Source organism: Convolutriloba macropyga, chromosome 4 (assembly GCF_964194025.1).
Source record: "Convolutriloba macropyga chromosome 4, txConMacr16.3, whole genome shotgun sequence".
NCBI classification, from domain to species: Eukaryota; Metazoa; Xenacoelomorpha; order Acoela; family Convolutidae; genus Convolutriloba; species Convolutriloba macropyga.
This window is the reverse complement of record NC_134471.1, coordinates 60097421-60165334: the sequence shown is the minus strand read 5'-3', so window position 1 is coordinate 60165334 and position 67914 is coordinate 60097421. Positions and strand designations below refer to the sequence as shown.

Here is a 67914-nt window from a genome sequence, read left to right as displayed (position 1 = left end):
CTTGTGAGGCGAATGGCTATCTTATAAGATTCTTGTAAGACGATTGTTTGTCTTGTAAGATTTTGTCGGAAAATCTTGTAAGACGATACATCCTCCTTCAAGATTCTGTTAGAATCTTGCGAGATCTTACAAAATATCCATTCGGAGTTGTCCCGGGTATCCAACAACACCTCGGGTGGAAAATTTTGAACTAATGAAACCTTTTTTGGGGGTAAAAATGCTAACAAAGTTCTATCGCTCATGTTGTAACTCAACCATTGACGCCATTTTCAGACTTTTATCAAAAAAAGTTGACATTTTGATGCTTCTTCCAAGGGTGCTAAAATTTGAGATAATTAAATTTTTCCAATTCTCTGCTGTCCCTCAAAATATTGAAAAAATTACTTGGAAGGATTTGGATAAATTTTGCGATAAGAATGAACAGAGTTTTCTAACCCAACACAGTTACCAGGCAATAACTTCTGTTGAGACGCAACTCTGAGGGGTCGAGATTTGAAAAGCAACAATTGTCAAAGAATTGAGATGTCCATAATCAAATTTAAAATGTGCAGCGGCACACACAACCACAGGTGTTGTTGGCAATGCAAACAGCAACTGCGATTACGATGCAGCATTTATTAGCAAGAGCAGGTTGCAGGTCATTCTTTGACCTTTTGGCCTTTGCCACGATTTGAGTTTTGAGATTAAATTGAGGTACTGTGCAAGGAAAACCACACCATTTTGAAGAAAAATTACACAATCAGATGTGGAAAAAAGGAATTAACTCACGTCATGCCAAACAGCAGATTTACGCTGCATCAAGACAAAAAGCGGAAATTAACTTATAAAGAGGAGGACAATTCTGAAAGAATGTATGCGAAGAGGAAACAGAAAAACTTCAATAGGCAAGAGTTTATGACCACAGCAGGACAGAGGTCAAAAATTTTCATGCAGATGGTGACCAACTACCTACCCAGGATGACGTCCACGACTCAAGGCAAGTATTGGCCAGATCCACTTGGGTCGCAAACAGGTGGTGCGGTGCGACCCAACTCAATAATCTGATAAAAAATGAGTTGCGCCCTCCGTCTGGCCAGTGGCACTTTTTTGGTATGTTCGGTGCCCATATTTCGGTATCTTTGGTCTCGTCAATACCCGCACATTTCGATCTATTTGGTCTGGGCAATACAATCATTTCGGTTTGTTTTGTGAGGCCAGTACCCACATTTAGCTAGCTTTAGTCTTGCCAATAGCCAAATTGCGGTCTGGTTGGTCTGGGCAATAAACACATTTCGGTCTTTTTAAATGCTATTAGAATGCTTGCACGTTAAAGTTGGTCTGGGCATTGGTCTGGATCAGGGTCTGCTCTGTCTGGCCAATGATCGGGACAACCTGTGTTAAGTCTGGGAAATGGTGGGCAAAGTCTGTTCCGTCTGGTCAATACCTATTTTTATGTACGGTCGGTCTGAAGTCCCACTGTTGGCAACCCAAGTCGGTCTGCCCAATACCTGTCCTGGTTCCCGGACCTTTCTTGGGTAACTTTGACGTCCGATGCCGTAGGCGATTGGTGAGTGCAGAAATTTTTAGTTACAGAGCAGAGATTGCAAATAAAGTCTTTTTGAGGTATGAAAACCCTAAAAACTAAAAATTTCATGCAGAGATTGCAAATGACCCCCAAACGTTTTTCACTGCCTATCATAAAATAAAATTGGCAGCAACAATTAAACTGGAACTGAGAGCGGTTCAACCGTAAAATAGCGACGCGAGTTATGGATATTTGACCAGCAAAGAATTTTTGTCATACGTTCGGACTCAACAACTGAAAACTTGTACAACGCCTAAAACCTATGACATTGGTGGGCACGCAGTATCAGCATTGTCTAACTGTAATCCTCTACAACCATGGAGTGGCGGGTCAATAGGGGTATTTGATGGAAATTATTCAATGTCCTTTTTTGCCATAATCATGGCATATCTATCTAAAACCTAAGCTCAGTGGATGTTCAACAGGTTGTTTATAGCAATAAACGACGAGATTTGATGGAGGTTGTAAGCTGGGTACGATTACGCAAGAGTTTTGTTACTTAGCTCAGCTTGCATTTGATTGGAAGTTGCGTGACCCAACCAACATAATAATGATGTTGACTCTTTTTTTTACATTTTCCGGTTAACAGAGCGGATTTATAACATCCCCAACATTACTTCTAAAAGTATGGATGATGTTTTGTTATACAATATATTGCAAAATTGTCAAACAAGGAAAAGCAGAATTTGGCATTGCACCGTATTAGAGCCGTCATTTGTGGATGTCCAAACAGTCAAAGTTTGGCCTAATAACTCGATAAAAAATGTTTAGCCTCCGTACGCCATCTAGGAACTGAATCAATGTCTTGGTGTTAACTTTCATCCTAATTAATCTAATTGAGAGATGAAGCCTTGTGAAGTTGCTCCCTTGCGAAGTTGTCTCAGATTACTGTAAAAAAAACGCTTGGGATTTGCTTTTTTTTGCGCTTGAGAACTATAACACAAAAATTTTTGTTGGCAATGGTAGCATTAAATACGGTTACGTTGTCCCGTACCTAACTCCAAGTGTGTTTCAGTTCTGGAGCAGTATAAATGCACGTCTTGCTACAAAAATCAGTTATGAATCATTACAATATCAAGTGTATTAGTCATATCAGACTTGAATTACACTTGGCAAGTGATTCCTAAGTGTAAATTAACTATTGAAAAAAAGTCATATGAAAAATTCGAGTTCCAGAAAATTTTTCAACGTGCCACAATTTTCGCATTTATTTTTCGACACTTTTCCGGGGTGCCATGAAACCATGCCAGGGGCATACCAAACAGTGAGTTAGTACCCCGGGGGAGTCTGATTGCTCAAATTGGGACCAATTGATGGTACTTCAGTTGTTCTGGGCCGTTTTTTCGCCGTTTCAGTCCATTTTTGGCCGGAATTTCACGAAATTTTCATTTCAGACAGCTGTAATGTCTTGAACCGAAGATATTCAGGGCAAAAGTTTGGTGAAATATGTTCTCTCCCTGGGTACCAGCTAGTAAAAGAGCCGCTCTCGCCATCAGTTAGTGAATTTATAGTCTATGTTCATAATATTACGAACGAGCACAGGGTGACTGGTATCAAAATGGGTCATTTTGCTTTATGCTAGGAGACCAATATTTCCCCAACCAGTGTTCAAAAAACAGAGCCATATAAATGATTTTGGGGTCATGCCAAATAAAAATTTTGGGGTCATGCCAAATGTTCCGTTCGTTAATAATTTTTTGACCTTTTTCGGCCAATTTTGACTTTTTTTGGCTATTTTTGAAGTTTCCCCAGCTATCTTTGACGTTTTTTTTGGTATTTTTTACAATTTCTTGGCTACTTTGGACGTTTTTTCAGTCATTTTTGACATTTTTTGAGTAAGAAAAAATCAGAATTGCTGCCAGTCTGCCAAGTAAAAAATCAATTTTGGTCCCAAACTGGCAAGTAAAAAATGAGATTTAGCACAAGTCTGGCTATTGTAAAATCAGAATTGGCCCAAGTCTGGCAAGTAAAAAATCAGAATTGGTGCAAGTTTGGCCATTGTAAAATCAGGATGAACACAAGTGACATGAATCAGTCTATGATTCAGTAATGATGAGGAATTGCATTTACCATTACTGAAACGCACTTGGAGTTAGGTACGGTGTAGTATCTACAAGAAGAGAAACGGTTGCAGGATATTCTCCATTTTTGGCCTTTACAGTTATGGAGACCACATTGAGGAAATACAAGGAAAACTGCACCATATAAAGTTAAGATTAATGCCATCTAGACCTAAACAAAAATTAATGAATTCACGTCATTCCTAGCAGCCTTAAGATGAATCAAGGCACGAAGCACATATTTTTCTATTTAGAGAACGGTACTGAAAGAATTTACTGGCACTTAAAACAAGCAATGAGAAAGTTACAACACGCAAAATTTATGACGCATCAGGACAGACGTCACAGTTTTTGCTTCGGGCGCTCAAAGAACGACAAATTGCTTATCTTTGACATCTCACGCTGTGCACGGTAAGTGAGTAGACAAAATGTATAAGAGATTGAAATCAGATATAAGAGATTGAAAAACTCCTTGTAAGCATGGTTATTCAGCTCCGAAGAAGACTAGGTACACCGCTCGTGTCCTATTTGAAAAACTCTTATTTCTAAAACTTAGGCAAAAACACAGTTTAAACCAATAAGAACACTCAAAACAATTTTATCGCCTTTTTTGTAACATTTTTAAACCAATGTCGACTGTTAATTGCAATGAAAAAATTAGTGTACAGCTGAGAACTCATCGAAGACATCTTCAAACCAGTTCAGCTGCCACAACCTATCATTTTTAAGTAAAGCTTACAAAAACTAATCTAGAGTTGACCAATAAAAAATATCTGTCATGCGTGGGGGCAAAACAATTGAAGCCGTGTACAGCGCCCACATCATTGGTGGGCGCGCCGGATCACATTTTTGTAATTTTAATCCTCTACGACCACGAAGTGCCGGTTCAGAGGAGTTGCATAATGGAATTGTCAATTATGCGTGTCAAACAATTATGCGTGTCAATTATTCGTGTCAAAAACGTTGTCAATTATGCGTGTCAAACACAACCGATCCCTCAGCATTACCCAATGCCTACAAAACCCTAGAAACTGAAATGCGCAACTGTACCTGTTTCCTGTTTCCATCATGCAACGGATTAAAGCATTTGACACAAAAGCCACCATAGATCCCGGTCGACAATTCAGCTTTGCATTGAACGCCATAGCAGACTTTCTTGACTTTACAGTGGAACTCAAAAGTCAGCTTTTCTCTACAGTATCTCAATGCGGAAAAAACACGTCCCTTTCGAAGAATATGGAGCTATTTACAATAACCTCATATAAGTTAGTGAAAAAATTTTTGAACTATCTTAAAGGTTCTGCACATCTTATTTGCACTTTTCAGCCGCCAACGCTTTAGTCCAATCAAGTTTGAGATACCTTCAACAGTTTGCGCCACATTAACGTTGCAAAAATTGTCGATGGCAAAATCGGCGCTCTACCCGTTGATAACGCTTTTGCAGTCATCTATCTTACAAACGTTATTCCGGTTACTTGGTTGAACCCTTGCTGGCGAATACGAGACCCTCGCCACAAACCAAAGCAAACACCATAGGAATCCATGCTCATAGGATAAATATTGTCAGTTATGCAGTGGATTCCACCTTACATTAATACACGATCCGGCCAAGCAAATAAAATTCCCACGGGAGATTTCTCTACTGAAGTTTCTTCAACTAATCATTCAATCGCTTTGTCAAGCATTAAAACACAAAATCAAAACATAATACATTTTTGCGACAGGAAAATTTAAACAAATAAAGCCGTCACCAACCGTTATAGCAAAAAAGTCAAACATCAGGGCCTGTGAAACGTATATAAACAGCAGTTCAAACACAACAAATTCCCCCTCAGCATTAGCCAATGCCTGTAAAACCCTAGCAACTGAAATTCGAGACTGTGCTTGCTTCCAGTTTCATTCATGCAAGGGATTAGGGCATTTGACACGTACGCAACCATAGATCCCGGTCATCAATTCAGTTTTGCGTTGAACGCCACAGCAGAATTTCTTGAGTATACTGTGGAACTCAAAAGACAGCCTCTCTCTACAAAATCTCAATGCAGAAAAGAGCACGTCCCTTTTAATGACTACAGAGAGAATTACAATAACCCCATATAAGTTCGGGAAAGTGTTTTTTGAACCATCTCAAACTTTATGCACCTCTTTTTTGCATTCTTCAGTTTTTGAACTTAATCACGTTTGCGATACCTTCAACAATTTGCGGCACATTCAATTTCTTGGAATTGCCGATAGCAAAATCGGCGCTCTACCTGTTGACAATGCTTTCGCATTCATCTATCTTACAAACATTATTCCAGTTTTTTGGTTGAACCCTTGCTGGCAAATACGAGACCCTTGCCACTAATCAACAATTTTCGAGCCAGCAAAGGAAAATTTTTATTTCTAAAGTCTTAATAGACCAAACAGATGAACCGAATTTCGACGAATTTGTTCAAAACTTCACGAACATTGGAGCAGAACACGTTCAGAAAGATTTTGATTTGGTTTACGTGAAACATGACCAACAAGTTCTTCGTCAACCAGAACGGTGAGAGATTTTGCCTGGGAATTTGAAGCAATTTTGATTGTCAACATTCTTTCTGCACTCAAACGGTTCAAAAACTTCAACATGCGGCTCCAACGTAACCCCTTGTTGCAAAAAAACTACAACAAAACTCTTTTAATCGTTTGACAATTCTTTGTAGGAAAAAAATATAAGAAAAAATTTTTCCCTGAGAAATAAATTCTAAGACATTTGGAAACGCAAGATAATTCATCACAAAGAATCTGGTACTTGCCACATCTTCAAGTCAAAAATCCTTATAAGCCAGGAGGACCAGGCCGAGTTGAAAATGCAGTCAATAAAATCCGCATACATCTGTATAATTCAAACCTTCTTACAGGACCAAATTTTTTTAAAAGCTTTTTAAGGAGTCCTGATGACGTTTAGAGAACATTCCATTGCAGTCCTGACTGCAATCAATGGCTTTTTCATGCAAATTGCTATTCATCAGACAGATCAATCAACTCCTCGGTTCCTATTGCTAGCAGATTACCAGATACAGCAATATCAGTTCACTAGGCTAATTGTTGGGGCAAATTCAAATTGCTCGCCTCCGTGATTGAAATATGTTCCAAACAATTTTGCGCAGCAAAACAATCAATAATTTCAAAATGACCCTTAAAACCATTAAAAAACACACCGTTTCTACAAGGATCATTACATCCAATCACATGCATCAGAAACAGAAGCCTGTGTAACGGCACTGGAAACAAAGCAAAGTCTGAAAAAAAATTGGTTTCGCATCAAGAAACTAAAAAATTGTTTCCAACAGTCTTGATGTTGTAAATCAATTTTCTCCAGATGACATGGAAAACCAGACAGATACTTTTGGGATTTTTGGTGTTAATTGGAACATTGAGAAAGACTGCCTCCTCGTGAAAACATATACCGGACTCCCAAAAGATTCCGTAGCATACACAACACGACATAAGATCTTCATTCTTGTCTCTTCCATCTTTGACCCAATATGGAGAATGTCTCCAACAACAATCCGTTGCAAAGTAGTTTTTAAAGAAATCTGGAGACTTGTGAAAAATGAGAAGAAGCGATTGCTATTCAAGTTGTTAATTTTCATCAGAAAAACTTGCACTCATATCTTTCTTCTTCAGTGGTAACTTTGTCAACATATTTGTCCACATAATCGTATTTTCTATTAGAAAAATGCGTAGGTGCCCCAATTAAACAAGCCAGCATACATAAATTAGATTTGGAAGCCAAAAATCTTAGCTTGCGCCTATTTTCAAAAATATTGAAAAAATCATCCATCCACGTTTCTCATTCGATATTCTGGACAGACAGTCTTCTAGTCAAGTATCGCATACATATTTAAGAGGTATCGTATACATATTTAAAAGGTATACATATTTAAAGCATCATTCTTTTGCGTTCTTTGCTCAATTTTCTGGACCAACAGTCAAGTAGGACTTGATTGGATATCCACAACAAAAATGCAACCAATAAGTTTCAACAAGTCGTCTAAAAAGTTAACCAAGATAAAATTCCAGTTAAATAACAATTAACACAAACAATTTTTCCCCTAAGGAACAACAGCCCGTCCCATAATTATCCATATCATGTTTGAGCAGCGCATGACTGTACTTTTAGCTTGCCAGAAGAAAATCAACCGAGCGCAGTTTTCAACTTGGAACAATTTGCTCCTAACATTACCTTTCAACCAGGCTTTTTCGATTCAAAACACACAGGTTGACTGACCAGTAGTATACAACAGATGACATCAAACTTGCAAGAAATCTGCTGATCAAAAAGTCCCAGTGAAATTTATCTTCCCAACAATCAAAGCTTTGAAGCGTGGTTCCGAGAACAATGTTAAGTCCAAAATCTGTCTGCTCAACCCAAATATGAAAACAATGGAGTCCTTCGCTCTTGTGGAAGATTCCAATTTGCGATCGGTAACCAAGAAAAAAAAGAAGTTTCCAATTTTACAGCACGCTAAAAATTTTTCCAGGCTCTACTTAGAACAAGCATATAACATTTGCAATCACCAAGGAACAGAGCCAAAGAAGCGGTGATAATGAGCTAATGGACTCCAAAAACATTTTTGAGCTGAAAGTTATATTTTTTCTGTAGAATATTTGCTACGCAGTATTGTCAATCTATCAAATCTGAATAGTACTTGGCCCAGTCCTATTTCAGCTTTCATTTCATCAAACTCACCATAAAAGCCTACTCTCTGTGTTAGTCCTCCATAAGAATTTGTTATTTTCCTCGTGATAAAAGAATCAGAAAAGCCGTCATTTGAAGTAGCTTGCCTTCACAAATTGCAAGTGTGAAAAGCAGAACAACAGAACGCAATACCTTTAGAAATCTTTCAGCGGAAGATGAAATCAAAGAGCTTTGGAATATACATACACTTCACTTCCAAAAAAATTTTGCGTCAGTGAAAAAGTGATTCCTAGTAGGAATGTGAGATAAGATTCTTGTTGGCTGTTTCACAGAAAAATTGATCAATTTTTCAACTTTTCAAATCTTGAAAAATTGTCTGAACTTTTTTCTGCTAAATTTTAACTGCAAGAAAAATGCATGAATTTTTTTTAATTATTGTGAATTTGTGAATTCTAGGTAATAAACAAGATTTGCCAAACCGTTAATCAAGACTTGACAAGTTTTGGCTAAATCTCGACAATTCTTGATAAATCTTAAGAAATGGAAAAGATGGATCAGCACTAAAAATTTAGCCCAGGACGTGAAGTTCACACGGCGACCTAATGTTTAAGAACAGCAAACTGCACTATTTAATTTGATTAAAATTTTTTCTATATTCAATTGATTTTTTTGGTTGACTAGCCAAAATCAAGGATGGTTCAAAATTTTGTTTTCTGGAGAAAATGCTCTTTGTAAAGTCCGTTTTGCTATAACTTTTGCACTGATTTCTGGTAGTACTATTAGCTGCGGGACTCTGACCCATATTAAAATTTTAGCAAAAGAAAGAAAAATTTTGTCTGAATTCCTGTTTTCTTATAAATATCAAAAAAAAATGTTTACTATCTGCAGTTTCTTTTTAAATCTGGATGTTTGAATTGGCAATTAAATTGTTTAGTAAAACTTTGGTTATCAACGCAAACAGACCAACGGTTTAAAGAATCACGTTTTGTCGGTCTATTTCAATCTTCCGAAATATTTTTTCTTCTCCGCTTTTCAAAATCAAAGACTTCAAAAATTTCCCAATTTTATAGCTGAACATCGACGATTCTGTAGGTTTAAAACCGTAAAATCGAGGATACTGAAAACACCCACGGGAATAGGTCGATTTTGCTTAACTCAAACCAAACATTCTGACAGTTTCACACGGTTAATTCCAAACATAACACCTGTCTCCTGCGTCTGAAACCAAAAAAAATTACATAACAAACCCTACAATACAACCAATTAAAACATTTCAAGTACCGACGGTCTTCTATGTTTGAAACCCAATACACCGGTTCATAGAAAACACTAATACTTAAACAAAGAAAGTAAACATATCCATCACTATCCTACGTCTTAAGCCAAACATACTAAATCTAAGAACAGGGTATTTCAGAAGTTTTTCTTACGTTTAAAAACAAAAAATAAATCAACAATTAGTTTTTTGCATGAAAGCCAAATATATCAATTGCACTAAAAAACATAAACATGATTATTGTTTTCATCTGAAAACCAAGCATATCATAAGAACACTTCTTGTTTCTTAAATTTAGAACCAAACATACCGACAATTCCTTACGTCCGAAATCAAATATACCAGCAAATTCTTCCGCTGGAAATAAAACTTCTTGATGATCTCTTTTTTTATACCAAACGTACTTAACCTAAGAAAGCAAGTATACCGACAAGTTTTTAAAAGAAGCTATGTTGGAAGCTTTGTAGTTCAGTTCAGTTGATTGATGTCATCTTCGGTTATTTTTTGCTGTTCTTGAATCTCGTGACGACGCTTCGGTGTGATCCACGTGATTGCCGTTGCGTTTCACGATTGAATATGTTGACTAGAATATTTGGTGTTGTGAAAATTGTGATGGAAATTGCACTATGTTCAAGTCTTCTTGTTTTTTGTGTTCTTTGCTGAAAATTGAAAGCTAATAGCAGATCAAAAAAAACGAAAATGTTTAAACTTGGGTTTGAACTAAGCCCCTGCAAACTACCCATGGCATTATGCACGCATTTTTATCTTATTCACTTGGGGAGAAAAACTGAGCTAAAGAAAACTGTTCAAGTAAAGCTCTGAGAAAACTGATAGAGAGATTGCTTTCCCTGGCGTTCCAGAAAAAGAATGACACTCTTGAGAATTTAGTTTTCCCACTAGACAATCTTACTGGATCTTAAGTTTAACTTATCGAACCTAGTTATGCAAGAGTATCAATTTTTATAACTTTTGGGAGTTGCTGTCTAGTGGGGGTCCGCTTGTTAGGGTTTCCCTTTAAGATCTCCTGTTTAGATTGAGACTAAATTTGGAGAAAGTGAATGCGTTTCTGCCGAATGCTTTGACTACTGTATTCTTAACATATTTTTTGGCGGAACAAATGCTGCGTGCAACAATAGCTTAATCACTTGCTTGAATTGCTTTATAATGCTCCAAGCTCAAGAGACTTAAGCTCGAAAAAAGTCAAGTGAATTTGATATTTTTTGAATTTATGCAATTTATTTTCAAGCACGTGATGGTTCAACGTTGTAATTAGCACATTTTCGGCTGTTGCGGAAAGTCAAAAATCACTCCAAGAATGATTCGAAATTGTAAAATGGGGTATGCGTTATATGAAAACTACGCTGGGGTTTGCAAGGGGAAAGACTCTTAGGATCTTCTAAAGTGGTGGTGATCTCCAATAATGCAGAATTGCGAGGCTTGTCGGTAATTTTTGGATAGGAGTTATCTGACCGCGTTACTTTTAATTTCATGTAATTTTACCGCATTACCACTCTTGCATGTTTTGGCGTTAATGGTGGTGGTAACTGGATCCGGGTTCATTAAAAAGGACTTTCTTCCATTGAAATTCAGATTATTTTCCCCTCATACATAGCACAACTAAAACCCTCCTCGTTTGCCAATTTAAACTTTTAATTGGGTATTTTAAACTTTTAATTTGCCATTTTAAACTTGAATTCATGCTTTTAATACATATGTTGAATACCCTTTCGTTCGTTAGACCTCTTTTGTCTGGTCATCTCAACAACGCCGGTTCTTTTTTTATAATCTATAGTTTTTCCTAAAGCAGTCCTTTTGTAATCTCTTGTCTTTGGAGTGTCGGATACATTCAGATTCGTTGCAGATTACTGAAGTTCTGTTGTCTTTGAGAAATTATCTGGAACCTTTTCTGTCGCTGGAATATTTGTTGTCGATGGAGTCTTTGTTGTCGCTGGAATCTTTTTTGTCGATGGAATCGTTGTTGTCGCTGGAAATTTTGCTGTTGCTGGAATCGTAGCTGTCGGTTGAATCGTTGTTGATGTCGGAATCGTTGTCGTCGCTGGAATCGTTGTTGACACTGGAATCGTTGTTGTCGCTGGAATCGTTGTCACTGGAATCGCTGTTGTCACTGGAATCGTTGTTGTTGTCACTGGAATCTTTTTTGTGGAAAGAATTTGTGAAGGCTCTTTAGTTTTAGTCGTTTTTCTAGTTCGTATTAGTTCGATCGGTGTGCGTTCACAAATATATCTGTAATGGTAATTGGTGCATACTCTGTTTTGATTGGGCACATTTGCTCCGTAATAGGGCACAACGCTGAAAGGACAGGGGTAGTTCTGGAACTCAAAAGGTCTTGATGTATAGCTTGACCTCCACACCTCATGGGGTACTCGTACTTTCTCTGATATAGTGTACCACTCGTTTTCAGTTGTATTCTTGTAATAGCCCAGCCAGTATTTCTCTAAATACACAATACTTAAAATTCAACAAGTTTAGCCCTAAATGATATGGGCGAGATTTATAACGAGAAATTTAAAGTTCTCCTCTGATACATAAATCTTATCAGGATATAATTCCGAAAATTAATAAAACACTTAAATGTGAAAAAATAGAGATCAATAACAAATTCTTTTTTTCGAATCACCTAAATGAAGTTCATTACATAATAACCAAGGTTGAGGTGCCAGACGGAAGTTACCTCTGATCAGACCCAAGTCCAGCGCACACGGTATGTTTCCAGACCAAAATTACAGTGTCTGGGATTTGGTTCGAGTGCACAATAGTATGATCATAGGTCTTTTTGATATGGGGGGGGTCTGATCAGAGGTCACTTCCGTCTGGGTTGATCTCATCAGAGGTGGATTCAAGTGCACATTAGTCTGATCAGAGATTATTCCGAACGCAATTGGGTCAGACCAGAGACCATTTCGAGCTCATTTTTTCCATTTTGTATGATCCCCGTAAAAAAAAATTTTCAATAACTGTAGGCCACGACGTTTCTCATGGAAAGCTGTCTAACTTCATCGATTGAGTCAAAAACATACACTAATGTAATGATAAACAAAAAAAACTTTTTCTCAGCAGTTGAGTTTTGTATTCATTAGCTATACTTATAGAATTGGCTTTTCATTAGATTAATATAATTTTGTACTCACCAATTTTTATGGAATAATGAAATTATAGCAAAATAAAAGAGATTCGTTCATAATGAAAACCATTCACTGATCAGACTAATTCGAGCGCAATTAAGTCTGATCAGAGACAATTTCGAGCGCACTCCGAGCAAACACGCTGTTTTGAGCGCTCCTTAGTCTGATCAGTGGACACTTTGGTCTGGGATGGTCTGATCAGAGGATACTTTCGTCTGGCATGGTTTGATCAGAGGTCACTTCCGGATAGCACCTCTGAAATATTTTTCTTTTTACATTTAAGAATTATCGAGAAAATTAGCTAGGTAGATGAAAAATTCTAAAAATAAGTAAGATCAGGCTAGTAAAAACAGCTTTTTAAAATTACTCGGTTATAAGCACCAAAAAAATTTTATAAAGTTGTTTGTTTATAAAAAAAACAATGATTTTTGCAACGATTAAAACCTTATGATTAAACAAGTAAAAATTATGCCAAGTCACATAAAGGCGATTTTTAAAAAAGTTGAACTTTCTCTAGAACTCAGCAGAATATGACTAACCGCGCATCCGAAGCATTTTGGTGAATGCATAAATTGCTGAACGAAAATGGTTTTCCACAACACTCATATCTCCTCTTGCCATGGGCTCGAACAATTTTCCACCCCTTAAACAACACAAGTCATCTTTTGGAAATCGGTAACGTCCACTTAAAAACGTCCAGTGTGAAATATGGCGAGAGGAGAAACCATTATACTAAACGATAGTTTGAAAAGCGTCGCTGTTCTTTGTCGCTATATTCCCCAAATTATGACAATATTGCGGCAGTAAAAGGGTTACAGTTGCAGCACCAGTTACCTAGAGTAACTGGTCAATCGAGACAAAAAAACACCGGCTTTAAGTGCCCGAATTCCTAACTGCATCCAACCAATCTCTCTTAAAACCACATGCCCAATCGTAGGACGTTACAAAATATCAAGAAAAATTAATAAAAATTCAATAAAAATACATCAATAAAATTTTCCAAATTAGTAAGACCTTTATATGGTACAGATCCTACCTATACAACGGTAGATCTTTTAAATGCTATCACATTAAATATGGTAATTGAAACTGGTTCAGGACAAACTCTGATTCACCATTTCAATTCTATAAATACCGAACAATGCTAAGAAGTCATAGAAAGCTAAGAGATGTAAAGCAGAAATATAAGAAAGTGAGATATAAAGCCGTATTCTTGTTGCTTCAATTTAAACCAACTTATTTAGGATAAATTTTTGCAATACCAAGGTCGAGGTGTGCGTTAATGATCAGACCCATCCAGACTAAAATCGGTCATGATCAGACGCATCCAGACGATAATCTGTCATGATCAGACTTTAGCTCGTTTTTCACACGTGCTCGTTTTTGACTCGTTTTTATTGTTGCCATGATCAGACCCATCCAGACCATAGTCAGCCATGAACAGACTTTAGCTCGTTTTTAGAAATTGTGCTCGTTTTTACCTCGTTTTAAAACTCTTTGCTCGTTTTTACCTCGTTTTAAAAATTTTTGCTCGTTTTTACCGCGTTTAAAAATTTCTGCTCGTTTATAATTTTTTTCAGTAAGAATGAATTCCAAAGTCTTGTTATAAACTTAGTTTTTAATTATGAAACAAATTTTAAGAACCAAAGTTTTCTTTGGGACTTGTAAATTAAGAGGAAATATTGACAATTGATGACTGATATATTTTTTGCAAGAATAAAAAAACAGGAGGGAACCACACCCAGAACATACTGGAAAAATCTCAACAAAGTCAGTTTTTTTAAACAGACTTGAGATAATTTTCCGACAATGTTATTGCCATTTTATACATACTTTTGCTCGTTAATGATCAGAATTTAGCTCGTTAATGATCAGAATTTAGCTCGTTAATGATCAGACTTTAGCTCGTTAATGATCAGACTTTAGCTCGCTAATGATCAGAAGTTAGCTCGTTAATGATCAGAATTTAGCGCGTAAATGATCAGACTTTAGCTCGTTAATGATCAGACTTTAGCTCGTTAATGATCAGAATTTAGGCAGACTTTGACTAGGGAGCTCTTTCAAGTAGGCAGACTTTATTATGACGCTCGTCCAAGTAATCAAAAACGCGAACCTGGGTAAGTTCCAACATAATAGCATAACGTAGGTCTTTTCAGAGTTGCATCTCCTCCCCGCTCCTTCATTATGGGGAGGGGATGTAGCTGCAGAAAATACGAGTGAATCACTTCCCGGACACCACCATAGATAATCCAGTGATAACAAATGGTACAGTTTGTCGTCTCTTTCCTTGTTTGTATCGATCAGATAGTCAAACCAATTAATATTAAACATTAGCCTTTGATTCTCATTTTTTGGTTCGGAAATGGCGTCCGGCTCTTAATGCTAGCACTGGCTTGCAAGTTTTCTTTAAAAGCCCATGAGGAAATTGCCTAAATTATGGATGTGAACATGTTGCGGTCAAAACTCAAAATTTTCAAATTTCATATCAAGTTATTAGACTATTTTTAATGAGTATACAGCATTGCCACTTACCTGTAATTCTCTTCTATTAGTGTATATGTCTAATATGTATTGTTAATCTTCAGCGAACTGCTTTCATTTGTGGCGGGTTTTAGCTAAGGGTCACAACTTTTGTTTCCGATATTCGGGTGACCTCGAAAAAATGCTGTAACATTGAAGTGCTCTAACTTCTAGGGACTGGAGCTTAGAACCCTACAAGGGGGGTTGGGCATACTTTTCACCTGATGCTCGAACCAATGGTGTTAGTCTCGATGCTCGTTTCGTTTATCGACTTTACAACTGACCCTGAACGGCACACTTTCCCTTTTTGTTAAATTCCACTTAGTTTTCGCCATATAATCATATGATCAATTAATTGCGTTGCATAAATACGTTGTCTTAATGTCACGAGCAGTGTTAAGTTCACGCCAACTCTTGATATATAGGCGATATCATACTTTCCATTTGACTTATGAACAAATTTTAGTTAAAATTTGAAAAATAGGTTTTTTTCTGTTTTAATGCGCATTTAGATACCAGATATTAAGTCAGAAACGTTTATGTAAACTTTTGTTGAACTTGCCATTATAACGCCGTATTGTGATGTTTAAAATTTCAACTTTCTTAAATTTTAATTGAGGTAGTGGGGTTAAATTGTTATTTACTTTTTATTTTGCTATTTAAAAAGATGGAATTCATGAAGGGGATACTATCTTAAGTTGCAAATATCGTTCATGTGATGTTTGATGACCACTTTAAAATGTCATATGGTGTACAACTTATCAGCACAACGTATATTTGCGCTTTTAGAGCCAAGCTGTATGACTTTTGAGTTACAAAATTGAACTTGCTCTTAAATGTTTTGCCAAAATCCTAAGGAAATTACAGTAAAAAGAGTTTATAAAGCTTTTCACGAACCAGAACGTGCGTAAATATATTTCTAGTTTTTCACTTCTAATATCAGTCTTAACAATTTTGTTCCGTAATCTCCCAGGAAATTTTAAAATGCAATATAATTTGAAATTTTTGTCAAAATTTTCAAGAAGTCGAAGAATACTTAAGAAAGTTGCGGAGAAGTTGATGCCTTCTTTGTCTAAGAAACCAGTCACTTTTACGCAAAGCTTCCTTATTCCATTCAAAATTGGTGGTTAAGTGTCTGAGCAGTATTTGCACATGGTTAAATTGAATCAGAAGTATGATCAACTGAGAAGAAAAAGAGAAGAATTGATACGATTGATAACAGAAGACTATTGTATTTCTCAAGTTAATTCTGGATTGGACGCACACTTCGGAGAGGAAGACGAATTACTCAATTTGTTTGATAGAGCAGAAGCTAAGTATAGTGGGAGTGATGGCTCGGAAGTAACAGAGAGGTGCATTGACTAGGGAAGTCGCCTATTGGATCACAGAAGATACCTTCTGAATCTTTTCGATCGCAAGGAGCGCGCAGCTTCAAACAGTAGAATAGTTTGCTTTGGTAAGTTTCAGTATCTACTTTCAAGACACTGGCAGAAAAAGCTCCAAATGCAGCACTTCTAACGGACAGTTCTCCTTAGGACAATGGCGTAAACCTTGTGAGCAGTGGCTCACAAAAAGAGAAAAACGAGAGTCTGTCTCAAAAAAGCAACTATTGTGAGTAAATCTGATAGTCGCTCATGTGAAGACAAACTTGCAAAAGAGGAGAAAAAAAGATTGCGAAACTTCAACAAATTGAAGAACGACAAGAGAAAACCAAAAAGAAGGCTGACCTTGCGTCCGTCCAAGAGAAGCGTCAGATTCGTTTGATGAAGATCGAACTCGAAAATTCTTTTGGAGAGACATCTGATAAGTTCAAACCATCGAGACTGAAACATAGTCTGACGATGAGAAGACCCTCAAAAAGTCAACAGATCTTCACGAGAATTACCATGAGTACGCAGAAAAACTAAAAGGTCATCAACCGGAGGTTGCTCAACACTCAAATTCATTTCTGAAGCAGGAGATATTTTCCTGTCATATAACAAAGAGTCGACAGCAATACACTTTAGAAGAAGATATTGAAAACTCGTTTGAATAACAAAAAAAGAATTTACAGTACTCTTTTGCGAAAAAAAAGACAGTCAATTCTCTCCGATCGAATCTCACATACAAACACATTTATGTCTCCAGGGGACCACTGTGGTATTTTCTGCTCAGCATCATCAACCAGTAACAGTCACAGAAATTTACCATACCTATAACTACGTGAATTGGATTGTAATCCACTGGATTACCTGAATTGGATTACCTGAATAGAGTGGAATGTATCTGTTTTCTAAAAAAAAACAGTAGATTTAGCTGGGATGAGAAAATGAGCCATTTAAAGACACTTGCTGTTGGAAAAGCCAAGCGAGCTGCCAATAGAATGAGAAAACACTGAAACGAAAGATTGGCCAGCCTCATCATTTTGTTTCTTCACATCTTGCCAAAATTCAGAACTTCCCAGAGGTTAGATTTAAGGACATATTATCCTTGATTGAGATGGCTGAAACGATATCAGCGTTTGTCAATATTTTACAACAGTTTGGGTATTCGAATGAGTTGCTTTCTTGCAGTAACTTCGATATTGAAGGCAGTAAGTTGCCGCTAGATACGAAGCATCGATGGTGTGCTTTTATAGGGTCCCCAAGCAGATCGAGTTGAATACCAATTTTGTTAGAGTACAATAACTGGTTGCAAGAGGAAGCCCAAGTGCACGAGCGCTTGCTTTCCTTTACGCCAACAACGTCGAAATTTGTGCCAAGCCAGTCGAAGTTTGGAAACAAGAGCAGACTTCAAAATGTCTCCGAAGATTGAGTCTTCCTTCAGTTCAAACGATAACCAGGACAAATCAGAAGTGATATGCCTTCTCGACGGGTTTTGATCAAAGAATATGGACCTCCGCGATATTCAAAGGTATGAAGATTGATGAAAGATACAGAGTTGCGAAAGAAAAGAATTTGTGTTTCTGTTGTCCCGGAGACAATCAAACTACAAAGGATTAACCGAAAAAGCGCAAATGTGGCATTGAACGTTGTTAAAAAACCCACAACAAGCTTCTCCACCACAAAAAATCTGTTTTAAATAAGTCTTCTATCACGACAGAAGTGACTAATCTGACCAGTAATGTAGAGTCAGTGAGAGGCTTGATGCAGAAAGCGCGTGACAAAACTGTTGGCCAAGAAGGACATTCCGAAGATACAATTCGAAGACTATTTGTAATACGGATCCTACTCAGACATGCGTGGATGAAAACTTTTGCTAGATTAACTTGAACTACGTGGAGCACCAGGGTCATTAAATGTGACTGGAGTTCACGGCACACAAACTACAACACGCAGAGCGGTTCAGGCTACAATTGGGCCGGCTAACTGTTTGCAAGTCAGCGAAAAGCTACTCACAGTTCAAAGTCAAAGGAACTTGGAGATTGGAAGAGTGTCTACGTGGTCTAAGAGATACAACAATAACCGTATTTGAAATGTGTTCGTTTTAAGTAGATTGATTTGAAGAGAGTTATGACTATTCTAGGCCAGAATGCCTATGAACTGATCCGACCTGTCGAATACAAAAAGGCGGTGAGAATCAAATGTGGGCAACCAAGATACTACTTGGAAAGACAGTAAGTGGTCCAGTGCCAGTCAGTAAATTGCGGTTTAGTGCAGCATGTCAATTTTCCAATGAAGATGATGTCAAATTAGCCGAAGTTGTCAAGAAATGGTGGAATATCGAGTCCTATGGAACACTATTGATTGCATACAAGCAGGCGAAAGTAGATAAGTTCAACAGCGCGAGTCTCAATTCTACATTTAAGTTCCACGGCGATTGATACGAAGTCAGTTTGCTTTGGAGTGGAGAGCAAATAAATTTTCCAACAACTTTTCTGCAACCACGAACCAACCGGTGTTGTATGTACCGCATGACCCAGTTTTGAACCCGCATAAACAAGGCAAAGTGAGGAGAGTGTGTAGCGCGGCCTGTAAAGTTCCCGGTCACTCAATCAACAACATGCTTCTAGCAGGACTGCACCTACTAGCCAGTTTGATTGGGATCTCGGTAAGATTCCGAGAACAGAAGTATGCCCTAAGCGCAGTTATTGGAGATATGTTTCTTCAAATTGAAGTCAAAACCAAAGATACACAATTTTTGCGGTTTCTGTAATTTGACGACAACGAGCAAATAGTATTATATCAGTATAATTTCCACATATTTGGACCAAAATTGTCTTCAACGTTCGCAAATTTTGCGTTACAAAGATGTTTTTCGGGTAACGCAAAAAAGCGAGCAAGCGAGTCAAATTGCATGTCACGAATTCCACTTGAAAGACTCGCTAGTGTTATTTAGCAGCCAGGAAGAAGCGTCTGAGCTGAAAACAGAATCAACCGCACTCCTAGCTAAGGGAGCTTTCAAAATGACCAAGTGTGCGACAAACATCGAAGAGAAACTCACGACAAAGCCTTGACTTTACTTGATCTGGAATGGAACAACAAAGCTGATACCCTGAAAGTCTGTCGAGGCATGGAGTTTGAGCCCAAAAGCCGTTGAATCCAACGTAAAATTTTGTCAGTTGGTTTAACCGTGTTTGATCCATTACGTTTCTTGGCGCCGTTTGTCATTCGTATACGAATCATATTCAAAGCATTATGGCAAACAAAAGGACAACAATGGGAATCTTACAACGGGGATGGCTTGAATGATCAGTTCTCAGACCGAATTGCGGAACTCCGGAGAAGAATTTGATGTTCAGAGATGGTATCAGACTTTGAGCAAAAGTCTTCAAAACGAGTTCAATGTAATCGGAGATGCATCCAAAGACGCGTTTTGTGCAGTTACATATTTTGGAACAGAAATTATATTTCAAGATCAAAGTGTTTTTTTCATCATGGTTACAGCCAGAGTCGCACCAATTAAACATCCTACGATTTCGAAACTTGGAGTTGATGACAGCTATAACCGGGAGTTGTTTGAGAGACTCAATTTTGAAAGAACAAATGATTCGTTCCACAAAGTTTACTCTTGCTCTCAATCAAAAAAAGTTATTCAATGGATCAGATTGAGCAACGAAAAGCAGCCGACGTTTGATTCCAACAGAGTTGTTAAAAAAACTCATCAACAGTGTGTGAATTTGATGAAGTTGCCAGCAGTAACTGGATTAAAGGTCCAAAATGGTTGAAGGAACCATTTGTTTCAGATAAAGAAACCAGCATCTAGCTGAGCAGGATATGAATTTTCAAGTTTAAAGAGCAAACGAAGCAGTTTATATAGTCAACTGGGAACGATTCAGCCAATACAATCGGCTGAGGCAAACAGTTGCTTGGATCTTAACGCTTGCCAAAAAGAACTCTGAAAAACAATTACTTGAAGAGCTTATGATTTGGAAACTTGTTCAAAAAGAGACGCATGTAAAACAAATTGCGGACTCAAAATACACGGAAACAGTTTCTTCAAAAGCAAAATTGGTTCCATGTCTCCATTCATCGATACTAATAGTGTCCTGAGAGCAACAGGACGACTGAGAGGAGCTAATTGCCATTTGGTACAAAACATCTAATCGTTTTACCTAGCAAAAATAGAGCAGTTGAGTTGTTTTTCATTTACCAACACGAAAACTTTCATCACGAAGGTATGTATTAGATTTGTACCCAAGTTCAGAAGAAATTTTGTGACCAAAAACCTGTGCAGGTTTTTGTACGGTCAAAACTCAATGTTTTCCGCTGTCATCTCGAGTTATTAGATTATTTTCTGATGGGTATATAATTATGTCATTTACCTGCAATTCTCATCTATAAACGACTATGTAAACGGGTCAAGTGAGATCAATGTTGCATTTTTTATCAGAAGTAATGTAACAAAAATCACTAAATTGATGGAAAATTACGTATTTAACCTTGTTAAATGGCCCTCAAGATACCTAGTGTAATTGGTTAATATGTTTTGTTACTCTTCAGCGACCAGCGAAGTGCTTTCATTTGTGGTGGGTTTTAGCTCAAGGTCACAACTTATGTTTTAAATAGTCGAGTGACCTTGAAAAAATGATGTACTTTTGAAGTGCTCTAACTCATAGAGACTGATAGAGACTGGAACTTAGGACCCTAAAAGGGGGTTGGGCATACTTTTCACTTGATGCCCGAATCAATGGTGCTAGTCTTGACGCTCGTTTCGTTCATCGACTTTACAACCTAACCCTGAACGGCACATTTTCTTTTTTTTGTTAAATTCCACTTAGTTTTCACCATATGATCAAATGATTATTTAATTGCGTTGCGTCAATACGTTGTTTAAATGTCACGAGCAGTGTTAAAATCATGTCAACTGTTGATATATTGGCGATTTCATACTTTCAATTTGACTTATGAACCAATTTTAGTTAATATTTGATTAATACATTAGGTGTTTTCTGTTTCAAATGACAATTAAATACCAGATATTAAGTCAGAAACGTTTATGTATATTTTGTTGAGTTTTCATTTATCGCGTCGTATTGTCATGTTTAAAATTTCAACTGCCTTACATTTTAATTGAGGCAGTGCGGTTAAATTGATGTTTACTTTTTATTTTGCTATTTAAACAGATGAAACTCCTGAACGGAATACTCTCTTAATTTGCAAATACCGTTGATGTGATGTTTAACTACCACTTTAAAATGTCATTTGGTTACAATTTTTAATCAGAACCTTTGCGTTATTGAAGTCAAGTTGTATGGCTTTTGAGTTACGAAATTGAACTTGCTCTTAAATGTTTTGCAAAAATCCTAAGGAAATTACAGTAAAAAAAATTTATAAAGCTTTTCACTAACCAAAACTTGCGGATATATATTTCTTGTTTTTCGCTTCTAATATTAGCCGTAATACAATAAATGGAAGGATACCAATCGCGGAATCATTTAAAAGGATCTATCAGAAGTTTTTTTAGACTTTTTAGTTAAGTTGCTCGAAAAAACTTCAAGAAATGGTACCGCTGTGCGAAGTTTTTTGGAGACGGGGGTATGTGAATAATCGCTAATTAGTTTATTGTTTGACCAAAATATTTTTCAAACTGAAACCACTGGACGAATTGAGGCATATTTTTCAAACTTAGGTTTTTTTGTATCACACCTAAAGATGTGAATTATTAGCAACATTACCTGCGGTGACATGATCCTATAGCTGAAGAAAAGGTCGTTCTGTCATTGAGAGAACCCAGAAAGAAACACTTTTCTGGATTAGTTTCAAGCAAGACAAACCCACTTGGGCAAACTGTGTGCGCATCAGCATTTTGTTGAAAATATAGAGAAAGAAGTATCGATAAAAGAACCGTCAATTTTGACATCTCGCGTGCGCTGCTTTTTGGAAAGTTTGTATATTTAATTACTGATAAGAAAGACGAAACAACAACATATGCAAAACAGGGTCAGGGCAAGAAATAATAAACATGGCCGACATTTTTCCAATCGGTGACATTTATCAAGAACTTTTTTATTCAACACAAAGATTTTAAATCAAACAACTACTTTAAAATTACAGAAGTTGCAAAAATACAGAAAATGCATTTTGTGTCATGTCATGCGTTTATGAAGTTATAAGTAGTCTGACCGTTTGAATAAGAACGACAAACAATTTCTGACGAGTTATTACTTTGTAATAACTAAAACTTTCTCCATTTTTTTAATATAATATGTTGACTTTATTGATGCATGTAGCCATTAGCAGAATTAACTTTTGTTTTTCATCTTTCAAACAAAAACTTTATGCGCAACCTTTTAAATACGGTCAAAATATTCTTAAAAAAACAATGTTACAGTTAACATTGACGTTCATTGATCAGTCAAAAAAGCCAATAAATTTCTGGACAATAACTTTTCAAATAATTCAATTTTTACAATTGAAATTTATTGAGTTTTTCATCTTTTTATTGAATCTTTTCATTTTAATTATATAAATCATGATAACAAAATCGGCGGAAAACTCATAATTTTTCAAAGTGACTAAAATTTTGATAAATAATTTTGTATAGTCGTAATTCTCGCTATTAAAATTGCTTTGTACTAACATGTTTATCGCGAGTTGTTTTGAAATCTGAATGAGCAAAGGTGAAAACGATGCTACATATGAAAAGAGCTAGGCTTATTCACAGATTATTATTGTCTGCTCTGGATAGATAAAATGAGAGTGCATTTCTGGGTTTAAATGATTTTAAATTTCAGAATGGGTTTGATCATTTATTGAGCATCACCCGGGTCACTACTTCTTACCGAGGATGAGGCCCCATCCGGACGTGCCCTCTAATAAGACCAAGTCCAAAGCACACGGTGTGTTCCCAGACCAAAATTATAGGGTCTGGGATTTGGTTCGAGCGCACAATAGTATGACCAGAGGTTAATTTGGTCTGGGGATGGTCTGATCAGTGGTCACTTCCGGATGGTAATGGTCTGATCAGAGGTCATTTTCGTATGGGTTGGTCTGACCAGAGGCGGATTCAAGCCCACATTATTCTGATCAGAGAAATTTTGAGCGCAATTGGGTCTGATCAGAGACCATTTCGAGCGATTTTTTTTTATTTTTGTTTTTGGGGGATGTTGGCTCTGCCAAGAGGAAACAAAAAAGCAACATTCTGATAGAGACACATCTAGAGTCTGATGGCTTTAATCAGAACCAAAGGGGTCCAGCTGATAGAAAATGTCGGTCCCCTTAAGAGGAATTTTTGTTTAACTGTAGAACATGACGTTTCTTATGGAAAGCTGTCTAATTTCGTCCATTTCATTTTTTCTCTGCAGTTGGGTTTCTTTTCAGTAGCAGTACTTTCAGAATGGTCTTTTCTTTAGATGAATTTAGTCCTGCAAGCATCAATTTTTATGAAATGAATATATTAGAGCGCTCATAGTGAAAATCATATACTGATCATACTATTTCGAGCGCAATTGAGTCTGTTCAGAGGTGATTTTGAGCTCACAGTAGGATGATCAGAAGTGATTTTTGAGTGCACAATGTTCTGATCAGAAGTGATTTCGAGCGCACAATATTCTGATCAGTTGTGACGTTGAGCTCACAGTCGTCTGGACGATGGTCTGGGTTTGGTTTGGGCCATGGTCGCACAATGATGTGGATAATGGTCTCATTTCGCTCTCATCAGAAGTCATTTTCCTCTGGCAAGGTCTTACCAGTGACAGTTTCGAGCGCATTTCGTGCGCACACGGTCTTTCGAGCGCACTTTAGTCTGATGAGAGGATACTTTGGTCTGGGATGGTCTGATGAGAAGTTACTTTCGTCTGCAAGGTTTGATCAGAGGTCATTTCAACCTGGGAAGTAGTCATACAAGGATCATATATGATGTCATACAAATCATAACGTTTTTCCTAGTACGATCTTTGTATGGCAACTAGGAAATCATTATGGTTTTTGTTATTGTTTATGAAAGTCTCTCTTAACTGTACGATTGCATTGTGCCATTAAAAAAATTTTGTTGAATCCTTGTGTGACTACTAAGAAATCATACAAATCATATATAACCTAGTTTGATTACAAAAAAATTTAAAGTTTGGCTGCATTGATCGAGTTTTTTTGGCATCAGTAGTTTAGGGAGTAATAAATTAAGCGTTTTATTATTAAGTTCGATTTTTTGTATGATCCTTGTATGGCTACTAAGAAATCATACAAATCATATATGACCTATTATGGATACTAGGAATCATATATGATCTGGTATCACTACTATGAGTTTTGTATGAAGAGCAATGCGGGACGAAACTAAATTAAATGAACTCTCTGTCAGTGAAAACTCTGCTTTGATCTCTCAAGAGTGATATCCCTTGTTTGATTAAACCCCTATGCTTTCGGCCCCCTATTTATTATTTCACTTCTAAATTAACTATTTATATAATTGGTACTTTAAAATTGGTTTTTATTATCATTTGGCTCTACCTTGCGAGACATGGCCTTGGCTCAGCGGCTAGTGGGACTTGATAAGAACATCAAACCTGAAGATCGAATTAAATTATCCGCTTAATTATTCAAGTACGCCGACTGTAACGCCGGCTGTTAACTTGCTGAGTGATATGGTACAGAGATGAAATGATACGGTGTTAACATACACTGGGTTAAATTAATTGCGCGGTGAAAAACGCAATTCATACTTTTCCAATGTTTTTTTCTATTTATATATTTACAGAACATCGAATGTCGTGACCATCGTGTTATCTTCCAATGTTACTAATTTCAATCGTATAGAGCCAAAACGTTTATATAAAGTCAATTTTTTTATTCTCATTTGGCGCTTTTCAAAAAAACTGTAAAACCAAGAAATTCAGAACGAACGCTTTCTATGTTTTGTTAGCTGTGAAATCAATTGATCTTCTCCTAAAATCGTGCCCAAAAAACTCGACTTATAAAAAATTTAAATTTATCTCTTGAAATTTTTGTGCGGCGCAAGTCTCTTTCTTTCTCCAGCGTCCTAATTATCGTTTTCACCACTTCAACATTTGGAAATCTTGCAATGAATATCCATTGCCATCGAAGCTTGTTACAATTTCTGTTATCTTCTATAAACACAACGCTCTGCAACAAATTCGCTAAAAACCGCCAAAATGGGCAGAAAAAAATTAAAAATTTGCAGAATTTAGAAAATTTGGCTTTATCATAAATTGTCTCATTTAAAAGTGATGGGACTTGAACTTCGAAAATTGATAAGAAACAATTTGTTCGAAAAACTATTGACTTGCAATTAAACGCCATTTGACGAATCGGGTATGCATGGCACATGTAAAGGGGTAACTTAGGAGACGAGCCGGTGCAAAATTGTTTTTCTGTGGGAGACCAGGTTTTAAAAAATAGTTATTCTAAGGTATTTACCTTAGCATGATTAATCTTGGTAGTGTGTTATTACATACCGCGGGGCAAAATTCATCGTTGTCATTTTTTGGGGAAATTGTTTTGGCAATGCATATTGGGTATAACAAACGACCAACGCAGGCTAATTTATTGAGTTGATATGTTGACCGATTGGTTAATAGGTAGCGTCAGAAGACTGATACTGCCTTTGTTTTGGTTTAATAGCATGAAGAGAAGTCAGCAGTGTATAAAGAAGACGTTGACGTCATTTGAGTGTTCATTTGAAATTTTAGGTAAGAAAAGCCCAACTGAAATATTCCCTAGTTGCCATCGGGACAAATTCTTTAGTTTGGCTTTTTTTTGTAGATTGTTGCTTGATATGTTACTAAAGAGAGAGAAGCCATGGAATTACCACGACAGTACAAAAACAGAGCTGCTACTTAGGGGAGTTGACCTGTTAAGAAGTTGTGAATACAAAAAACTTTGTTGAGAGAATTAAGCCAACTGAGCAAAAATAGAACACAGGAGAACCGAGATAAGATCAGGCGGTTTAGCTGAGAGATTTGGGGCTTTTGGAGATTTTGTGTTGATAGAGAACAGAACAGTATCTATCATTTGAGTGAATTTGGTTACAAAGATACAACTGTGAAACATCGTATCGTTAATAATAAAAACTTTTGTTGAAATTTGATTGCTTTTGGTAAACTTTTACGTTTCTTGTTTACTCACTTGATGCTATTTAATTAATTGAATCAAATTATTATTTTGACTTGAGTTTCCAACAGCCAACGAGAGCAGTGTTGGGACACCAGAGCCCTCCAAGAGAGGTCTCAGAGCCATTAAAATACCTTTCATTTTTATCGAGTTTTGCGGGTTAGTACGTCCCCAGCTAGTCAGCCTATGGCAAGCAAAAGCTTTTACAAAAAAATCCGTGCAGCTCAATCTATCATTATTTTGATTTTCAGTCAATTTTTTTGAGAATTTTGGAGAACTCTTTCCATTTTAGCGCATATTGTAAAAAATTTTATGGATTTGAGGGGTGCTGAAACGGCGGGACCACTTCACTTCACTCAAGAATTGAAGAGGTTGCTGTCACCATGTAAGTTTGATTTTCGAGAAAAATAGGAACAGAGAAAAAAGAAAATAGAAAAACAAACTTCCAACTAAATCTTGACTCTTTTTTATCTTGTTGAAGTTTTTAAGACCACTCTGCCACAAATTTGTTTGAGGTGAAAGACGAATGACGCAATTTGGATCCCAATTTTGTCCATGTTTTGAAGTAAAAACACTGAACAGAAACCAACGAGAGCAGTGTTGGGACACCAGAGCCCTCCAAGAGAGGTCTCAGAGCCATCAAACCACCTTTCATTTTTATCGAGTATTGCGGATTAGTACGTCCCCAGCTAGTCAGCCTATGGCAAGCAAAAGCTTTTACAAAAAAATCAGTGCAGCTCAATCTATCATTATTTTGATTTTCAGACAATTTTTTTGAGAATTTTAGAGAACTCTTTCCATTTTAGCGCATATTGTAAATTTTTTTATGGATTTGAGGGGTGCTGAATCGGCGGTAACACTTCACTTCACTCAAGAAGTGAAGAGGTTGCTCTCTCCATAAAAGTTTGATTTTCGAGAAAAGTAGGAATAGAGAAAAAAGAAAATAGAAAAACAAACTTCCAACTAAATCTTGACTCTTTTTTATCTTGTTGAAGTTTTTAAGACCACTCTGCCACAAATTTGTTTGAGGTGAAAGGCCAATGACGCATATTTGATCCCAATTTTGTCCATGTTTTGAAGTAAGAACACTGAACAGACGCCTTTCAATTTTGGAACGATTTTTTTGTTCAAGAAAAAGAATGCTTAATTTGTAAAGGGTTTAAAAACCGGTCTTAGTCTATAAACGAAAATGTCTATTGGCCTATTTGTCAATGAAAAGCTCTGCAATGAATTTCAGATAAAAATGCAGAATTCTTTTCAAAATGAATTTAAAAATTAGACCCTGATTTCTGCTGAAATTGGGAAACATAGAGTCTCTCACTAAACAACTTTGAGTTAATTTGAAAAATAAACCGAGGCCGGTTGCAGACGTTTTCAGTATTTTGAGGATATGAGCATATACAGATTAGTGTTCTCGTGGGACAGTATAGGCGTCATTTTCTCTGAGCCATCAGCAGTTTTTGATTACCTCGCTTTTAAGTGGTCAAAAAATTCCTGGTGAATCCGATTCGTCAGAGAAAATTTATTTTAGGGGAATCTGATGGTAGAGCGCATCTGATTTTAGGTACCGCTATTGTAACGGCGCATTTGATATTCTGGGTCGGCAAAATATTCTTGCGGCATCTGGTCTTCTGGGAAATCTGATTCTCCGGAGACAACCGATACTTCGGGAACATGTGATGTTCAGGTGGCATCTGATATTTCGCGGACGTCAAAACATTTGATTCTGGGTTGTCAAAATATTTAGGGGTTTTCTTGTATTCATGTGGCGTCAAAATCTTTAGAAGCTTCTGATGTTCTAGGGCTCCTGTTTCTCCGGTGTTAACTGATACTCCTGCGGTGTCTGATATTTTTCGGGCAACGGATACTCAGGAGATGTTATAATGTTCTGGTAGCATTTGATTGTGACAAGAGAAATGATTTTTGCCCCAATCTGATGCCCCAACAGCCTCTGCACGCATCTTTCTATCCACCAAGAGACCACCATGGTGACAACCAGTTTGTTGGAGTTATTCCGAAATTGTTATTTCTTTACATATAGCAATTACTCTTAGCATAAAATTAGCGCTGTCGCATTTCTTAGGGCTCCAGTAACTTCCCCTCTGGTGAAGAAAAAAATTATAGCTCGCATTCGTCTTGCGCAAGACACGTGTAGCAGCTAGGAACTTGATGAATGTTTCAAACTTGGAACAGCAAGCTGCTCTCGGCGCTTGCTCGAGGCGCTTGCTCGAGAATGGCAATTTGTTAGGCACTGACTGAACGTGTCCGTGGACATCTTGTCAATGTGGAGAGACAATACCATAGGCTTAAGTCAAAAAACTAATTCCCCGTCCTCATTGAAAACCGCGCAAAAGGCTTCCAGGAGAACACGATGTCTGAATAATAGATCTACGTGACCACCCAGGTTGCCCACCGTAGACAAAACTTTGAAAACTTACTAAGACTTATAAGCTGCCGTAAAAAACTTACAAAACTTTGCACGGCACCGTATAAGGCCGTAATAAGTTTTCTACGGCACCGTAGCCAATTGATGTAATTACCAATTTGTAAATTCTAAATTCCTAAAATCGACTTTAAATCTACCGCTTATCTCATACAAGTCACTTTTTCGTCACTTTATGGCACTGGGTAAAACTTTTTAAATCTCTGAAAAATTACAAAACTTAGTACGGTGCCGTATAAGGCCGTATCAAGTTTTGTAATTTTTCTAAGATAATTTTTTCGAACTTTAATTTGCTCTGCAGGTAGGCCTGATGGTCAAAAAATTTGTGTCGAAACAGTTCGAAATTGCAAAAACCTGTTACGCCTCTTCCAAGGCCGTACCGAACTTTGGAAGTCTAATGATATCTTTTAAAGTTCATGTCATTGATCGAGCAGAAAAAGATTCAATCTTAAAAATCCATCAAAAGCGTCAAAGCTGAGATTTTGTTCCGAAGAAGACCAATGCTTACGTATTATGTCTCAAAAATGATTAGCTCTAAAATGAAGTTCGAAAAAAATTGCGGTTTATGTGAATCAGATAAAAGTAGCACTTTTTTTAACATGAAACTGTCAGTACCACTTAGATAGCTGGTAAATAATTCCCTAACTAAAAGCGCACGGTTTATAAGAAGGAAAAGAAATATTAATGTGTTTGGTTTGCGTTCTGTTCAATTAAATCTGTTCTGGTTTCAGAAAAATTTTTTTATTCAAAGTTTGGCTTATTTGAAAGTTCATTTTCGAGCTTTTTTGACCACTCACAACAACAAAAATCTTCTTGCAGATCTACAGTCAGATTACTTAAACAATTTACAAGAATGATTTAAGAAGAATCATCAAATGCGCAATAATATATACATCTGATTGCTTTAAAAAAAGTAAATCAAGATTTTGTATTTTTTTCAAAGTTCTCTATTGTTTTGGCATCTAAATGGCTAATCAACAGTGCAATTTTTCGCGGCCAGGTTATCACTGGTTGTACTTTTATTTGTTTGTCCTGAAAATTTTTTGTTGAACGGTTATTCAAAATTGATTCCTGAAAACAATGTCCAATCTCAGATTTTATTGGCTGAGGTCTGCTTTTTGTAATCGAACAGGTTTTTCTGCGTGCAATTTGTGTTTTCCAGACAATACTCAAGTGCCTTAAGCTAACTAAATAACTGGTTTCTGGTAATTCAACGTTTTTTCCACTTTCATTGTTTTGTCAAATTTCTGTGTATGTTGTTTTGTATCAAAACTGATAAAACGCTATAACATTCATGGTGAGGTTTGAAATTTTTTTTCTCCTCATCATGAAGGTTTTACTTAACGAGAAAGAAAAAAGGAATGAATTTCTTCCCAGAAACACGCCAGAGTTGCCGTTTAACGCCGTCAAGAATGTTTCTCGGCATTTTTAGGCTTCAAAAATAGCTGAAAAAATGGGATATAATTGAGGAATTTATTAATATCTCCCGAAGTACTGTATCAAATTTAATCGGCATGGCCGCGTTTCAATGATAATAAACTTTTTTTGTTTGCCCTTTGCCCTGCGAACTGCAATCTTCAATAAAGCAGGTAAAGAGGTATTCAACTCCAAAATTGAAAAAAAAAAATTTATTTTTTGATTTTCATGTAGTTTTTAGCGTCGGGAACGTTTTTCAAATACTCGTTTTTCGCAAAAATCGTTCAATGACCACTCCAATAGTTCATTTTTCCCAACAGGTTTGAGTGAACTGGTGAGCACTAAAAAAGGTAAAAAAAAAAGCATCCAGTGCGTTCTAGCTTATGATATATATTATTTTATTCGACTTTTTATACTGTAAAAATTACTTTTCTTAGAGTCACTTAATTTTCAATCTTTATTAGATAGCAAGTACTACAGAAACCAAAGTTCAGTAATTAGTTGAGGGTGATTAAACTCAAATTTGCTGCAAAATAGTCATTCATACGTTTTGTATTCCGATAACCACCTTTTTTCACTGACAAAGTAGGTACTTGCCGAAAATCATAAATGGTCATATTGCTCAACCTTGTAAACTCTTTTAAACTCATTTTTGTAGCAGAATGGGACATCTGTTGAAGTTTCACAAGGTTCAAGCTGGAATTAGGGCTCAGTTTGGGAAAAATTGAAATCAGAATGAAAACTTTGTGATTTGTAAAAGTTGAAAACAAGTGAAGGTAAAGTTGATCAAGGATAGTTTTATGAACCTTTTCATTAGAGTTTTGACTTTTTGACCTTTTCATTAAACACACAAGCAAAATAAATTCAACAGTGCACATATCTTACCAATTAAGACCTCATTTTGTTGTTTTTTTAAATATAAAACATAAGTTTTCAAGTAACCTTTTTTCATCCTTAATAACCCAAACAAAACTTTGTATTGCAAGTGAACTCAAACACCAAACTTTCCTTTCAGAGCAGTCCTCATTTTGTTAATCAACGTCATAAAACTTCAATTGTTGAAGGAATGCAGCACTCGAACTGTGCTGACCTTTAAGAGCAAAAAAATTAAGTAAAAATTTTATTTAAAAAATCCCATTTTGTTTTTCAATTGTTTAATTCTCTTTAGTTTTTTCATGCCTATTTTGAGCGCTATTCTTTGTTTCTTCAATTCTCCTTCACTTTTCTTTTGAAAAGTTTTATTTAGCTATTGTTAATGAAAAACTACAACATTTTTTTTCTTTAAATGACAATTCATCAAATTTTTTTGTCTGAAAAATTATGACGCGCAATTGAAATCAATTATTTCGCAGTTAAACATTTCTCCAAGTTGTTTTTGATCACTTACGTCCTTGCAAGCATGAGAACAGGCTTTGCCCAGGTGATTTGAAATATTTACTGTAGATGTTCAGGCAGAGTTTGCAAATGCTGAGGAACGAAATTAATTTTGTCTCATAAAAAAGGCACTCAAATTCGTACTTTTTTCTTAATTCTCTGTCAATTGCGAATCAAAATAGATAAATTTTAGCGCATGCTCTTCCTTTTAAGTGCATCTTTGTTGGAATTAATGGTCTTCTTCATAATTTTTTGGGTGAAACGTTAATTTAACAGTGATTGCTGAAAAACATAACATTTCCCAAATTTTAAGCGCTAAGTGGTCTTTTGCGCAAAGAACAGGTCTTCAGGCGGGCAATTTGTGTTTTCTATGCCCAACTTTGGTCTATGGAGCAACCTGTATCATTTAATGAAGTTAATTCAACAATTTTTCTCTATTCACGATTTCATCAAATTTCTGTGGATGTTGATAAATGTCAAAACACACAAAACATCATAGCCTTCATGGTGAGGTGGGAAATTTTTTCCCACCTCAATATGAAGGTTTTCAGTGACCTAGAACGTGGAAGTGGACCAGAATTACACCCACAAATACTCTTCAGAACTGTTATTTCATAATGAATGCAGAAAAACAAATCTTTTCTCAAATTTTATGGCTGAGTGGTGTTTTGAGCAATTGAACAAGTTTTTGGGCGTGCGTTTTGTGTTTTCTAGACACCATTTAGGTTGTTGAAGCTAATGAAATCAATTAATATGGTTAATTCAACAATTTTTCTTTTTTCACGATTTCATCAAATTTCTTTGGATGTTGTTTTATGTCAAAACACACAAAATATTATAACCTTCATGGTGAGGTGGGAAATTTTTTCCACCTCACCATGAAGGTTTGCCGTGACCCAGAGCATCGAAATGGACCAGAATTACACCCACAAATACGCCGGGAACGCTGTTTCACGTTGTTTTACGTCGGTTCCCGAGATCTTGTGCTTCGATTTTAGCCGAAAAAATGGGGTACAGTACAGTATTTTGTTAATATCTGCTAACGTACTGGACCAAATTAAACGGGAGTGGTCGCATTTTGTTAGTACTGAACCCCTCTTGCTCGCAGTTTTTAGTTGGTTTCCCAAATCGGCCTAACCAAAAAGTAAGAGGAAAGAACTTGTGAAACTATCACATTGAGAAAGGAATTTAATGTTTTGTTTTTTTTTCAAATTTCTCATTCAATTTTTGACCAAAACGAGTGAATATTGGCATAATCTGTTGCTGTTAAGACGTGCTTTTGTGGAATGGCGATTCACAGTCACTGGAAATACTCTTCAGAACTGTTATTTCATAATGAATGCAGAAAAACAAATCTTTTCTCAAATTTTATGGCTGAGTGGTGTTTTGAGCAATTGAACAAGTTTTTGGGCGTGCGTTTTGTGTTTTCTAGACACCATTTAGGTTGTTGAAGCTAATGAAATCAATTAATATGGTTAATTCAACAATTTTTCTTTTTTCACGATTTCATCAAATTTCTTTGGATGTTGTTTTATGTCAAAACACACAAAATATTATAACCTTCATGGTGAGGTGGGAAATTTTTTCCACCTCACCATGAAGGTTTGCCGTGACCCAGAGCATCGAAATGGACCAGAATTACACCCACAAATACGCCGGGAACGCTGTTTCACGTTGTTTTACGTCGGTTCCCGAGATCTTGTGCTTCGATTTTAGCCGAAAAAATGGGGTACAGTACAGTATTTTGTTAATATCTGCTAACGTACTGGACCAAATTAAACGGGAGTGGTCGCATTTTGTTAGTACTGAACCCCTCTTGCTTGCAGTATTTGGTTGGTTTCTCAAATCGTCCTAATCAAAAAGTTATTAATGATTAAATTTGAAAAAAGTCGAATTTTCGGGCTATTCTGGGTGACCCAAATTTCGGTACAACAAAACATGCGATTTACCCAACAAATGTTAGTGTTTTAGAATCCTCAGTTAATGGGGAGTATCCGCATATATATTTTCTATAGTATTTTATGTAGTTGAGGTGGTCAATTTTGACTCTGCAGAGCGGTCACCTCGCTTTTCTAGGCATTTGGTACGGTACCTTATAATTGCTATAACTCCTTGAAAAATGTACCGATTGTGCTCATTTTTTAATATGATGCGTATCTCAAGCAGCGCTACTGTACTAAGGGGGTTTATTTTTGTTCGGCCGTTTTAGAGAAATTGACCAGTAAACTTGCCCTCGGTTTTAGTACCAGAAGCGGTTGACCCCGGCGGTTGACACCGTTGACACCGTTAGCTTGAAGCTTTGAAGTGTGTTACAGAAATTGGTGTTTTGAATAGCCCGTCTAACGTAGATTCCGAATATGTTTACCTTATATAGCGTTTTCGCAGGTTTAGATCTTCAATTTTGGCTCTGCAGCCGGAGTACTCTGCTTTTTTGGTGATTTGGTACGGTACCTTTACTTTGCCTTTACTCGTTGTAGAGTGAACAGATTTTGATGAAAATTTTTTTGTTAAGCCCAGTTTGAGCTAAGCTTTTTTTTGATATAGGTGTCGTTTCGTTTCGATCAGCCGTTTTTGAGAAATTGGCCAGGACACATACCCCCATTCCGATTCGTGTCCGGTACTTCGCGTGCATGTACATGTTAAACCAACAAAACAGGCTAATTTAGACCCAATATTTGGTCCGTTAGATTTCTCTGATAATGGGGATTGTCCCCATATATTTTGGTTGTTTTCTTTAAATTATTTATATGACATATTTGTCATTTTGGATAATCCAGGTCACTTTTTTGGTCATTTGGTACCAAAGGCTCGATCGTTAATAACTCTGCCTACAGTAATTTTTTTCCTATTGAGTTGCATAGTTAGAGAGCTCATTATGCGTGCTTTCTTTTGATATAATAAAACCTGGAAAAATATTCACCAGAAGTTGTAAATTTGTGTACGAGCATGGGAAACGTCCCAATTTTCGATCGGACCTTTTTTCCTTCTGTTTAGTGATATGAACAGCTTAGTTCAAGACGGTTTCAATGGTATACATGTCATATAGTGTTGTTTTCAAAAAGTAGTGAAATTAGCCCGCGAGTCGACCGTAAATTGGGTCATTTTGAGCGTTTCTGACGTCCGTCATTTCTTGACATAACTTCGTAACTTATTCTCGTATTCATTGCAAAATGCATTTCCATGCTCTCTGAGTTCAATGGCATTGGTCCAGAACTCATGCCAAAATTTGGCGTTGGTCGGTTGGTGTTTTGGGGGGTCGTTTTGGGGGGGGGCGGTTTGGCGGCGGGGGGTGGACGGGGTTGGGGGTGTCGCTGGGTGGGGGTGGCCGTGCGTCTTGTGTGTTGTTTGTGATGTTCTTTTATGTATAATAACAAAGTATTTTTTTCAGAGTTTGTTTGCTTTTCTTCTCTCTGCTGCCGTCTCCTCTCAGGTGAGTTTTTTCGCTTCTTTGCTCGCTAGCTTGGCTAGCTATTGCTTTCTTTCGGTCTGGTTTGCTCTGCACCGCAGAGCTGCGGTTTTCGGACCAATTTTTTGGTCCGTGTTCCCACGTCGTGGGAATTTGTTCTTGCAAAGCAAGAACGTTCGTTGAAGCTTTGCGCTCTTCTTGGATTTTCACTTTTGCGCTTTTTTTTTGCTTCCGCATTTTTTTGGTCTGGTTTGCTCTGCACCGCAGAGCTGCGGTTTTCGGACCGGTTTTTTGGTCCGTGTTCCCACGTCGTGGGAATGTGTTCTTGCAAAGCAAGAAGGTTCGTTGAAGCTTTGCGCTCTTCTTGGATTTTCACTTTTGCTCTTTTGTTTGCTTCCGCCTTTTTTGGTCTGGTTTGCTGTGCACGCACGCACAGCTTCGGTTTTCACACATCAGGACTTGTTCAAAAGATTTGAGATTCTACCTAGGAGTGTCATAGTCCTAGTATGTTCTGATAAAGAACTAACTGTTGATCTAGGTGGTCTGAGAAAAAAGGACTTAATAGGTTGTCAAATTTCGAGCTCGAAAATTATTCTTGTGCGTTTTCATAAAAAGTGTTTTTCAGTATAGTCAAGGACTTGTTCAAATGATTCGAGGGTCTATGTAGGAGTGTCATAGTCCTAGTAGGTTCTACTAGAGGGCTAATTGTTGATCTAGGTGGTCTGCGAAAAAAGTACTTAATACGTTGTCAAATTTCGAGCTCAAAAATTATTCTTGTGCGTTTTCATAAAAAGTGATTTCCTGTATAGTCAAGGACTTGTTCAAATGATTTGAGGGTCTAGGTAGGAGTGTCATATTCCTAATAGGTTCTATTGGAGGGCTAATTGTTGATCTAGGTGGTCTGAGAAAAAAGTACTTAATACGTTGTCAAATTTCGAGCTCAAAAATTAATCTTGTGCGTTTTCATAAAAAGTGATTTTCAGTATAGTCAAGGACTTGTTCAAATGATTTGAGGGTCTATGTAGGAGTGTCATAGTCCTAGTAGGTTCTACTGGAGGGCTAAATGTTGATCTAGGTGGTCTGCGAAAAAAGTACTTAATACGTTGTCAAATTTCGAGCTCAAAAATTATTCTTGTGCGTTTTCATAAAAAGTGATTTTCAGTATAGTCAAGGACTTGTTCAAATGATTTGAGGGTCTATGTAGGAGTGTCATAGTCCTAGTAGGTTCTACTAGAGGGCTAATTGTTGATCTAGGTGGTCTGAGAAAAAAGTACTTAATACGTTGTCAAATTTCGAGCTCAAAAATTATTCTTGTGCGTTTTCATAAAAAGTGATTTTCAGTATAGTCAAGGACTTGTTCAAATGATTTGAGGGTCTAGGTAGGAGTGTCATATTCCTAATAGGTTCTACTGGAGGGCTAATTGTTGATCTAGGTGGTCTGAGAAAACAGTACTTAATACGTTGTCAAATTTCGAGCTCAAAAATTATTCTTGTGCGTTTTCATAAAAAGTGATTTTCAGTATAGTCAAGGACCTGTTCAAATGATTTGAGGGTCTAGGTAGGAGTGTCATATTCCTAATAAGTTCTACTGGAGGGCTAATTGTTGATCTAGGTGGTCTGAGAAAACAGTACTTAATACGTTGTCAAATTTCGAGCTCAAAAATTATTCTTGTGCGTTTTCATAAAAAGTGATTTTCAGTATAGTCAAGGACTTGTTCAAATGATTTGAGGGTCTATGTAGGAGTGTCATAGTCCTAATAGGTTCTACTAAAGGGCTAATTTTTGATCTAGGTGGTCTGAGAAAACAGTACTTAATACGTTGTCAAATTTCGAGCTCAAAAATTATTCTTGTGCGTTTTCATAAAAAGTGATTTTCAGTATAGTCAAGGACTTGTTCAAATGATTTGAGGGTCTAAGTAGGAGTGTCATATTCCTAATAGGTTTTACTGGAGGGCTAATTGTTGATCTAGGTGGTCTGAGAAAAAAGTACTTAATACGTTGTCAAATTTCGAGCTCAAAAATTATTCTTGTGCGTTTTCATAAAAAGTGATTTTCAGTATAGTCAAGGACTTGTTCAAATGATTTGAGGGTCTATGTAGGGGTGTCATAGTCCTAATAGGTTCTACTGGAGGGCTAATTGTTGATCTAGGTGGTCTGAGAAAACAGTACTTAATACGTTGTCAAACTTCGAGCTCAAAAATTATTCTTGTGCGTTTTCATAAAAAGTGATTTTCAGTATAGTCAAGGACTTGTTCAAATGATTTGAGGGTCTAAGTAGGAGTGTCATATTCCTAATAGGTTCTACTGGAGGGCTAATTGTTGATCTAGGTGGTCTGAGAAAAAAGTACTTAATACGTTGTCAAATTTCGAGCTCAAAAATTATTCTTGTGCGTTTTCATAAAAAGTGATTTTCAGTATAGTCAAGGACTTGTTCAAATGATTTGAGGGTCTATGTAGGAGTGTCATAGTCCTAGTGGGTCCTACTAGAGGGCTAATTGTTGATCTAGGTGGTCTGAGAAAAAAGTACTTAATACGTTGTCAAATTTCGAAATGAAAAAAATTATTCTTGTGCGTTTTCATAAAAAGTGATTTTCAGTATAGTCAAGGACTTGTTCAAATGATTTGAGGGTCTAGGTAGGAGTGTCATATTCCTAATAGGTTTTACTGGAGGGCTAATTGTTGATCTAGGTGGTCTGAGAAAAAAGTACTTAATACGTTGTCAAATTTCGAGCTCAAAAATTATTCTTGTGCGTTTTCATAAAAAGTGATTTTCAGTATAGTCAAGGACTTGTTCAAATGATTTGAGGGTCTATGTAGGAGTGTCATAGTCCTAGTAGTTTCTACTAGAGGGCTAATTGTTGATATATGTGGTCTGAGAAAAAAGTACTTAATACGTTGTCAAATTTCGAGCTCAAAAATTATTCTTGTGCGTTTTCATAAAAAGTGATTTTCAGTATAGTCAACGACTTGTTCAAATGATTTGAGGGTCTATGTAGGAGTGTCATAGTCCTAGTAGGTTCTACTAGAGGGCTAATTGTTGATCTAGGTGGTCTGAGAAAAAAGTACTTAATACGTTGTCAAATTTCGAGCTGAAAAATTATTCTTGTGCGTTTTCATAAAGTGATTTTCAGTATAGTCAAGGAATTGTTCAAATGATTTGAGGGTCTAGGTAGGAGTGTCATATTCCTAATAGGTTTTACTGGAGGGCTAATTGTTGATCTAGGTGGTCTGAGAAAAAAGTACTTAATACGTTGTCAAATTTCGAGCTCAAAAATTATTCTTGTGCGTTTTCATAAAAAGTGATTTTCAGTATAGTCAAGGACTTGTTCAAATGATTTGAGGGTCTATGTAGGAGTTTCATAGTCCTAGTAGGTTCTACTAGAGGGCTAATTGTTGATCTAGGTGGTCTGAGAGAAAAAGTACTTAATACGTTGTCAAATTTCGAGCTCAAAAATTATTCTTGTGCGTTTTCATAAAAAGTGATTTTCAGTATAGTCAAGGACTTGTTCAAATGATTTGAGGGTCTATGTAGGAGTGTCATAGTCCTAGTAGGTTCTACTAGAGGGCTAATTGTTGATCTAGGTGGTCTGAGAAAAAAATACTTAATACGTTGTCAAATTTCGAGCTCAAAAATTATTCTTGTGCGTTTTCATAAAAAGTGATTTTCAGTATAGTCAAGGACTTGTTCAAATGATTTGAGGGTCTATGTAGGAGTTTCATAGTCCTAGTAGGTTCTACTAGAGGGCTAATTGTTGATCTAGGTGGTCTGAGAAAAAAGTACTTAATACGTTGTCAAATTTCGAGCTCAAAAATTATTCTTGTGCGTTTTCATAAAAAGTGATTTTCAGTATAGTCAAGGACTTGTTCAAATGATTTGAGGGTCTAGGTAGGAGTGTCATATTCTTAATAGGTTCTACTGGAGGGCTAATTGTTGATCTAGGTGGTCTGAGAAAAAAGTACTTAATACGTTTTCAAATTTCGAGCTCAAAAATTATTCTTGTGCGTTTTCATAAAAAGTGATTTTCAGTATAGTCAAGGACTTGTTCAAATGATTTGAGGGTCTATGTAGGAGTGTCATAGTCCTAGTAGGTTCTACTAGAGGGCTAATTGTTGATCTAGGTGGTCTGAGAAAAAAGTACTTAATACGTTGTCAAATTTCGAGCTCAAAAATTATTCTTGTGCGTTTTCATAAAAAGTGATTTTCAGTATAGTCAAGGACTTGTTCAAATGATTTGAGGGTCTATGTAGGAGTGTCATAGTCCTAGTAGGTTCTACTAGAGGGCTAATTGTTGATCTAGGTGGTCTGAGAAAAAATTACTTAATACGTTGTCAAATTTCGAGCTCAAAAATTATTCTTGTGCGTTTTCATAAAAAGTGATTTTCAGTATAGTCAAGGACTTGTTCAAATGATTTGAGGGTGTACGTAGGAGTGTCATATTCTTAATAGGTTCTACTGGAGGGCTAATTGTTGATCTAGGTGGTCTGAGAAAAAAGTACTTAATACGTTGTCAAATTTCGAGCTCAAAAGTTATTCTTGTGCGTTTTCATAAAAAGTGATTTTCAGTATAGTCAAGGACTTGTTCAAATGATTTGAGGGTCTATGTAGGAGTGTCATAGTCCTAGTAGGTTCTACTAGAGGGCTAATTGTTGATCTAGGTGGTCTGAGAAAAAAGTACTTAATACGTTGTCAAATTTCGAGCTCAAAAATTATTCTTGTGCGTTTTCATAAAAAGTGATTTTCAGTATAGTCAAGGACTTGTTCAAATGATTTGAGGGTCTAGGTAGGAGTGTCATATTCCTAATAGGTTCTACTGAAGGGCTAATTGTTGATCTAGGTGGTCTGAGAAAAAAGTACTTAATACGTTGTCAAATTTCGAGCTCAAAAATTATTCTTGTGCGTTTTCATAAAAAGTGATTTTCAGTGTAGTCAAGGACTTGTTCAAATGATTTGAGGGTCTATGTAGGAGTGTCATAGTCCTAGTAAGTTCTACTAGAGGGCTAATTGTTGATCTAGGTGGTCTGCGAAAAAAGTACTTAATACGTTGTCAAATTTCGAGCTCAAAAATTATTCTTGTGCGTTTTCATAAAAAGTGATTTTCAGTATAGTCAAGGACTTGTTCAAATGATTTGAGGGTCTATGTAGGAGTGTCATTGTCCTAGTAGGTTTTACTAGAGGGCTAATTGTTGATCTAGGTGGTCTGAGAAAAAAGTACTTAATACGTTGTCAAATTTCGAGCTGAAAAATTATTCTTGTGCGTTTTCATAAAAAGTGATTTTGAGTATAGTCAAGGACTTGTTCAAATGATTTGAGGGTCTATGTAGGAGTGTCATAGTCCTAGTAGGTTCTACTAGAGGGCTAATTGTTGATCTAGGTGTTCTGAGAAAAAAGTACTTAATACGTTGTCAAATTTCGAGCTCAAAAATGATTCTTGTGCGTTTTCATAAAAAGTGATTTTCAGTATAGTCAAGGACTTGTTCAAATGATTTGAGGGTCTATGTAGGAGTATCATAGTCCTAGTAGGTTCTACTGGAGGGCTAATTGTTGATCTAGCTGGTCTGAGAAAAAAGTACTTAATACGTTGTCAAATTTCGAGCTCAAAAATTATTCTTGTGCGTTTTCATAAAAAGTGATTTTCAGTATAGTCAAGGACTTGTTCAAATGATTTGAAGGTCTAGGTAGGAGTGTCATATTCCTAATAGGTACTACTGGAGGGCTAATGGTTGATCTAGGTGGTCTGAGAAATAATAACTTAATACGTTGTCAAATTTCGAGCTCAAAATTTATTCTTGTGCGTTTTCATAAAAAGTGATTTTCAGTATAGTCAAGGACTTGTTCAAATGATTTGAGGGTCTATGTAGGAGTGTCGTAGTCCTAATAGGTTCTACTGGAGGGCTAATTGTTGATCTAGGTGGTCTGAGAAAAAAGTACTTAATACGTTGTCAAATTTCGAGCTCAAAAATTATTCTTGTGCGTTTTCATAAAAAGTGATTTTCAGTATAGTCAAGGACTTGTTTAAATGATTTGAGGGTCTATGTAGGAGTGTCGTAGTCCTAATAGGTTCTACTGGAGGGCTAATTGTTGATCTAGGTAGTCTGAGAAAAAAGTACTTAATACGTTGTCAAATTTCGAGCTCAAAAATTATTCTTGTGCGTTTTCATAAAAAGTGATTTTCAGTATAGTCAAGGACTTGTTCAAATGATTTGAGGTTCTATGTAGGAGTATCATAGTCCTAGTAGGTTCTACTGTAGGGCTAATTGTTGATCTAGCTGGTCTGAGAAAAAAGTACTTAATACGTTGTCAAATTTCGAGCTCAAAAATTATTCTTGTGCGTTTTCATAAAAAGTGATTTTCAGTATAGTCAAGGACTTGTTCAAATGATTTGAGGGTCTAGGTAGGAGTGTCATATTCCTAATAGGTACTACTGGAGGGCTAATTGTTGATCTAGGTGGTCTGAGAAATAATTACTTAATACGTTGTCAAATTTCGAGCTCAAAAATTATTCTTGTGCGTTTTCATAAAAAGTGATTTTCAGTATAGTCAAGGACTTGTTCAAATGATTTGAGGGTCTATGTAGGAGTGTCGTAGTCCTAATAGGTTCTACTGGAGGGCTAATTGTTGATCTAGGTGGTCTGAGAAAAAAGTACTTAATACGTTGTCAAATTTCGAGCTCAAAAATTATTCTTGTGCGTTTTCATAAAAAGTGATTTTCAGTATAGTCAAGGACTTGTTTAAATGATTTGAGGGTCTATGTAGGAGTCTCGTAGTCCTAATAGGTTCTACTGGAGGGCTAATTGTTGATCTAGGTGGTCTGAGAAAAAAGTACTTAATACGTTGTCAAATTTCCAGCTCAAAAATTATTCTTGTGCGTTTTCATAAAAAGTGATTTTCAGTATAGTCAAAGACTTGTTCAAATGCTTTGAGGGTCTATGTAGGAGTGTCATAGTCATAGTAGGTTCTACTGGAGGGCTAATTGTTGATCTAGCTGGTCTGAGAAAAAAGTACTTAGTACGTTGTCAAATTTCGAGCTCAAAAATTATTCTTGTGCGTTTTCATAAAAAGTGATTTTCAGTATAGTCAAGGACTTGTTCAAATGATTTGAGGGTCTATGTAGAAGTGTCGTAGTCCTAATAGGTTCTACTGGAGGGCTAATTGTTGATCTAGGTGGTCTGAGAAAAAAGTACTTAATACGTTGTCAAATTTCGAGCTCAAAAATTATTCTTGTGCGTTTTCTTAAAAAGTGATTTTCAGTATAGTCAAGGACTTGTTTAAATGATTTGAGGGTCTATGTAGGAGTGTCGTAGTCCTAATAGGTTCTACTGGAGGGCTAATTGTTGATCTAGGTGGTCTGAGAAAAAAGTACTTAATACGTTGTCAAATTTCCAGCTCAAAAATTATTCTTGTGCGTTTTCATAAAAAGTGATTTTCAGTATAGTCAAGGACTTGTTCAAATGCTTTGAGGGTCTATGTAGGAGTGTCATAGTCATAGTAGGTTCTACTGGAGGGCTAATTGTTGATCTAGCTGGTCTGAGAAAAAAGTACTTAATACGTTGTCAAATTTCGAGCTCAAAAATTATTCTTGTGCGTTTTCATAAAAAGTGATTTTCAGTATAGTCAAGGTCTTGTTCAAATGATTTGAGGGTCTATGTAGGAGTGTCATAGTCCTAGTAAGTTCTACTGGAGGGCTAATTGTTGATCTAGCTGGTCTGAGAAAAAAGTACTTAATACGTTGTCAAATTTCGAGCTCAAAAATTATTGTGCGTTTTCATAAAAAGTGATTTTCAGTATAGTCAAGGACTTGTTCAAATGATTTGAGGGTCTATGTAGGAGTGTCGTAGTCCTAATAGGTTCTACTGGAGGGCTAATTGTTGATCTAGGTGGTCTGAGAAAAAAGTACTTAATACGTTGTCAAATTTCCAGCTCAAAAATTATTCTTGTGCGTTTTCATAAAAAGTGATTTTCAGTATAGTCAAGGACTTGTTCAAATGCTTTGAGGGTCTATGTAGGAGTGTCATAGTCATAGTAGGTTCTACTGGAGGGCTAATTGTTGATCTAGGTGGTCTGAGAAAAAAGTACTTAATACGTTGTCAAATTTCGAGCTCAAAAATTATTCTTGTGCGTTTTCATAAAAAGTGATTTTCAGTATAGTCAAGGACTTGTTCAAATGATTTGAGGGTCTATGTAGGAGTGTCTTAGTCCTAGTAGGTTCTACTGGAGGGCTAATTGTTGATCTAGCTGGTCTGAGAAAAAAGTACTTAATACGTTGTCAAATTTCGAGCTCAAAAATTATTGTGCGTTTTCATAAAAAGTGATTTTCAGTATAGTCAAGGACTTGTTCAAATGATTTGAGGGTCTATGTAGGAGTGTCGTAGTCCTAATAGGTTCTACTGGAGGGCTAATTGTTGATCTAGGTGGTCTGAGAAAAAAGTACTTAATACGTTGTCAAATTTCGAGCTCAAAAATTATTCTTGTTCGTTTTCATAAAAAGTGATTTTCAGTACAGTCAAGGACTTGTTCAAATGATTTGAGGGTCTATGTAGGAGTGTCGTAGTCCTAATAGGTTCTACTGGAGGGCTAATTGTTGATCTAGGTGGTCTGAGAAAAAAGTATTTAATACGTTGTCAAATTTCGAGCTCAAAAATTATTCTTGTGCGTTTTCATATAAAGTGATTTTCAGTATAGTCAAGGACTTGTTCAAATGATTTGAGGGTCTATGTAGGAGTGTCATAGTCCTAGTACGTTCTACTGGAGGGCTAATTGTTGATCTAGCTGGTCTGAGAAAAAAGTACTTAATACGTTGTCAAATTTCGAGCTCAAAAATTATTCTTGTGCGTTTTCATAAAAAGTGATTTTCAGTATAGTCAAGTACTTGTTCAAATGATTTGAGGGTCTATGTAGGAGTGTCGTAGTCCTAATAGGTTCTACTGGAGGGCTAATTGTTGATCTAGGTGGTCTGAGAAAAAAGTACTTAATACGTTGTCAAATTTCGAGCTCAAAAGTTATTCTTATGTGTTTTCATAAAAATTAATTTTCAGTATAGTCAAGGACTTGTTCAAACGATTTGAGGGTCTATGTAGGAGTGTCATAGTTCTAGTAGGTTCTTCTGGTGGGCTAATTGTTGATATAGGTGGTCTGAGAAAAGAGTACTTAATACGTTGTCAAATTTCGAGCTCAAAAATTATTCTTGTGCGTTTTCATAAAAAGTGATTTTCAGTATAGTCAAGGACTTGTTCAAATGATTTGAGGGTCTATGTAGGAGTGTCATATTCCTAATAGGTACTACTGGAGGGCTAATTGTTGATTTAGGTGGTCTGAGAAAAAAGTACTTAATACGTTGTCAAATTTTGAGCTCAAAAATTATTCTTGTGCGTTTTCATAAAAAGTGATTTTCAGTATAGTCAAGGACTTGTTCAAATGATTTGAGGGTCTATGTAGGAGTGTCGTAGTCCTAATAGGTTCTACAGGAGGGCTAATTGTTGATCTAGGTGGTCTGAGAAAAAAGTACTTAATACGTTGTCAAATTTCGAGCTCAAAAATTATTTTTGTGCGTTTTCATAAAAAGTGATTTTCAGTATAGTCAAGGACTTGTTCAAATGATTTGAGGGTCTATGTAGGAGTGTCATAGTCCTAGTAGGTTCTACTGGAGGGCTAACTGTTGATCTAGCTGGTCTGAGAAAAAAGTACTTAATACGTTGTCAAATTTCGAGCTCAAAAATTATTCTTGTGCGTTTTCATAAAAAGTGATTTTCAGTATAGTCAAGGACTTGTTCAAATGATTTGAGGGTCTATGTAGGAGTGCCATAGTCCTAGTAGGTTCTACTGGAGGGCTAACTGTTGATCTAGCTGGTCTGAGAAAAAAGTACTTAATACGTTGTCAAATTTCGAGCTCAAAAATTATTCTTGTGCGTTTTCATAAAAAGTGTTTTTCAGTATAGTCAAGGACTTGTTCAAATGATTTGAGGGTCTAGGTAGGAGTGTCATATTCCTAATAGGTACTACTGGAGGGCTAATTGTTGATTTAGGTGGTCTGAGAAAAAAGTACTTAATACGTTGTCAAATTTTGAGCTCAAAAATTATTCTTGTGCGTTTTCATAAAAAGTGATTTTCAGTATAGTCAAGGACTTGTTCAAATGATTTGAGGGTCTAGTTAGGAGTGTCATATTCCTAATAGGTACTACTGGAGGGCTAATTGATGATCTAGGTGGTCTGAGAAAAAAGTACTTAATACGTTGTCAAATTTCGAGCTCAAAAATTATTCTTGTGCGTTTTCATAAAAAGTGATTTTCAGTATAGTCAAGGACTTGTTCAAATGATTTGAGGGTCTATGTAGGAGTGCCATAGTCCTAGTAGGTTCTACTGGAGGGCTAACTGTTGATCTAGCTGGTCTGAGAAAAAAGTACTTAATACGTTGTCAAATTTCGAGCTCAAAAATTATTCTTGTGCGTTTTCATAAAAAGTGTTTTTCAGTATAGTCAAGGACTTGTTCAAATGATTTGAGGGTCTATGTAGGAGTGCCATAGTCCTAGTAGGTTCTACTGGAGGGCTAACTGTTGATCTAGCTGGTCTGAGAAAAAAGTACTTAATACGTTGTCAAATTTCGAGCTCAAAAATTATTCTTGTGCGTTTTCATAAAAAGTGTTTTTCAGTATAGTCAAGGACTTGTTCAAATGATTTGAGGGTCTAGGTAGGAGTGTCATATTCCCAATAGGTACTACTGGAGGGCTAATTGTTGATTTAGGTGGTCTGAGAAAAAAGTACTTAATACGTTGTCAAATTTTGAGCTCAAAAATTATTCTTGTGCGTTTTCATAAAAAGTGATTTTCAGTATAGTCAAGGACTTGTTCAAATGATTTGAGGGTCTAGTTAGGAGTGTCATATTCCTAATAGGTACTACTGGAGGGCTAATTGATGATCTAGGTGGTCTGAGAAAAAAGTACTTAATACGTTGTCAAATTTCGAGCTCAAAAATTATTCTTGTGCGTTTTCATAAAAAGTGATTTTCAGTATAGTCAAGGACTTGTTCAAATGATTTGAGGGTCTATGTAGGAGTGCCATAGTCCTAGTAGGTTCTACTGGAGGGCTAACTGTTGATCTAGCTGGTCTGAGAAAAAAGTACTTAATACGTTGTCAAATTTCGAGCTCAAAAATTATTCTTGTGCGTTTTCATAAAAAGTGTTTTTCAGTATAGTCAAGGACTTGTTCACATGATTTGAGGGTCTAGGTAGGAGTGTCATATTCCTAATAGGTACTACTGGAGGGCTAATTGTTGATTTAGGTGGTCTGAGAAAAAAGTACTTAATACGTTGTCAAATTTTGAGCTCAAAAATTATTCTTGTGCGTTTTCATAAAAAGTGATTTTCAGTATAGTCAAGGACTTGTTCAAATGATTTGAGGGTCTATGTAGGAGTGTCATAGTCCTAGTAGGTTCTACTGGAGGGCTAACTGTTGATCTAGCTGGTCTGAGAAAAAAAGTACTTAATACGTTGTCAAATTTCGAGCTCAAAAATTATTCTTGTGCGTTTTCATAAAAAGTGATTTTCAGTATAGTCAAGGACTTGTTCAAATGATTTGAGGGTCTATGTAGGAGTGTCATAGTTCTAGTAGGTTCTTCTGGTGGGCTAATTGTTGATATAGGTGGTCTGAGAAAAGAGTACTTAATACGTTGTCAAATTTCGAGCTCAAAAATTATTCTCGTGCGTTTTCATAAAAAGTGATTTTCAGTATAGTCAAGGACTTGTTCAAATGATTTGAGGGTCTATGTGGGAGTGCCATAGTCTTAGTAGGTTCTACTGGAGGGCTAACAGTTGATCTAGCTGGTCTGAGAAAAAAGTACTTAATACGTTGTCAAATTTCGAGCTCAAAAATTATTCTTGTGCGTTTTCATAAAAAGTGTTTTTCAGTATAGTCAAGGACTTGTTCAAATGATTTAATGGTCTAGGTAGGAGTGTCATATTCCTAATAGGTACTACTGGAGGGCTAATTGTTGATCTAGGTGGTCTGAGAAAAAAGTACTTAAAACGTTGTCAAATTTCGAGCTCAAAAATTATTCTTGTGCGTTTTCATAAAAAGTGATTTTCAGTATAGTCAAGGACTTGTTCAAATGATTTGAGGGTCTATGTGGGAGTGCCATAGTCTTAGTAGGTTCTACTGGAGGGCTAACTGTTGATCTAGCTGGTCTGAGAAAAAAGTACTTAATACGTTGTCAAATTTCGAGCTCAAAAATTATTCTTGTGCGTTTTCATAAAAAGTGTTTTTCAGTATAGTCAAGGACTTGTTCAAATGATTTAATGGTCTAGGTAGGAGTGTCATATTCCTAATAGGTTCTACAGGAGGGCTAATTGTTGATCTAGGTGGTCTGAGAAAAAAGTACTTAATACGTTGTCAAATTTCGAGCTCAAAAATTATTTTTGTGCGTTTTCATAAAAAGTGATTTTCAGTATAGTCAAGGACTTGTTCAAATGATTTGAGGGTCTATGTAGGAGTGTCATAGTCCTACTAGGTTCTACTGGAGGGCTAACTGTTGATCTAGCTGGTCTGAGAAAAAAGTACTTAATACGTTGTCAAATTTCGAGCTCAAAAATTATTCTTGTGCGTTTTCATAAAAAGTGATTTTCAGTATAGTCAAGGACTTGTTCAAATGATTTGAGGGTCTATGTAGGAGTGTCATAGTTCTAGTAGGTTCTTCTGGTGGGCTAATTGTTGATATAGGTGGTCTGAGAAAAGAGTACTTAATACGTTGTCAAATTTCGAGCTCAAAAATTATTCTCGTGCGTTTTCATAAAAAGTGATTTTCAGTATAGTCAAGGACTTGTTCAAATGATTTGAGGGTCTATGTGGGAGTGCCATAGTCTTAGTAGGTTCTACTGGAGGGCTAACTGTTGATCTAGCTGGTCTGAGAAAAAAGTACTTAATACGTTGTCAAATTTCGAGCTCAAAAATTATTCTTGTGCGTTTTCATAAAAAGTGTTTTTCAGTATAGTCAAGGACTTGTTCAAATGATTTAATGGTCTAGGTAGGAGTGTCATATTCCTAATAGGTACTACTGGAGGGCTAATTGTTGATCTAGGTGGTCTGAGAAAAAAGTACTTAAAACGTTGTCAAATTTCGAGCTCAAAAATTATTCTTGTGCGTATTCATAAAAAGTGATTTTCAGTATAGTCAAGGACTTGTTCAAATGATTTGAGGGTCTATGTGGGAGTGCCATAGTCTTAATGGTTCTACTGGAGGGCTAACTGTTGATCTAGCTGGTCTGAGAAAAAAGTACTTAATACGTTGTCAAATTTCGAGCTCAAAAATTATTCTTGTGCGTTTTCATAAAAAGTGTTTTTCAGTATAGTCAAGGACTTGTTCAAATGATTTAATGGTCTAGGTAGGAGTGTCATATTCCTAATAGGTTCTACAAGAGGGCTAATTGTTGATCTAGGTGGTCTGAGAAAAAAGTACTTAATACGTTGTCAAATTTCGAGCTCAAAAATTATTTTTGTGCGTTTTCATAAAAAGTGATTTTCAGTATAGTCAAGGACTTGTTCAAATGATTTGAGGGTCTATGTAGGAGTGTCATAGTCCTACTAGGTTCTACTGGAGGGCTAACTGTTGATCTAGCTGGTCTGAGAAAAAAGTACTTAATACGTTGTCAAATTTCGAGCTCAAAAATTATTCTTGTGCGTTTTCATAAAAAGTGATTTTCAGTATAGTCAAGGACTTGTTCAAATGATTTGAGGGTCTATGTAGGAGTGTCATAGTTCTAGTAGGTTCTTCTGGTGGGCTAATTGTTGATATAGGTGGTCTGAGAAAAGAGTACTTAATACGTTGTCAAATTTCGAGCTCAAAAATTATTCTCGTGCGTTTTCATAAAAAGTGATTTTCAGTATAGTCAAGGACTTGTTCAAATGATTTGAGGGTCTATGTGGGAGTGCCATAGTCTTAGTAGGTTCTACTGGAGGGCTAACTGTTGATCTAGCTGGTCTGAGAAAAAAGTACTTAATACGTTGTCAAATTTCGAGCTCAAAAATTATTCTTGTGCGTTTTCATAAAAAAGTGTTTTTCAGTATAGTCAAGGACTTGTTCAAATGATTTAATGGTCTAGGTAGGAGTGTCATATTCCTAATAGATACTACTGGAGGGCTAATTGTTGATCTAGGTGGTCTGAGAAAAAAGTACTTAAAACGTTGTCAAATTTCGAGCTCAAAAATTATTCTTGTGCGTTTTCATAAAAAGTGATTTTCAGTATAGTCAAGGACTTGTTCAAATGATTTGAGGGTCTATGTGGGAGTGCCATAGTTTTAATAGGTTCTACTGGAGGGCTAACTGTTGATCTAGCTGGTCTGAGAAAAAAGTACTTAATACGTTGTCAAATTTCGAGCTCAAAAATTATTCTTGTGCGTTTTCATAAAAAGTGTTTTTCAGTATAGTCAAGGACTTGTTCAAATGATTTAATGGTCTAGGTAGGAGTGTCATATTCCTAATAGGTTCTACAAGAGGGCTAATTGTTGATCTAGGTGGTCTGAGAAAAAAGTACTTAATACGTTGTCAAATTTCGAGCTCAAAAATTATTTTTGTGCGTTTTCATAAAAAGTGATTTTCAGTATAGTCAAGGACTTGTTCAAATGATTTGAGGGTCTATGTAGGAGTGTCATAGTCCTACTAGGTTCTACTGGAGGGCTAACTGTTGATCTAGCTGGTCTGAGAAAAAAGTACTTAATACGTTGTCAAATTTCGAGCTCAAAAATTATTCTTGTGCGTTTTCATAAAAAGTGATTTTCAGTATAGTCAAGGACTTGTTCAAATGATTTGAGGGTCTATGTAGGAGTGTCATAGTTCTAGTAGGTTCTTCTGGTGGGCTAATTGTTGATATAGGTGGTCTGAGAAAAGAGTACTTAATACGTTGTCAAATTTCGAGCTCAAAAATTATTCTCGTGCGTTTTCATAAAAAGTGATTTTCAGTATAGTCAAGGACTTGTTCAAATGATTTGAGGGTCTATGTGGGAGTGCCATAGTCTTAGTAGGTTCTACTGGAGGGCTAACTGTTGATCTAGCTGGTCTGAGAAAAAAGTACTTAATACGTTGTCAAATTTCGAGCTCAAAAATTATTCTTGTGCGTTTTCATAAAAAAGTGTTTTTCAGTATAGTCAAGGACTTGTTCAAATGATTTAATGGTCTAGGTAGGAGTGTCATATTCCTAATAGATACTACTGGAGGGCTAATTGTTGATCTAGGTGGTCTGAGAAAAAAGTACTTAAAACGTTGTCAAATTTCGAGCTCAAAAATTATTCTTGTGCGTTTTCATAAAAAGTGATTTTCAGTATAGTCAAGGACTTGTTCAAATGATTTGAGGGTCTATGTGGGAGTGCCATAGTTTTAATAGGTTCTACTGGAGGGCTAACTGTTGATCTAGCTGGTCTGAGAAAAAAGTACTTAATACGTTGTCAAATTTCGAGCTCAAAAATTATTCTTGTGCGTTTTCATAAAAAGTGTTTTTCAGTATAGTCAAGGACTTGTTCAAATGATTTAATGGTCTAGGTAGGAGTGTCATATTCCTAATAGGTTCTACAGGAGGGCTAATTGTTGATCTAGGTGGTCTGAGAAAAAAGTACTTAATACGTTGTCAAATTTCGAGCTCAAAAATTATTTTTGTGCGTTTTCATAAAAAGTGATTTTCAGTATAGTCAAGGACTTGTTCAAATGATTTGAGGGTCTATGTAGGAGTGTCATAGTCCTACTAGGTTCTACTGGAGGGCTAACTGTTGATCTAGCTGGTCTGAGAAAAAAAGTACTTAATACGTTGTCAAATTTCAAGCTCAAAAATTATTCTTGTGCGTTTTCATAAAAAGTGATTTTCAGTATAGTCAAGGACTTGTTCAAATGATTTGAGGGTCTATGTAGGAGTGTCATAGTTCTAGTAGGTTCTTCTGGTGGGCTAATTGTTGATATAGGTGGTCTGAGAAAAGAGTACTTAATACGTTGTCAAATTTCGAGCTCAAAAATTATTCTTGTGCGTTTTCATAAAAAGTGATTTTCAGTATAGTCAAGGACTTGTTCAAATGATTTGAGGGTCTATGTGGGAGTGCCATAGTCTTAGTAGGTTCTACTGGAGGGCTAACTGTTGATCTAGCTGGTCTGAGAAAAAAGTACTTAATACGTTGTCAAATTTCGAGCTCAAAAATTATTCTTGTGCGTTTTCATAAAAAGTGTTTTTCAGTATAGTCAAGGACTTGTTCAAATGGTTTAATGGTCTAGGTAGGAGTGTCATATTCCTAATAGGTACTACTGGAGGGCTAATTGTTGATCTAGGTGGTCTGAGAAAAAAGTACTTAAAACGTTGTCAAATTTCGAGCTCAAAAATTATTCTTGTGCGTTTTCTTAAAAAGTGATTTTCAGTATAGTCAAGGACTTGTTCAAATGATTTGAGGGTCTATGTGGGAGTGCCATAGTCTTAGTAGGTTCTACTGGAGGGCTAACTGTTGATCTAGCTGGTCTGAGAAAAAAGTACTTAATACGTTGTCAAATTTCGAGCTCAAAAATTATTCTTGTGCGTTTTCATAAAAAGTGTTTTTCAGTATAGTCAAGGACTTGTTCAAATGATTTAATGGTCTAGGTAGGAGTGTCATATTCCTAATAGGTACTACTGGAGGGCTAATTGTTGATCTAGGTGGTCTGAGAAAAAAGTACTTAAAACGTTGTCAAATTTCGAGCTCAAAAATTATTCTTGTGCGTTTTCATAAAAAGTGATTTTCAGTATAGTCAAGGACTTGTTCAAATGATTTGAGGGTCTATGTAGGAGTGTCATAGTTCTAGTAGGTTCTTCTGGTGGGCTAATTGTTGATATAGGTGGTCTGAGAAAAAAGTACTTAAAACGTTGTCAAATTTCGAGCTCAAAAATTATTCTTGTGCGTTTTCATAAAAAGTGATTTTCAGTATAGTCAAGGACTTGTTCAAATGATTTGAGGGTCTATGTGGGAGTGCCTTAGTCTTAGTAGGTTCTACTGGAGGGCTAACTGTTGATCTAGCTGGTCTGAGAAAAAAGTACTTAATACGTTGTCAAATTTCGAGCTCAAAAATTATTCTTGTGCGTTTTCATAAAAAGTGTTTTTCAGTATAGTCAAGGACTTGTTCAAATGATTTGAGGGTCTATGTAGGAGTGCCATAGTTCTAGTAGGTTCTTCTGGTGGGCTAATTGTTGATATAGGTGGTCTGAGAAAAGAGTACTTAATACGTTGTCAAATTTCGAGCTCGAAAATTATTCTTGTGCGTTTTCATAAAAAGTGATTTTCAGTATAGTCAAGGACTTGTTCAAATGATTTGAGGGTCTATGTGGGAGTGCCATAGTCTTAGTAGGTTCTACTGGAGGGCTAACTGTTGATCTAGCTGGTCTGAGAAAAAAGTACTTAATACGTTGTCAAATTTCGAGCTCAAAAATTATTCTTGTGCGTTTTCATAAAAAGTGTTTTTCAGTATAGTCAAGGACTTGTTCAAATGATTTAATGGTCTAGGTAGGAGTGTCATATTCCTAATAGGTACTACTGGAGGGCTAATTGTTGATCTAGGTGGTCTGAGAAAAAAGTACTTAAAACGTTGTCAAATTTCGAGCTCAAAAATTATTCTTGTGCGTTTTCATAAAAAGTGATTTTCAGTATAGTCAAGGACTTGTTCAAATGATTTGAGGGTCTATGTAGGAGTGTCATAGTTCTAGTAGGTTCTTCTGGTGGGCTAATTGTTGATATAGGTGGTCTGAGAAAAAAGTACTTAAAACGTTGTCAAATTTCGAGCTCAAAAATTATTCTTGTTCGTTTTCATAAAAAGTGATTTTCAGTATAGTCAAGGACTTGTTCAAATGATTTGAGGGTCTATGTGGGAGTGCCATAGCCTTAGTAGGTTCTACTGGAGGGCTAACTGTTGATCTAGCTGGTCTGAGAAAAAAATACTTAATACGTTGTCAAATTTCGAGCTCAAAAATTATTCTTGTGCGTTTTCATAAAAAGTGTTTTTCAGTATAGTCAAGGACTTGTTCAAATGATTTAATGGTCTAGGTAGGAGTGTCATATTCCTAATAGGTACTACTGGAGGGCTAATTGTTGATCTAGGTGGTCTGAGAAAAAAGTACTTAAAACGTTGTCAAATTTCGAGCTCAAAAATTATTCTTGTGCGTTTTCATAAAAAGTGATTTTCAGTATAGTCAAGGACTTGTTCAAATGATTTGAGGGTCTATGTAGGAGTGTCATAGTTCTAGTAGGTTCTTCTGGTGGGCTAATTGTTGATATAGGTGGTCTGAGAAAAGAGTACTTAATACGTTGTCAAATTTCGAGCTCAAAAATTATTTTTGTGCGTTTTCATAAAAAGTGATTTTCAGTATAGTCAAGGACTTGTTCAGATGATTTGAGGGTCTAGGTAGGAGTGTCATATTCCTAATAGGTACTACTGGAGGGCTAATTGTTGATCTAGATGGTCTGAGAAAAAAGTACTTAATACGTTGTCAAATTTCGAGCTCAAAAATTATTCTTGTGCGTTTTCATAAAAAGTGATTTTCAGTATAGTCAAGGACTTGTTCAAATGATTTGAGGGTCTATGTGGGAGTGCCATAGTTTTAGTAGGTTCTACTGGAGGGCTAACTGTTGATCTAGCTGGTCTGAGAAAAAAGTACTTAATACGTTGTCAAATTTCGAGCTCAAAAATTATTCTTGTGCGTTTTCATAAAAAGTGTTTTTCAGTATAGTCAAGGACTTGTTCAAATGATTTATTGGTCTAGGTAGGAGTGTCATATTCCTAATAGGTTCTACAGGAGGGCTAATTGTTGATCTAGGTGGTCTGAGAAAAGAGTACTTAATACGTTGTCAAATTTCGAGCTCAAAAATTATTTTTGTGCGTTTTCATAAAAAGTGATTTTCAGTATAGTCAAGGACTTGTTCAAATGATTTGAGGGTCTATGTAGGAGTGTCATAGTCCTACTAGGTTCTACTGGAGGGCTAATTGTTGATCTAGCTGGTCTGAGAAAAAAGTACTTAATACGTTGTCAAATTTCGAGCTCAAAAATTATTCTTGTGCGTTTTCATAAAAAGTGATTTTCAGTATAGTCAAGGACTTGTTCAAATGATTTGAGGGTCTATGTAGGAGTGTCATAGTTCTAGTAGGTTCTTCTGGTGGGCTAATTGTTGATATAGGTGGTCTGAGAAAAGAGTACTTAATACGTTGTCAAATTTCGAGCTCAAAAATTATTCTTGTGCGTTTTCATAAAAAGTGATTTTCAGTATAGTCAAGGACTTGTTCAAATGATTTGAGGGTCTATGTGGGAGTGCCATAGTCTTAGTAGGTTCTACTGGAGGGCTAACTGTTGATCTAGCTGGTCTGAGAAAAAAGTACTTAATACGTTGTCAAATTTCGAGCTCAAAAATTATTCTTGTGCGTTTTCATAAAAAGTGTTTTTCAGTATAGTCAAGGACTTGTTCAAATGGTTTAATGGTCTAGGTAGGAGTGTCATATTCCTAATAGGTACTACTGGAGGGCTAATTGTTGATCTAGGTGGTCTGAGAAAAAAGTACTTAAAACGTTGTCAAATTTCGAGCTCAAAAATTATTCTTGTGCGTTTTCATAAAAAGTGATTTTCAGTATAGTCAAGGACTTGTTCAAATGATTTGAGGGTCTATGTGGGAGTGCCATAGTCTTAGTAGGTTCTACTGGAGGGCTAACTGTTGATCTAGCTGGTCTGAGAAAAAAGTACTTAATACGTTGTCAAATTTCGAGCTCAAAAATTATTCTTGTGCGTTTTCATAAAAAGTGTTTTTCAGTATAGTCAAGGACTTGTTCAAAAGATTTAATGGTCTAGGTAGGAGTGTCATATTCCTAATAGGTACTACTGGAGGGCTAATTGTTGATCTAGGTGGTCTGAGAAAAAAGTACTTAAAACGTTGTCAAATTTCGAGCTCAAAAATTATTCTTGTGCGTTTTCATAAAAAGTGATTTTCAGTATAGTCAAGGACTTGTTCAAATGATTTGAGGGTCTATGTAGGAGTGTCATAGTTCTAGTAGGTTCTTCTGGTGGGCTAATTGTTGATATAGGTGGTCTGAGAAAAAAGTACTTAAAACGTTGTCAAATTTCGAGCTCAAAAATTATTCTTGTGCGTTTTCATAAAAAGTGATTTTCAGTATAGTCAAGGACTTGTTCAAATGATTTGAGGGTCTATGTGGGAGTGCCATAGTCTTAGTAGGTTCTACTGGAGGGCTAACTGTTGATCTAGCTGGTCTGATAAAAAAGTACTTAATACGTTGTCAAATTTCGAGCTCAAAAATTATTCTTGTGCGTTTTCATAAAAAGTGATTTTCAGTATAGTCAAGGACTTGTTCAAATGATTTGAGGGTCTAGGTAGGAGTGTCATATTCTTAATAGGTTCTACTGGAGGGCTAATTGTTGATCTAGGTGGTCTGAGAAAAAAGTACTTAAAACGTTGTCAAATTTCGAGCTCAAAAATTATTCTTGTGCGTTTTCATAAAAAGTGATTTTCAGTATAGTCAAGGACTTGTTCAAATGATTTGAGGGTCTATGTAGGAGTGTCATAGTTCTAGTAGGTTCTTCTGGTGGACTAATTGTTGATATAGGTGGTCTGAGAAAAGAGTACTTAATACGTTGTCAAATTTCGAGCTCAAAAATTATTCTTGTGCGTTTTCATAAAAAGTGATTTTCAGTATAGTCAAGGACTTGTTCAAATGATTTGAGGGTCTATGTGGGAGTGCCATAGTCTTAGTAGGATCTACTGGAGGGCTAACTGTTGATCTAGCTGGTCTGAGAAAAAAGTACTTAATACGTTGTCAAATTTCGAGCTCAAAAATTATTCTTGTGCGTTTTCATAAAAAGTGTTTTTCAGTATAGTCAAGGACTTGTTCAAATGATTTAATGGTCTAGGTAGGAGTGTCATATTCCTAATAGGTACTACTGGAGGGCTAATTGTTGATCTAGGTGGTCTGAGAAAAAAGTACTTAAAACGTTGTCAAATTTCGAGCTCAAAAATTATTCTTGTGCGTTTTCATAAAAAGTGATTTTCAGTATAGTCAAGGACTTGTTCAAATGATTTGAGGGTCTATGTAGGAGTGTCATAGTTCTAGTAGGTTCTTCTGGTGGGCTAATTGTTGATATAGGTGGTCTGAGAAAAAAGTACTTAAAACGTTGTCAAATTTCGAGCTCAAAAATTATTCTTGTGCGTTTTCATAAAAAGTGATTTTCAGTATAGTCAAGGACTTGTTCAAATGATTTGAGGGTCTATGTGGGAGTGCCATAGTCTTAGTAGGTTCTACTGGAGGGATAACTGTTGATCTAGCTGGTCTGAGAAAAAAATACTTAATACGTTGTCAAATTTCGAGCTCAAAAATTATTCTTGTGCGTTTTCATAAAAAGTGTTTTTCAGTATAGTCAAGGACTTGTTCAAATGATTTAATGGTCTAGGTAGGAGTGTCATATTCCTAATAGGTACTACTGGAGGGCTAATTGTTGATCTAGGTGGTCTGAGAAAAAAGTACTTAAAACGTTGTCAAATTTCGAGCTCAAAAATTATTCTTGTGCGTTTTCATAAAAAGTGATTTTCAGTATAGTCAAGGACTTGTTCAAATGATTTGAGGGTCTATGTAGGAGTGTCATAGTTCTAGTAGGTTCTTCTGGTGGGCTAATTGTTGATATAGGTGGTCTGAGAAAAGAGTACTTAATACGTTGTCAAATTTCGAGCTCAAAAATTATTCTTGTGCGTTTTCATAAAAAGTGATTTTCAGTATAGTCAAGGACTTGTTCAAATGATTTGAGGGTCTATGTGGGAGTGCCATAGTCTTAGTAGGTTCTACTGGAGGGCTAACTGTTGATCTAGCTGGTTTGAGAAAAAAGTACTTAATACGTTGTCAAATTTCGAGCTCAAAAATTATTCTTGTGCGTTTTCATAAAAAGTGTTTTTCAGTATAGTCAAGGACTTGTTCAAATGATTTGAGGGTCTATGTAGGAGTGTCGTAGTCCTAATAGGTTCTACTGGAGGGCTAATTGTTGATCTAGGTGGTCTGAGAAAAAAGTACTTAATACGTTGTCAAATTTCGAGCTCAAAAATTATTCTTGTGCGTTTTCATAAAAAGTGATTTTCAGTATAGTCAAGGACTTGTTCAAATGATTTGAGTGTCTATGTAGGAGTGTCATAGTCCTAGTAGGTTCTACTGGAGGGTTAACTGTTGATCTAGCTGGTCTGAGAAAAAAGTACTTAATAGCTTGTCAAATTTCGAGCTCAAAAATTATTCTTGTGCTTTTTCATAAAGTGTTTTTCAGTATAGTCAAGGACTTGTTCAAATGATTTGAGGGTCTAGGTAAGAGTGTCATATTCCTAATAGGTACCACTGGAGGGCTAATTGTTGATCTAGGTGGTCTGTGAAAAAAGTACTTAATACGTTGTCAAATTTCGAGCTCAAAAAATATTCTTGTGCGTTTTCATAAAAAGTGATTTTCAGTATAGTCAAGGACTTGTTCAAATGATTTGAGGGTCTATGTAGGAGTGTCATAGTCCTAATAGGTTCTACTGGAGGGCTAACTGTTGATCTAGGTGGTCTGAGAAAAAAGTACTTAATACGTTGTCAAATTTCGAGCTCAAAAATTATTCTTGTGCGTTTTCATAAAAAAAGATTTTCAGTATAGTCAAGGACTTGTTCAAATGATTTGAGGGTCTATGTAGGAGTGTCGTAGTCCTAATAGGTTCTACTGGAGGGCTAATTGTTGATCTAGATGGTCTGAGAAAAAAGTACTTAATACGTTGTCAAAATTCGAGCTCAAAAATTATTCTTGTGCGTTTTCATAAAAAGTGATTTTCAGTATATTCAAGGACTTGTTCAAATGATTTGAGGGTCTATGTAGGAGTGTCATAGTCCTAGTAGGTTCTACTGGAGGGCTAGTTGTTGATCTAGGTGGTCTGAGAAAAAATTACTTAATGCGTTGTCAAATTTCGAGCTCAAAAATTATTCTTGTGCGTTTTCATAAAAAGTGATTTTCAGTATAGTCAAGGACTTGTTCAAATGATTTGAGGGTCTAAGTAGGAGTGTCATAGTTCTGGTAGGTTCTTCTGGTGGGCTAATTGTTGATATAGGTGGTCTGAGAAAAGAGTACTTAATACGTTGTCAAATTTCGAGCTCAAAACTTATTCTTGTGCGTTTTCATAAAAAGTGATTTTCAGTATAGTCAAGGACTTGTTCAAATGATTTGAGGGTCTATGTAGGAGTGTCGTAGTCCTAATAGGTTCTACTGGAGGGCTAATTGTTGATCTAGGTGGTCTGAGAAAAAAGTACTTAATACGTTGTCAAATTTCGAGCTCAAAAATTATTCTTGTGCGTTTTCATAAAAAGTGATTTTCAGTATAGTCAAGGACTTGTTCAAATGATTTGAGGGTCTATGTAGGAGTGTCATAGTCCTAGTAGGTTCTTCTGGTGGGCTAATTGTTGATCTAGGTGGTCTGAGAAAAAAGTACTTAATACGTTGTCAAATTTCGAGCTCAAAAATTATTCTTGTGCGTTTTCATAAGAAGTGATTTTCAGTATAGTCAAGGACTTGTTCAAATGATTTGAGGGTCTATGTAGGAGTGTCATAGTTCTAGTAGGTTCTTCTGGTGGGCTAATTGTTGATATAGGTGGTCTGAGAAAAGAGTACTTAATACGTTGTCAAATTTCGAGCTCAAAAATTATTCTTGTGCGTTTTCATAAAAAGTGATTTTCAGTATAGTCAAGGACTTGTTCAAATGATTTGAGGGTCTATGTAGGAGTGTCGTAGTCCTAATAGGTTCTAATGGAGGGCTAATTGTTGATCTAGGTGGTCTGAGAAAAAAGTACTTAATACGTTGTCAAATTTCGAGCTCAAAAATTATTCTTGTGCGTTTTCATAAAAAGTGATTTTCAGTATAGTCAAGGACTTGTTCAAATGATTTGAGGGTCTATGTAGGAGTGTCATAGTCCTAGTAGGTTCTACTGGAGGGCTAATTGTTGATCTAGGTGGTCTGAGAAAAAAGTACTTAATACGTTGTCAAATTTCGAGCTCAAAAATTATTCTTGTGCGTTTTCATAAAAAGTGATTTTCAGTATAGTCAAGGACTTGTTCAAATGATTTGAGGGTCTATGTAGGAGTGTCATAGTTCTAGTAGGTTCTTCTGGTGGGCTAATTGTTGATATAGGTGGTCTGAGAAAAGAGTACTTAATACGTTGTCAAATTTCGAGCTCAAAAATTTTTCTTGTGCGTTTTCATAAAAAGTGATTTTCAGTATAGTCAAGGACTTGTTCAAATGATTTGAGGGTCTATGTAGGAGTGTCGTAGTCCTAATAGGTTCTACTGGAGGGCTAATTGTTGATCTAGGTGGTCTGAGAAAAAAGTACTTAATACGTTGTCAAATTTCGAGCTCAAAAATTATTCTTGTGCGTTTTCATAAAAAGTGATTTTCAGTATAGTCAAGGACTTGTTCAAATGATTTGAGGGTCTATGTAGGAGTGTCATAGTCCTAGTAGGTTCTACTGGAGGGCTAATTGTTGATCTAGCTGGTCTGAGAAAAAAGTACTTAATACGTTGTCAAATTTCGAGCTCAAAAATTATTCTTGTGCGTTTTCATAAAAAGTGATTTTCAGTATAGTCAAGGACTTGTTCAAATGATTTGAGGGTCTAGTTAGGAGTGTCATATTCCTAATAGGTACTACTGGAGGGCTAATTGTTGATCTAGGTGGTCTGAGAAAAAAGTACTTAATACGTTGTCAAATTTCGAGCTCAAAAGTTATTCTTATGTGTTTTAATAAAAATTGATTTTCAATATAGTCAAGGACTTGTTCAAATGATTTGAGGGTCTATGTAGGAGTGTCATAGTTCTAGTAGGTTCGTCTGGTGGGCTAATTGTTGATACAGGTGGTCTGAGAAAAGAGTACTTAATACGTTGTCAAATTTCGAGCTCAAAAATTATTCTTGTGCGTTTTCATAAAAAGTGATTTTCAGTATAGTCGAGGACTTGTTCAAATGATTTGAGGGTCTATGTAGGAGTGTCGTAGTCCTAATAGGTTCTACTGGAGGGCTAATTGTTGATCTAGGTGGTCTGAGAAAAAAGTACTTAATACGTTGTCAAATTTCGAGCTCAAAAGTTATTCTTGTGCGTTTTCATAAAAAGTGATTTTCAGTATAGTCAAGGACTTGTTCAAATGATTTGAGGGTCTATGTAGGAGTGTCGTAGTCCTAATAGGTTCTACTGGAGGGCTAATTGTTGATCTAGGTGGTCTGAGAAAAAAGTACTTAATACGTTGTCAAATTTCGAGCTCAAAAATTATTCTTGTGCGTTTTCATAAAAAGTGATTTTCAGTATAGTCAAGGACTTGTTCAAATGATTTGAGGGTCTATGTAGGAGTGTCATAGTCCTAGTAGGTTCTACTGGAGGGCTAATTGTTGATCTAGCTGGTCTGTGAAAAAAGTACTTAATACGTTGTCAAATTTCGAGCTCAAAAATTGTTCTTGTGCGTTTTCATAAAAAGTGATTTTCAGTATAGTCAAGGACTTGTTCAAATGATTTGAGGGTCTAGTTAGGAGTGTCATATTCCTAATAGGTACTACTGGAGGGCTATTTGTTAATCTAGGTGGTCTGAGAAAAAAGTACTTAATACGTTGTCAAGTTTCGAGCTCAAAAGTTATTCTTATGTGTTTTCATAAAAATTGATTTTCAGTATAGTCAAGGACTTGTTCAAATGATTTGAGGGTCTATGTAGGAGTGTCATAGTTCTAGTGGGTTCTTCTGGTGGGCTAATTGTTGATATAGGTGGTCTGAGAAAAGAGTACTTAATACGTTGTCAAATTTCGAGCTCAAAAATTATTCTTGTGCGTTTTCATAAAAAGTGATTTTCAGTATAGTCAAGGACTTGTTCAAATGATTTGAGGGTCTTTGTAGGAGTTTCATAGTCCTATTAGGTTCTAGTAGAGGGCTGATTGTTGATCTAGGTGGTCTGAGAAAAAAGTACTTAATACGTTGTCAAATTTCGAGCTCAAAAATTATTCATGTGCGTTTTCATAAAAAGTGATTTTCAGTATAGTCAAGGACTTGTTCAAATGATTTGAGGGTCTAGGTAGGAGTGTCATATTTTTAATAGGTTCTACTGGAGGGCTAATTGTTGATCTAGGTGGTCTGAGAAAAAAGTACTTAATACGTTGTCAAATTTCGAGCTCAAAAATTATTCTTGTGCGTTTTCATAAAATGTGATTTTCAGTATAGTCAAGGACTTGTTCAATTGATTTGGGGGTCTATGTAGGAGTGTCATAGTCCTAGTAGGTTCTACTAGAGGGCTAATTGTTGATCTAGGTGGTCTGAGAAAAAAGTACTTAATACGTTGTCGAATTTCGAGCTCAAAAATTATTCTTGTGCGTTTTCATAAAAAGTGATTTTCAGTATAGTCAAGGACTTGTTCAAATGATTTGAGGGTCTATGTAGGAGTGTCATAGTCCTAGTAGGTTCTACTAGAGGGCTAATTGTTGATCTAGGTGGTCTGAGAAAAAATTACTTAATACGTTGTCAAATTTCGAGCTCAAAAATTATTCTTGTGCGTTTTCATAAAAAGTGATTTTCAGTATAGTCAAGGACTTGTTCAAATGATTTGAGGGTCTACGTAGGAGTGTCATATTCTTAATAGGTTATACTGGAGGGCTAATTGTTGATATAGGTGGTCTGAGAAAAAAGTACTTAATACGTTGTCAAATTTCGAGCTGAAAAATTATTCTTGTGCGTTTTCATAAAGTGATTTTCAGTATAGTCAAGGAATTGTTCAAATGATTTGAGGGTCTAGTTAGGAGTGTCATATTCCTAATAGGTACTACTGGAGGGCTAATTGTTGATCTAGGTGGTCTGAGAAAAAAGTACTTAATACGTTGTCAAATTTCGAGCTCAAAAGTTATTCTTATGTGTTTTCATAAAAATTGATTTTCAATATAGTCAAGGACTTGTTCAAATGATTTGAGGGTCTATGTAGGAGTGTCATAGTTCTAGTAGGTTCGTCTGGTGGGCTAATTGTTGATACAGGTGGTCTGAGAAAAGAGTACTTAATACGTTGTCAAATTTCGAGATCAAAAATTATTCTTGTGCGTTTTCATAAAAAGTGATCTTCAGTATAGTCAAGGACTTGTTCAAATGATTTGAGGGTCTATGTAGGAGTGTCGTAGTCCTAATAGGTTCTACTGGAGGGCTAATTGTTGATCTAGGTGGTCTGAGAAAAAATCACTTAATACGTTGTCAAATTTCGAGCTCAAAAGTTATTCTTGTGCGTTTTCATAAAAAGTGATTTTCAGTATAGTCAAGGACTTGTTCAAATGATTTGAGGGTCTATGTAGGGGTGTCGTAGTCCTAATAGGTTCTACTGGAGAGCTAATTGTTGATCTAGGTGGTCTGAGAAAAAAGTACTTAATACGTTGTCAAATTTCGAGCTCAAAAATTATTCTTGTGCGTTTTCATAAAAAGTGATTTTCAGTATAGTCAAGGACTTGTTCAAATGATTTGAGGGTCTACGTAGGAGTGTCATATTCTTAATAGGTTCTACTGGAGGGCTAATTGTTGATCTAGGTGGTCTGAGAAAAAAGTACTTAATACGTTGTCAAATTTCGAGCTGAAAAATTATTCTTGTGCGTTTTCATAAAGTGATTTTCAGTATAGTCAAGGAATTGTTCAAATGATTTGAGGGTCTAGTTAGGAGTGTCATATTCCTAATAGGTACTACTGGAGGGCTAATTGTTGATCTAGGTGGTCTGAGAAAAAAGTACTTAATACGTTGTCAAATTTCGAGCTCAAAAGTTATTCTTATGTGTTTTCATAAAAATTGATTTTCAATATAGTCAAGGACTTGTTCAAATGATTTGAGGGTCTATGTAGGAGTGTCATAGTTCTAGTAGGTTCGTCTGGTGGGCTAATTGTTGATACAGGTGGTCTGAGAAAAGAGTACTTAATACGTTGTCAAATTTCGAGATCAAAAATTATTCTTGTGCGTTTTCATAAAAAGTGATCTTCAGTATAGTCAAGGACTTGTTCAAATGATTTGAGGGTCTATGTAGGAGTGTCGTAGTCCTAATAGGTTCTACTGGAGGGCTAATTGTTGATCTAGGTGGTCTGAGAAAAAATCACTTAATACGTTGTCAAATTTCGAGCTCAAAAGTTATTCTTGTGCGTTTTCATAAAAAGTGATTTTCAGTATAGTCAAGGACTTGTTCAAATGATTTGAGGGTCTATGTAGGAGTGTCGTAGTCCTAATAGGTTCTACTGGAGAGCTAATTGTTGATCTAGGTGGTCTGAGAAAAAAGTACTTAATACGTTGTCAAATTTCGAGCTCAAAAATTATTCTTGTGCGTTTTCATAAAAAGTGATTTTCAGTATAGTCAAGGACTTGTTCAAATGATTTGAGGGTCTATGTAGGAGTGTCATAGTCCTAGTAGGTTCTACTGGAGGGCTAATTGTTGATCTAGCTGGTCTGTGAAAAAAGTACTTAATACGTTGTCAAATTTCGAGCTCAAAAATTGTTCTTGTGCGTTTTCATAAAAAGTGATTTTCAGTATAGTCAAGGACTTGTTCAAATGATTTGAGGGTCTAGTTAGGAGTGTCATATTCCTAATAGGTACTACTGGAGGGCTAATTGTTAATCTAGGTGGTCTGAGAAAAAAGTACTTAATACGTTGTCAAGTTTCGAGCTCAAAAGTTATTCTTATGTGTTTTCATAAAAATTGATTTTCAGTATAGTCAAGGACTTGTTCAAAAGATTTGAGGGTCTATGTAGGAGTGTCATAGTTCTAGTAGTTTCTTGTGGTGGGCTAATTGTTGATATAGGTGGTCTGAGAAAAGAGTACTTAATACGTTGTCAAATTTCGAGCTCAAAAATTATTCTTGTGCGTTTTCATAAAAAGTGATTTTCAGTATAGTCAAGGACTTGTTCAAATGATTTGAGGGCCTTTGTAGGAGTTTCATAGTCCTATTAGGTTCTACTAGAGGGCTAATTGTTGATCTAGGTGGTCTGAGAAAAAAGTACTTAATACGTTGTCAAATTTCGAGCTCAAAAATTATTCTTGTGCGTTTTCATAAAAAGTGATTTTCAGTATAGTCAAGGACTTGTTCAAATGATTTGAGGGTCTAGCTAGGAGTGTCATATTCCTAATAGGTACTACTGGAGGACTAGTTGTTGATCTAGGTGGTCTGAGAAAAAAGTACTTAATACGTTGTCAAATTTCGAGCTCAAAAGTTATTCTTATGTGTTTTCATAAAAATTGATTTTCAGTATAGTCAAGGACTTGTTCAAATGATTTGAGGGTCTATGTAGGAGTGTCATAGTTCTAGTAGGTTCTTCTGGTGGGCTAATTGTTGATATAGGTGGTCTGAGAAAAGAGTACTTAATACGTTGTCAAATTTCGAGCTCAAAAATTATTCTTGTGCGTTTTCATAAAAAGTGATTTTCAGTATAGTCAAGGACTTGTTCAAATGATTTGAGGGTCTATGTAGGAGTGTCGTAGTCCTAATAGGTTCTACTGGAGGGCTAATTGTTGATCTAGGTGGTCTGAGAAAAAAGTACTTAATACGTTGTCAAATTTCGAGCTCAAAAATTATTCTTGTGCGTTTTCATAAAAAGTGATTTTCAGTATAGTCAAGGACTTGTTCAAATGATTTGAGGGTCTATGTAGGAGTGTCGTAGTCCTAATATTTTCTACTGGAGGGCTAATTGTTGATCTAGGTGGTCTAGAAAAAAGTACTTAATACGTTGTCAAATTTCGAGCTCAAAAATTATTCTAGTGCGTTTTCATAAAAAGTGATTTTCAGTATAGTCAAGGACTTGTTCAAATGATTTGAGGGTCTATGTAGGAGTGTCATAGTCCTAGTAGGTTCTACTGGAGGGCTAATTATTGATCTAGCTGGTCTGTGAAAAAAGTACTTAATACGTTGTCAAATTTCGAGCTCAAAAATTGTTCTTGTGCGTTTTCATAAAAAGTGATTTTCAGTATAGTCAAGGACTTGTTCAAATGATTTGAGGGTCTAGTTAGGAATGTCATATTCCTAATAGGTACTACTGGAGGGCTAATTGTTGATCTAGGTGGTCTGAGAAAAAAGTACTTAATACGTTGTCAAGTTTCGAGCTCAAAAGTTATTCTTATAAGTTTTCATAAAAATTGATTTTCAGTATAGTCAAGGACTTGTTCAAATGATTTGAGGGTCTATGTAGGAGTGTCATAGTTCTATTAGGTTCTTCTGGTGGGCTAATTGTTGATATAGGTGGTCTGAGAAAAGAGTACTTAATACGTTGTCAAATTTCGAGCTCAAAAATTATTCTAGTGCGTTTTCATAAAAAGTGATTTTCAGTATAGTCAAGGACTTGTTCAAATGATTTGAGGGTCTATGTAGGAGTTTCATAGTCCTATTAGGTTCTACTAGAGGGCTAATTGTTGATCTAGGTGGTCTGAGAAAAAAGTACTTAATACGTTGTCAAATTTCGAGCTCAAAAATTATTCTTGTGCGTTTTCATAAAAAGTGATTTTCAGTATAGTCTAGGACTTGTTCAAATGATTTGAGGGTCTAGTTAGGAGTGTCATATTCCTAATAGGTACTACTGGAGGGCTAATTGTTGATCTAGGTGGTCTGAGAAAAAAGTACTTAATACGTTGTCAAATTTCGAGCACAAAAATTATTCTTGTGCGTTTTCATAAAAAGTGATTTTCAGTATAGTCAAGGACTTGTTCAAATGATTTGAGGGTCTTGTTAGGAGTGTCTTATTCCTAATAGGTACTACTGGAGGGCTAATTGTTGATCTAGGTGGTCTGAGAAAAAAGTACTTAATACGTTGTCAAATTTCGAGCTCAAAAGCTATTCTTATGTGTTTTCATAAAAATTGATTTTCAGTATAGTCAAGGACTTGTTCAAATGATTTGAGGGTCTATGTAGGAATGTCATAGTTCTAGTAGGTTCTTCTGGTGGGCTAATTGTTGATATAGGTGGTCTGAGAAAAGAGTACTTAATACGTTGTCAAATTTCGAGCTCAAAAATTATTCTTGTGCGTTTTCATAAAAAGTGATTTTCAGTATAGTCAAAGACTTGTTCAAATGATTTGAGGGTCTATGTAGGAGTATCGTAGTCCTAATAGGTTCTACTGGAGGGCTAATTGTTGATCTAGGTGGTCTGAGAAAAAAGTACTTAATACGTTGTCAAATTTCGAGCTCAAAAATTATTCTTGTGCGTTTTCATAAAAAGTGATTTTCAGTATAGTCAAGGACTTGTTCAAATGATTTGAGGGTCTATGTAGGAGTGTCGTAGTCCTAATAGGTTCTACTGGAGGGCTAATTGTTGATCTAGGTGGTCTAGAAAAAAGTACTTAATACGTTGTCAAATTTCGAGCTCAAAAATTATTCTTGTGCGTTTTCATAAAAAGTGATTTTCAGTATAGTCAAGGACTTGTTCAAATGATTTGAGGGTCTATGTAGGAGTGTCATAGTCCTAGTAGGTTCTACTGGAGGGCTAATTGTTGATCTAGCTGGTCTGTGAAAAAAGTACTTAATACGTTGTCAAATTTCGAGCTCAAAAATTGTTCTTGTGCGTTTTCATAAAAAGTGATTTTCAGTATAGTCAAGGACTTGTTCAAATGATTTGAGGGTCTAGTTAGGAGTGTCATATTCCTAATAGGTACTACTGGAGGGCTAATTGTTGATCTAGGTGGTCTGAGAAAAAAGTACTTAATACGTTGTCAAATTTCGAGCTCAAAAATTATTCTTGTGCGTTTTCATAAAAATTGATTTTCAGTATAGTCAAGGACTTGTTCAAATGATTTGAGGGTCTATGTAGGAGTGTCATAGTTCTAGTAGGTTCTTCTGGTGGGCTAATTGTTGATATAGGTGGTCTGAGAAAAGAGTACTTAATACGTTGTCAAATTTCGAGCTCAAAAATTTTTCTTGTGCGTTTTCATAAAAAGTGATTTTCAGTATAGTCAAGGACTTGTTCAAATGATTTGAGGGTCTATGTAGGAGTGTCGTAGTCCTAATAGGTTGTACTGGCGGGCTTATTGTTGATCTAGGTGGTCTGAGAAAAAAGTACTTAATACGTTGTCAAATTTCGAGCTCAAAAATTATTCTTGTGCGTTTTCATAAAAATTGATTTTCAGTATAGTCAAGGACTTGTTCAAAAGATTTGGGGTCTATGTAGGAGTGTTGTAGTCCTAATAGGTTCTACTGGAGGGCTAATTGTTGATCTAGGTGGTCTGAGAAAAAAGTACTTAATACGTTGTCAAATTTCGAGCTCAAAAATTATTCTTGTGTGTTTTCATAAAAAGTGATTTTCAGTATAGTCAAGGACTTGTTCAAATGATTTGAGGGTCTATGTAGGAGTGTCATAGTCCTATTAGTTTCTACTGGAGGGATAATTGTTGATCTAGGTGGTCTGAGAAAAAAGTACTTAATACGTTGTCAAATTTCGAGCTCAAAAATTATTCTTGTGCGTTTTCATAAAAAGTGATTTTCAGTTTAGTCAAGGACTTGTTCAAATGATTTGAGGGTCTATGTAGGAGTGTCATAGTCCTAGTAGGTTCTACTGGAGGGCT

The 67914-nt window shown here is 36.1% G+C and overlaps 1 protein-coding gene across 3 annotated transcripts; it reads right to left on the bottom strand.

Moving 5' to 3' along the window:
• Positions 1 to 11236: 11236 nt before the first annotated feature.
• LOC142338576 (uncharacterized) lies at positions 11237 to 22635 on the bottom strand. Of its 3 annotated transcripts, none has more exons than XM_075388376.1 (3): positions 22329 to 22635; positions 13252 to 13355; positions 11237 to 12024 (listed from the first exon to the last, which is right to left on the bottom strand). In XM_075388376.1, exons 1-3 carry the CDS (start codon positions 22511 to 22513, stop codon positions 11432 to 11434), a joined length of 882 nt encoding a protein of 293 aa, XP_075244491.1. In that variant the 5' UTR covers positions 22514 to 22635; the 3' UTR covers positions 11237 to 11431. The 3 variants fall into 3 exon arrangements, with proteins under 3 accessions (XP_075244491.1, XP_075244493.1, XP_075244494.1); XM_075388378.1 differs by lacking the exon at positions 22329 to 22635 and adding an exon at positions 14826 to 15040; XM_075388379.1 differs by lacking the exon at positions 22329 to 22635 and adding an exon at positions 13727 to 13739.
• Positions 22636 to 67914: the final 45279 nt, after the last annotated feature.

Bases quoted from the DNA above. Each gene is read 5' to 3' on its own strand.
- LOC142338576 (XM_075388376.1), bottom strand. From the start codon at position 22,513: ATGTCAAAATTGACGGTTCTTTTATCGATACTTCTTTCTCTATATTTT. The intron at 13,356-22,328 runs GTAATGTTGCTA...GTGTTGTTTAAG, and splicing joins ATAGGATCATGTCACCGCAG to GGGTGGAAAATTGTTCGAGC. The intron at 12,025-13,251 runs GTTAGTCATATT...TTGTGTATTTAG, and splicing joins CAAAATGCTTCGGATGCGCG to AGAAATACTGGCTGGGCTAT.